This window comes from Gossypium hirsutum, chromosome A11 (genome assembly GCF_007990345.1).
Source record: "Gossypium hirsutum isolate 1008001.06 chromosome A11, Gossypium_hirsutum_v2.1, whole genome shotgun sequence".
NCBI classification, from domain to species: Eukaryota; Viridiplantae; Streptophyta; class Magnoliopsida; order Malvales; family Malvaceae; genus Gossypium; species Gossypium hirsutum.
The window spans coordinates 62,370,877-62,442,965 of record NC_053434.1 but is presented as its reverse complement, the minus strand read 5'-3'; the positions used below and the strand labels follow the sequence as shown (position 1 = coordinate 62,442,965).

General features: G+C 32.8%; 4 protein-coding genes and 2 pseudogenes across 10 annotated transcripts in view; 5 read left to right on the top strand and 1 right to left on the bottom strand.

The window, feature by feature from the left end:
• Window positions 1–1,468: 1,468 nt before the first annotated feature.
• On the top strand, window positions 1,469–3,738 carry LOC107899381 (cyclin-D5-1-like; annotated as a pseudogene).
• A 6,643-nt stretch (window positions 3,739–10,381) lies between these two features.
• Window positions 10,382–14,204, top strand: LOC107899353 (sugar transporter ERD6-like 5). 7 transcript variants are annotated; one of them, XM_041081841.1, is made up of 10 exons: window positions 10,387–10,659; window positions 10,748–10,989; window positions 11,786–11,866; window positions 12,550–12,678; window positions 12,764–12,828; window positions 13,091–13,183; window positions 13,268–13,348; window positions 13,434–13,518; window positions 13,612–13,655; window positions 13,946–14,204. In XM_041081841.1, exons 4-10 carry the CDS (start codon window positions 12,630–12,632, stop codon window positions 14,000–14,002), a joined length of 474 nt encoding a protein of 157 aa, XP_040937775.1. In that variant the 5' UTR covers window positions 10,387–10,659; window positions 10,748–10,989; window positions 11,786–11,866; window positions 12,550–12,629; the 3' UTR covers window positions 14,003–14,204. The 7 variants fall into 7 exon arrangements, 6 of the variants coding, with proteins under 6 accessions (XP_040937773.1, XP_016680539.1, XP_016680530.1 ...); XM_041081840.1 differs by having other exon boundaries at window positions 10,388–10,648; window positions 10,748–11,078; XM_041081839.1 differs by lacking the exon at window positions 13,612–13,655 and having other exon boundaries at window positions 10,383–10,648.
• An 8,318-nt stretch (window positions 14,205–22,522) lies between these two features.
• On the top strand, window positions 22,523–27,727 carry LOC107959481 (uncharacterized). Its single transcript, XM_041081837.1, has 5 exons — window positions 22,523–23,630; window positions 24,068–24,532; window positions 24,631–25,686; window positions 26,064–26,247; window positions 26,682–27,727. The coding sequence occupies exons 1-5, from the start codon at window positions 22,593–22,595 to the stop codon at window positions 27,656–27,658; spliced, it is 3,720 nt and encodes a 1,239-aa protein (XP_040937771.1). The 5' UTR covers window positions 22,523–22,592; the 3' UTR covers window positions 27,659–27,727.
• Window positions 27,728–29,898: 2,171 nt separating this feature from the next.
• Window positions 29,899–32,150, top strand: LOC107899339 (mitochondrial outer membrane protein porin 2-like; annotated as a pseudogene).
• A 618-nt stretch (window positions 32,151–32,768) lies between these two features.
• Window positions 32,769–33,476, bottom strand: LOC107899345 (60S ribosomal protein L26-1). Its single transcript, XM_016825033.2, has one exon. It carries the CDS (start codon window positions 33,381–33,383, stop codon window positions 32,943–32,945), a length of 441 nt encoding a protein of 146 aa, XP_016680522.1. The 5' UTR covers window positions 33,384–33,476; the 3' UTR covers window positions 32,769–32,942.
• Window positions 33,477–67,669: 34,193 nt separating this feature from the next.
• Window positions 67,670–72,089, top strand: part of LOC107905739 (adenylyl-sulfate kinase 1, chloroplastic) — a 6,766-nt gene continuing 2,346 nt past the window's right edge. Inside the window, exons 1-3 of the mRNA XM_016832468.2 lie at window positions 67,670–67,789; window positions 68,441–68,590; window positions 68,685–68,803. Of these exons, the coding sequence (XP_016687957.1) occupies window positions 67,681–67,789; window positions 68,441–68,590; window positions 68,685–68,803 (378 nt within the window). The 5' untranslated portion in view covers window positions 67,670–67,680. The remainder of the gene's footprint in view (window positions 67,790–68,440; window positions 68,591–68,684; window positions 68,804–72,089) is intronic.

Sequence of the window (72,089 nt, the reverse complement as noted above, 5' to 3'; positions counted from 1 at the left end):
TAAAGGCAACCACATGGAATGTCACATTATCATCTGACATTCATTCCAAAATTTTAATTGTTCAAATACAATTTTTGTCACAATATGCATGATGTAATATGTATTGAAGGAATAACTTAAAATTTAGACAAAAATTAGTAAAAGCACTTTTTTTTTAATTTTTCTTTGTTTTGAAATGTTTTAACTTTTTTAGGGTTTTTTTCTAAATTTTAAATGATTTTTAAAAAATATTTACTTTATCAAATTGATAAACTATAAATGCTGGGAGATAAATTCTTTTTATAAGTGTTTAGTTTAATTAACTATAAATTTTAATGGTGTTATTTAAAAAAAAAATTGGATGGGGTTATCAAACTACACTAAACTTATTATATCATTATAAATATTAGGGATAAATCTTAAAATTATATATGAATTTTAATTTGGTGCAATTATATACTGTGAAACTCTAATTGTGATTCAAATGTATACTTAAAACTTTTAATTTTGATTTAAGTATGCATATTTAAAGAAATAAATACATCAATTTATTTTTATATTAGATAAATATAATTATTTATGTATGCAGTACATTACATAAATATAAAATGATGTTATATTAATAATTGTGTTAATAATTTACAAGAATTAAATCAAATCAAAATTTCATGTATAAAATTGCACAAAATTAAAGTTTATGTATACAATTATACATTAAACTATAATTCATGTATAGTTTTAAAATGATCCCTAAATATTATAACTTATTATTTGAAATTAAAGTACAAGGAATAATTTTGCAACAACATAGATACCTTCGGTGGGTTTAATCCAAAATAATAATAATAATGAAAACATTACCAATTCTACAACTATGAACTATCTTGTATAAATGAAGTATGAATTACCTTAAATTTTAGTAGTCATAAAAAAGGGTATTTGACTGTGTTATCTCTTATATTTTAAATAAAAAACATTTTAATTAAATTTTTAAAAGGTGAATAATATATTAATTAATTTTTAAAACTTAAATATTAAATAGCAATTTAAATCTGTCATCTATTTCATTTTGTTTTAATACATTAGATTAAATTATTTATACAATAGGTAGAATTTAATTCTAGTGTTTTAAATATGTTCCATATAAAATTTAAGTTGTTATGTAACTCTCAAGATAAAAGGACCTGACTCATACTTTAAATCCAGTGATTAATTTAACATCTAATCATAGTTTGAGGACGTGGAGTCACATTTAACTAAAAATATATATAATATGAACTTAAAATAATTTGGTGCTATTTTTTCGACCTGACTAATTAATGTATATATATTTATACAAAATTTTATAACTTTACTACAATCTCCCCCATAAACTAAATTTTCACCCACAAAATATGGTAGAATCACCCAAAACATGGAAGGATTTTATAATATAGAAGAGATTAATGAGTCTACCCTGCTTTTTTTAATTTCCTGCAATCTTGAATCTTGATTCTAATTTGCACAGTGCACGTCCGCAAGTAAATGCTAAATAGCGGCCTCTCTATTTATCTAATCCGCTAATTTTGGCGCCTTCAAAACCGCAACTGTCATCACCAACTTTCCTTTTCCTTGTAACCCTCCTTCCCTTCTTCACTTTTAACTTACCATATTCTCATTTTTTGTATATTTTCCTTAATCTCCTCAAACGTGGATTCAACTGTTAACAACTTAACATATCTAGTAGTTGTATTACAGTGGGTAAACACCGACCGACCAAACCCATGTTTTGTATTTGTTCTTTTTGTTGCTGGGGATTGAGATTTTTCCACTGCTGATGTGTAATACAGAACAGAGAGTTGAGAGAGAAATGGGAGAGTTAGACACTTCCTTTTCTTGTTCCAGTCTCTTGTGTCGGGAAACTGAAGAAGATGCATGTTTTCCCGAAACTGAGAAAGAAGATGATCGAAGTGTTTACTTCAAATCATGTTTTGTTTCGGACAATGAAGACGAGTATATCGAGATGTTGGTTCAAAGAGAGATTGAAATCGGATTCAAAACCAGTGCATCGTTTAGTGATTCGAAACTTAAAAGTTGGTTGGAATGTGCTCGCTTAGATGCTATTCAATGGATGTTCAATGTTTGTGTCTCTTCCCTAATCTCTGTTTTGTTTGTTTCATTGTATGATTTTGATTAATCAAATTTTTATTTTTCATTGTTTGGTTCAGACAAGAGCAATTTTCGGGTTTCAAATCCATACAGCTTATTTATCGGTCATATACTTTGATCGGTTTCTATCAAAGAGATCCATTGATGTAGGTTTTTTGTTTTTTTCTAAATTGTATAAACAATAATAGTTAAATGAAGTTTCTTGTCTGTGTTTGTAACATTGCCTGTTTGGTGTAGGATGGGAAGTTGTGGGCTATTCGATTGTTATCAGTAACATGTTTATCATTAGCAGCAAAAATGGAGGAATGCAGTGCCCTGCTTTTTCAGAATTTCCTATACAAGATTACCAATTTGAGAATAAAACGATTCAAATAATGGAGTTATTGGTACTTACCACCTTGGAATGGAAGATGAGTTCAATCACACCCTTTGCTTATTTGGATTATTTCATCCATAAATTTTATGGTGAATATAGGCCTAAAGGGTTAGTCTCCAAAATTATGCAACTTATCATGTCAATGATAAAAGGTAATCCAGAACTTCAGTTTTTATTGAAATGTATGAACTTTTATCTTTATTATATGTTGACTCCTTCATTACCGTAATGCAGAAATCAGTTTGGTGGATCATCGACCCTCGATTATTGCTGCGGCCGCAGTGTTAGCTGCTTATGATAGGCGATTAACAAGAAAATCAATTGATCTCAATGTTGACTTCATTTCATTTTGGGGAACTCTAGAAAATGTAAGCACTCATTTTTTAATTAAGAACAACATTCATCTGTATATGTATATACTAATATCTATCTTTATACTGGATGATGCAGGAACATATATTTTGGAGCTATAATATGATGCAGGAAATAGAGATGAGAAAATCCAAGACACCAACGTCTGTTATTTCTTCAAATTATTCATCAGTAACTTATAGCTCACTTGATGCTATTGAGACTTCTTCCGCTGTCAGTAATGGAGCTGGCACTAAGAGGAAACTTACATTCAATGAGTCCGATCGAAATAGCCCACCGGCGAAGAAATTGTATCAGCTGTGAATGAGTCAGAGTTTGGTAGTAGGATTTGGGTTTATTTATTGGATTACTTTGACCGTCTAAGAAAAAGAAAAGATTGATTATTGCAATTAGATTTTGTTAGATAGGTGTAATGCATGTTTTCAACCATTTCATTAAGATTTGGTGTTGATCCTTTGGGGGTTTCATTTTCCAATAACAAACTATAGTTCTCAGCCTGCGATAACCAAGTTAGATAAAAACAAAGGGATAGCTTTAGCCTATAGTAAAAGATAAGAATCCATCGGGAAGAGATCTGTCAAGTGAATGCCAGAAGCCAATTGAAGATCGTTCGGTTTAGTCGTTTTCTCAAGCGTTGCTTTGAAGAATGCTACTGTTGCTTACCCGTTTCTTTCAATTTGTTTGTATTTTGTTCTTCCTTTTGATGTTTTTGTTTTGACAAAGTATAGTTAAATAGATATAATGACTTGCAACCTTGAGGCCTACCCCTTTTGATGGGGGGGGGGGGACTTGGGATGCTTCCTATGTCTTTCAAAAGGCTGAAAGCCATGAGGAATGAGGAGCTGCTTTTGTTTGATTTGATTCATCTGTGTTTCATTTGGGCCAATCTAAAAAGCCTAAAAAATGGTGAATAGTGATTGGATTTGACTGGAATGTTGGGTTTCTTTTAGATTAGTGGGAAAGTGCACTAAACCTTGGGGTCATGTAAACCCAGCAATCAAAGAGGTGCTTCTTTAAATGATAATTAAAAATAGTGCACCAATGATGAGATAGATCGTAAGAAATGCAAAGTGCACCCCTATATATGCGGCTAGCTAAGGCATTGTCTTTGCCCACACATGTGAATGCTGATATTTGTAGGACCCCAAGGAGCCATGATGGAGTTAAGCGAAGTTTGTATTTGGGGGTGAATTAGGGGAGGCATGCATTTGGCATATTGGGTGTCAGAGACTCTCCACCTTTTCCACATGCTTTCATGGTAGGAAATCCAGTCTGGCACCGTACAAACATTTGTATATATTTTAGTCTTCCTGTAGTAATCCTGTGAATATTCATGGTTGATGCTTCCTCTGCCACACTCATATCCAGAGGTTCAGTCATCCTTCGAAATGAGATAATGTTTTAAGGATTCTGCCAACCATGCTTTTAGGTTTTCTTCCCCAAGTTATTTCTTTTTCATTGCCTAACATAGCATTACAGTTTAATGGATTGTTCCTTAAGCTACATTTTGATAACATAACATTGCAAAAATGGCAGACAAGAGACCTAGTATAGTAGAGTAGTCATAAATGTAGCGACATAGCAGGATTTGTTGTGGCCGGCCAAGATGGCAACCTTAAGTAGACAAACTGAAAATCATCCTTCATATAGAGTTTTCGAGACTTAAAGGTATAAATAAGGCTATAAATTTTATTTTTAAATGAAAATTTCATTGTAATTGAAACAAGTTTACAATAAATATATTAATTAGATTTTTACGTGTCATGACTCATCTATGGACAAATACTAGTAATTTTTTAGATTGCATCACTGGGATGTTGTGAGCACAATATCAATATTGTCCTTTTTGAGCATTCATTGATTTCTCAAAGATTTGTCATCTTGAGATGTACCTTTTTAAGGATTTTCTACTTATATTTGAGTTACCTAAGTTCATTCAACCTAAATACCCTTAAATTTCATTAGGACTGTTGTCAAGTAACAATGAAATGGAAGGAACTCTATTAAACTAGATAACTTCGAACTATAAGCATCTAAGGCTTTCTAAGAATCTCAACTAATCTATCGAACTATATCCCATCTCTCTAGATTAGTTAAGCCAAATCTTTCCAGTTTCCTCCCTAATGCAACTCTCACTTGTAGGCTGTAACAGCCCGATTTAGGCCCTAATCGGAACGGTAGTTTCGGGACCACGAATTCGAGTTAAAAAAATATTTTAAAATTATTTTCTGTGTTTATTTTGTGTGACTTTATATCTGTGAAATTTTCGTGATTTAATTTCGTCCTTTAGGTCTCCAATTAAATAAAAGGACTTAATCGCGTAAAATAAAAATTCAGTGGTTTTTCTAAAAAGGGCTAAATTGTACTTGGCTTTTTAAATGGAAGCCTTAAAGTTGCAATAAGCCCAATATTAAGTGTAGTGGACGGTGAAAGACGCATGTTATATGATTTTATTATTATATCATTAAGATTATTTAAGTACATTGGTTAATAAACTTATATATGTTGAAAATAAAGTAATCAAATTCATTTTATTTCCTTTGTTCTTCATCACCGAAACTAAACAAAAGAAAAGAAAAAGAGAAAGCTAGGTTTCGGCACTTACTCAAGCTCAATCAAGGCTCATTTTTGTTCGGTTTTTGATAATTTCTACGTTTTTGAGATCGTTGCTTAGTAATTTTCAAGACCCATGCTTTAATTTTTTATCTTGATGAATATTTTGAGTTGTGCCATTGTTGATACCTTGTGATTTTTGTTGTTTGATGATGAAAAATGAAAGATATGTTTTAGATTAACATATTTTGTATTGGAGTTTTTGATGATTTTGAGTAATTAGGACTAAATTGAAAAAATAATAAATTGAGGGACTAAAATGTGAAATTAATGAAATATATGGGCTTGTATAGATATGGGTACCATTCAGCCTAACATGGGCACTTTGAAATTTTGTGTATTTTGTGTTTGTGCAATAGGGACTAAATTGTAAAAATTGTAAATGTCAGGGGTAAAATGGTAATTTGTCCATTTATGTGTTTTTGGACTAAATTGAATGAAAATATGTTTGAATGAGCTTAATTTGAATAACCAAAGAAATCGGATTTGGACTAGGGAAAAACAAAAGTTGTCGACTAGCAGCCCCGTCCCGTTTTACGACGTCCGAAGTAAGTTTATAAGTAAATAGACGTACTTAATTTTAATTAAATGTAAATTATAGATGCTGAATTGAAATATATGATATTATAAATGCAATTTCCGAATATGTATAAGCTTGGTAATCTTGTACGAACATTCGTTTCGATCGAGTTACGACGTCCGAAAGCCCTGTATGAACCTTAGGAATAGTTAGGATACATATGTCATGACATAGGATTCCGGTATATGTGTGCGAGTAAGACCATGGCATCGATATGTGATTCCGATATGAGTTTACGAGTAATACCCTGTCTGGGACAATGGCATCGATATGTGGTTCCATGTAAGACCACGTCTAGGACGTTGGCATTGTACGATTTATGTGATTATCTTAGTGTCCTACCCAATTCCGAATGGTTCATCGGGCAAAGGTAAATCATGTACGATTGTGAAATACGAGCTAAATGGTATGAATTAACTTGATATCTACTCGAGATAAGGTAGGAAAGTACTATGAATATTTGTTGTAAATCATGTACAATGCAAATGAAGAATTCATGTGTATTTGGTATGTGTATTCGGCTTGTGAATGAATAAGTTGTGTATCATTGAAATGTTACTTAATATGTGCATAAACGATTTGGTATATTCGGCCACATAGGTATTGATTATACATGAGATGTCATTTAATGATTCATAAGTTTGCATAAAAGAGTAAATGGATGAATGGTTTATTATGACTATTTGGTTTGGAAGTTGATTTATAATGTGTTAAGTGATTCTGTGTATATTCGGCTTAGGTGGATAATAGTCTCTGAAAAATGTATTATTTATAGAATTTGTAAGTTTGAGGTCTAGCATGGAAATGTTAATGCATTTCGTTTAGTTAATGTGAGTTGATTATGATATTGAATTGTTTATTTGCTTATGACTTACTAAGCTAAGTTAGCTTACTCCGTGTGTTCTAATTTACCCTGTTTTATAGATTTTGGATCAAGTTACAAGCTCGGGGATCGTCAGCAAAGCTCATCACACTATCAGCTATTTTGGTACCTTTATAAGTCAAACTTGAATTATGGCATATATAGGCTGGAATGTATTTTGGAAATGTTGGATTTTGGTTTTGTATAAATTGAGCCATGCAAAAAATGGCTTTAATCTTTTATATTTGAACTCGATTATATTTAGCTTGGTTTGTGTTTATTTTGATTAGGAAATTAAGTGCTATGACTGAATGATGTTCGTGTTAGATGTTTTAGGCTTTGGAAATGGTTAATAATTTTGGGTGAGTAAAGGGTTGATTCAGCTAAGGTAAGCATAGAGTAAAATATATGTGTATGTGTGATTATATTAAGATAATATGTTATATATATGATTTGGCGTAACAGGTTGTTGGCTAAATTCGAACATGATTTGAGTTTGTTTTAATAAGGTGATTACATGACATTTAAGATGTATATTTTGATTATATGTCGATTTGTGTATAATGCCATATCCTAGTGAATATATATTTTGTATTATAAGTTGGTTTGAAGATTATTGCCATAATGTATATAAAACTTCAGTTATAAAATGAAATTATAGGAGATAATTATAATCAATTTGTAATTCAATAATTGCTTGTTTAAATATTTATTGAATATGATGAATTATTTTGTTATATATAATATATATATACATATATATATGTCTTCATATGGTATATATAAATAAAGAAGGTGTTGGATTTATAAACTTTAATTGAGTGAAGTAAAAATAGTTGCTTAATGTGTTTTGGTGGAGGTTTATATTGACTTACTTTTAAATGACTTATAAAGGATGTATTAAATGACTGAATAAAATTTAAGTAGTTTGGTTGTAAAAGTGTATTTTTAGCTTATTATATTTTATTATAAATGTTCGAAATGATTCAAATTTTGATAGGGATAATCGTGTGTAAAGTTTATAATGTTATGTGAAATATCCTTGATCTGTTAATGAAATCGACAAAGACATATATGCTAATGAATATTAAATGTTTGTTTATTATTAGGTATTCAAATACTATTAAAGAGTTGAATATGTGATCTGTATATGTTTTAAGATTAACATAATCTCGATTAATATATGAAAAGTCTTATGTTATTTATATATATGAACTTGGCTGGTACAATTATATGGATGTTTGAAAATGTGTTCTTTGTTTGGTAATGCCTTGTGACCCTAATCCGGCGACGGATATGGGTTAGGGGTGTTACATAGGCTATGCAATTGTTAATATTTTCAATACTGATGAGAGAGATAATTAATTAATTTGATCGACTAAGGTTAGATTTGTCATATACCTCAATGAATTATACCAAATAGGTAATAAATCGACTTAGTATTAGCAAGCTCAACTACTTAATCAAGCTCTAGCAAAACATTCAAAAAAACACAATTAATCAATAGATCACAATTAATACAATCACACTATTCACTACTGCAAAACAGGTTTTTAGCGGCGTTTGAATAGAAAATGCCACTAAAAATTGAACAGATTGAGTATTAGCGGCGTTTTTAAGAAAGCGCTGCTATATGTCGTTTTTTTAAAAACGCCGCTAAAAGATTAAGCCGAATGACGTCGTTTATTTTGAGCTTCAATGGCATTAGAGGCGCTTTCATAAAAACGCCGCTATATGTCAACCATTAGCGGCGCTTTTTTGAAAACGCCGCTAAAAGATTAAGCAGAGCTTCAGTGGCATTAGCGGCGCTTTGTGGAAAACGCCGCAATAGGTTGAGTTTTAGCGGCGCTTTTTTGAAAACGCCGCTATAGATCTAAACTATTTTAAGGTTTATGGATTATGGGTTTAAGGGTTGGGGTTTATGGTTTATGGTTTATGTTTTATGATTTAAGGTTTGGAGACTATAGTTAAGGGTTTAGGGTTTAAATTATTTAGTGTTTTTTAATTTATATATTAAATAATCTCTTATATAATTATAAAAGAGATAATATTAATTTTAATATTTTAAAATTATAACAAATTATTTATTGAAAAATAAAAAAAAGTAACAGATTGATATGGATAGGTAATTATCTATTTTGGATAGGACCAAATTATAACAAATTAAATAAGGTCTTATTTTTATTTTGAATTTGATTTTATTTTGATCAGATCTAAAACCGACTTTATAAACAATATAAATTAACTACACCATTCACTTAGCTATGGGAAAGTTAATTTCATTTTAGTTACTTAATCATGAAAAGTTACACTTTGATAACTAAACTATTTAATTAGAAGTTTTCATTTAATTAAGTTACGAAGCTGTTAAAATCAATGTTATGGCTTTCTCTAAACCCTAACCCCTAACCCTTTAAATCAACAACCATTTAACCCCCAGACCCTAAATCTCTAATCATAAACCCCTAAAACTATAAACACTGATCAATAACTCTTTAAACACCAGACCCTAAATCTCAAATCATAAACCCTTAAAACTATAACCCCTAAACCCTAAACCTTAAAACTAACCTCTAAACCCATAAACTATAGATCGTAAATCCCAAACCCTAAACTATAAACCATAAATCATAAACTCTTAAACTGTAAACCCTAAAATCTAAAAAATAAATTTCATATGGATATTAAGTATATATATATGTTCATGGTCTAGTTTATGGTTTAGGATTTGGGCTTTAATTTTTAGTGTTTAGGGGTAAATATGGTGAACTACTTAACTTGTGTATATTGGATTTTTTTATAATATAAATCTAAATAAGATAAATATAAATTATTATTTTTAAAAAAATATATATCAAAATGGGTTAAATCCCAAAAGCATACATGAACAATGGTTTAGTGTGCAATTGTATACATGCATGAACTTTAATTTAATCCAGTTCTTGTAAATTATTAACACAATTATATTGCATAAATAAATATTTATATTTATTCAATATAAAAATATATTGATGTATTTATACTTAAAAGAATAATACTTGTATTGCTTTGTCATTTTGTATTTTTTTTAATTCATCGATTCCATTTTATTTCTATTAAAGTTTCCTTTTGTATTTTATATGTTAATTTAAAAATTATAAAAATCTTCAAAAAAATTAAAATTTAAAAATAAAAAATAAAAAATAAAAAATTTAAAAATTTAAAAATAAAAAACTTAGAAATTTGATATTTAATATTTTAATCCATATTTCAATTAAAAAATTCAATATTTAAAATTTTAAAAAAATTCCAAAAAATGATAAACTCAACACAAAAATTTTGAAAGAAAAAATAGAAAAAAAAAGTTAAAAATAAAAAATTAAAATTGAACAATAATGGCATTTTTAGTAAAAACACCGCAAAAGGTTGAGCTATAGTGGCATTTTTGATGAAAATGCCGCAAAAGACCAATAATTTTTTATTACCCGCTCATTATTCCCTCTTCTTCTCATCTCTGTTGCGCGCCCTAAATCCCTCTGAAAATTTCCCCTCAAATTTCCCATTTCCAACAGCACCAAGTCAATACACCTACACCAATCACACTTCATTTTCCTTTTCACCTACAAGCAAACATTTCCCTAAATATTTTTTAAAACCAGCATTTCTGGCCATCTTTATTTCACCTTTTTCTTTTTCTTTGTTTACTCACCACTCAGTTGTAGATGAGTCAAAAGTCTTGGTGCAAACTCGGTCTCGATCCATTTTTTTATTGGAGTTTTATCGATTGGGTTTCCTTACTTCTTTGTTTTTTTTAACGTTCTGCTTTTGGTTTTCTTAGGTTCTTTGTTTCGATTGAGTCAATTCGGCGTTTCGTTCTTTACCGACTGAGTGGACCCTTTGCGAAGTTCACTGAGCCAACTCGCGAGTTAGGGGTGGGGAAGAAGAAGAACCGAATGGCGATGCCTTCAGTGGGGATAAAGCGATCAACAGTATTCCAATAACCCCCACTATGTTTTCAACGCAAACCGACAAAAATCGTTTGAGGCGACCCTTGATTCCCTTCACAAAGATGATGTAGAGGTTCGTAGCAGTGGTGTTATTGGCATAGTTCACAGTGGCAACCCTAGTGACATCCTGAACTTGTCTTCAATGGATCCTCCACGTCCTTGGTTTGACATTTCCCCCTAATTTTAGCTTTATTATTACCTAGCATAAAGAAAAAAGAACTCAATAACAACAAAATATTATTTGTTTATTTATTTTTACTTTTGCTTCTCCCATTTTATGTTTTAGTTAATTAGCACTTGAATGAAACCAAAGCCGAAACCGATGTTGTGTATGATGATATTTATGGCTTGAAATTGCTTTAAGTCCTCTGATTTCTGAAGAGAAAAAGAAAAAAAAGACTGAATGTGATGTAATAGGGATTTATGCTGCTGATGTGCATTTTCTGATGTTCTTGTATCATTTTTTCCCCTTTTCCTTATTTTTACATTTTGGGGTTAGTTTTAGTTTTTACCATTCTATTGTTTTTTGTTGAAGAGATATGTAGAATATTAACCATTTGATTTGAGAGATGCCATTGTTAAAGCCCTGAGAATTGTACAAAAGGCAATAGGACTTTGTATTTATGTAGGGAAATACCATTTTTATTTAAAGCATTTTTGCTAATCTTTTGTACGTAATTAAAGAGTGAGATGTTTGAGGTTTATCATTCACTTTCATGTCTTGATAAAATATAGTTTGGGGTGGAATTGAGCAAGGGCTTCAGAATTGTGATTTTGAGTTGAGTTTATGTTTATTTTGAGTTGAGTTTATGTTTATTTTGAGTTGAGTTTATGTTTACTCCTTGATTGTACTGATAATAATTTGTCAGGGAATCTTATGCATCGGCTTTCTCAAACGTTCTCGCCAGCAAAAGGAAATTACAAGGGAACAAGCAGTTCAAGATTTGGAGGTGAGCTATGAGAGTTGTTCAAAGTTGGCCTTTTGGTCTACATCTTGCCTTGATGATTTCTTATTTATGTATTCTTTTGTTTGATCAATTGGAGGTCTAGTCATTCTCTGATTGCTTCTTTTTTTTATTCAAACCTCTCCCACCATATTATAATCAAGTGTTCTTAAGTTGACAAATGAACTGTAAGAACCCATTCTTGTTTATAATTTTTGTTGAGTTACACATAAATGATTTTTTAAAAATTGTGTTTATAACTTTTTTAAAGTATTATATATATGTTAAATTCTACTGTTTGTTATTGCATTATATGTATGTTACTAATTTAGTATTTATGCTCTAATTTGGCTATTTTTAATCGTTTTGTTCTTTAAAAAAATGGAATTTAGTTCTGACATTAAATTCCTTAAACTAAATTATATAATTTTAAAAATCTTATATGATAAATAAATTATCTATAATGTTATGTCAATTTACTAGCACTGCCATATCATTTCAATTGATTTGATTTTCAAAAATTTGAAAACAAGGTTACTCAATTTTAACTTCAAGTCGCACATTCCATTTGTTAGGAAAAGCTATATCTTTTTTCAGAATTTTATAAAAAAAAGATTTTATTTGAATTTTCTACTGTGGTACATTGAAGTTCATATGTAGCTCAATTCCACGTGTTGCTTTATTTATAGGTGCTTCAAGAGTTCAATCATGTTAATCCACAAACGGATGAGGAAGGAAAAGTGTTTTAACTGGTTCGGGCGTGTCGTTCATGTTTGTTGTTGGTTCCTTTGTCCATTGGCGAACATTGGCTTTGTTAGGTAATTAGAACTTCCTGAATTGCATTGGAAATTGGTTAGGCAATTAGATAGTTTTGTAACAGTTATTGAATGATTTTACAAACAGCCACAATTCTCGCTCTGCTTCAACTCCTACTTCTCTTCTTCATACCAGAATCTCCTCAATGGCTGGTGAGTACAATTCGAGTTTCTCTTCAATTTTAGAGCTACGGTTGGTGCCTATCTTAAAGGCTCAAGTAAAAAGAAAACAGAAAATCTCATTACTAACCTGCAAGATATTGTCCGTTTTGATATGAAAATCTCTAGTTTTGTCCTACAGCTACCAAATGGCTTTGAGTTTCTAAAAATATATCATAGTAGATCATCATAAGTTTTCTATTTTGGTTGAAATCTCCTCTTGTGATATATAGCCACTGAGAATATTTCTGTGCAGGCAAAATTTGGTTGTGAGAAAGAGCTTGAAGCCGCTTTGTTGTGCCTCAGGGGAGATAAAGCTGATATTTCTTATGAAGCAATTGAAATAAAAGTAACCTTTGTTTTTTTCTTAGGAAAAAAGTATAAACTTTTATAATGGTTCAACTTTTACTTGTCTGAGCTTATCTTTTTATAGGATTATGTAGAATCTCTTAAAAGTTTCTCGAGTGAAGGAATTTTAGACATATTTCAAAAGAATTATGTTCGGCCATTACTTGTAAGACACGTAACTTTGTTGAAATTGATCAATTTCTCCATATTTGCTATATAATTAATTGATACATCTCTTGTTTTCCTTATAGACTGTTGCTGGAGTGTTGGTCCTGATGAATTTGGGAAGAATCAATGCACTTACATATTATTCTGGTGCTATTTTTGTCTCAGCTGGTAATATTACTGGTCTTAACAATCTCCATAAAATTTCAAGAAAATTTATGAATAGTTAAACTACATTAAGTTCTATTTTATGACAATTGAAAGGTGTATCTAGCATGGTTGGGCTCATCACACTAGCTGCTACTCAGGTTTGCTTCACTGTCATTTTGGATAGAAAAATTCTCCATTGATGGGATGATGTCTCCGTAACTAAAGAAATGTTCTGTTTTGCAAACAGTAATTGGTATTTTGGGTGCAACCTTAATTGATAAACTCGTAAGGTGGAATAACAACCATCAGTATGAGTTTCTATTAATGTCCTCCTAATATCAAACTCTAGAGTCTAGAATCCAGGCACCTCGGTGTGGATAATATATTGTAACTAGATTTATCTGTCAAACTGACGATGAATCTAATAATTTGGTTTTGCATCCTTTAGATATTGAAGGTGCGGCAGAGGATTCAATCTCTTCAAGCTGGAAAAGCCAAGGCTTAGCACTTCTTCAAATGGAACGTTATTTAATGTTGCATTCCATGGTCATTCATCTTAGTCAGAACTTGAATTTTGTGGTATGGAAACAGGGTTTTGTAGCTACCTTGTGTACCAGCTTCTTTAACCATGATGGTTAATTATTACAAGTTTTGTAGCTTCTTTTATAATTGGCTGAGTTAATATAGATCAGATGAGCTGTGAGGTAGATTGGCCATTTATTTAAACATAATATTTAAATTCTAAATTCTAAATTTATTAAGTTAGTTTTAAAGTTAAAATTTTAATAGAAAATTTAATTTAACTAATATTTTTTTATTTATCCTTAAAAGTATATAGTTTAAAGTTCAAATTTCAAAAATAAAACCTAATATAATATTTATCATAGAAAATAAATATTATTTAATTAAAATATATATTTTTTAAAGTTTATATTCTTTAGCGGAGTTTGTGAAAAAGGTGTCACTAAAGGTTTGTTATATAGCGGCGTTTGCGAGAAAAGCGTCGCTAAAGGTCATGGTCTTTAGCAGCGTTTGCAAGAAAAGTGCTACTAAAGGTCATGGTCTTTAGCGGCGTTTTTTGCGGCGCTTGTAAAAACGCCACTAATAGTTTTAGCGGCGTTTTTGCAAAAAAAAACGCTGCTGAAAGTCTGTTCTCCTGTAGTGATTATTGAATCACAAACATAAAAAGCTAAACAATAAATGCAACATTAACAACAACAACAAATAATCAAGAAAAGAGTTTTAGTGATTCTCGTTAATCGAGTTAAAACTCTAAAATCCTCATTTGAATTTCCATTTACACCTTTTAAGCCAAAGTTTCAACTCTCAATTGTCAAGATATTACAAATGAAACTTGTTGGTGATCGAATAGTAAAAATGGAGAAGAATGAACACAAATATTTTACGTGAAAAACCTTCAAAGAGGAAAAAACAACGGGCAAATGAGGTATCGACTTTTCACTAAATGAGTAAACAAACGAGAGTTCAATATGGAGAAAATAAACCTAAATGTACTAAACGTACAATCTTAAACCTCGAAAATAAAGTCCTAACTCGAGAACAAAATTCTATCCATAATTACCACGAAACTCTCACCAAAACTCATATACAACTATATCTTGTCACCCTTAAGAAAAACCTTTATTGATTGGCTTCTCAAAACAGGGATACAATAATTCCTTTAAATAGGCTAAGATTAGAGTTCTAATCATACTAAATACCCCTGGAATAATCAGAGTCTAACTAGGAGAAAAAGTCCTGCTTGAAGTCTAAAATGCAGCTGCCAAATAGGATTATACGTCGTGACGTCGCAACATCTCATTCGCCTCGTCACGACATAATCCATCACGTTGTCCTGATGAGCCAACGCTTCTCGTCTTGACGTCAGGCCAATTTTGGCCCTTCTTCGGTTGCTCATTGATTCTTGTCTAAGGTGTTTGTAATGTGTTTGATAAATGTGAGCCACACCCCACAAACCTCCACCTTGACTCGTATTTATCGCGCCTCCTTTTTCATGCCCCGTCACGATCCAAAAATCAAAATGTTCAGAATACCAAACAAGCTCAAGCAGTGCTCAAACTTATAAACTGAAAGACTCCTAGTCTTCAAATCAAAGTTGTATAATGTAACAAGGACTAGTAATACCCAAACATGAGAGAAAACATCAACTCTCTCTACCTGACTATAGCCCTCTACGACCAACCTTACCTCAAACACTTTGTAAACCATTTGAGTCTTAAAGGCCAAAAGGGGATTATATTTTTCTCTAAATCAGTAACATGCCTAACATCTAACATGACTCCACCTTCAACCGGATTATTTGGAGAATAACAAATTATCACCCTTGTTCTCATCCACATCAGTTACCTCCGTAATTATCCGAAATTGCCAAAAATTGAAATTTGTGGATCCCTCAAATTTCTCGATATCCAAATCTATTTTTGTGTCACCGAACAAGTTGATCTACGGAAACTAAATCAGGCTCTAATACCAGTTTTTTAGGAATCGACTTGTATAAACAACAAGATAGTAAAAGTAGAGACGAACGAACACAAATATTTTATGTGGAAAACCCTCAAAGAGGGAAAAATCTATTGGGAAATGTGTCCATATTGTAGTAAACATGTAATTATTTTCTATGTATTTGAATGATGAACAAATAAATAAAGTTAATTTAACATTCACTATTATGTATTTTGTGTTTCTGTCTTTCATGTTTTGCATGCATAATGAAATTGTGACAAACAAATACTAGTTCATCGATTGTCTAAGTAATGATAAGTGGCACTATAAGAACGTTTACATTGTAAGAAAGACAGCTTACTTCAGTAGATAATCTAAACGAGTCCATAATCTACTTAGAAGGATTACTATGTCGTCTACAATTTTAATTGGGAAGATGACTAGTCTTGGCTAACAGAGCAGTTGACTCTACGGGTAGAGACATAGATGTATTCATTGAAAGAATGATAAATTGGACTGGACCCAAGATGAATTAATTCTGAATCCATTTGTGAGTTAGTTCACTTGTGACGATCATGATGTGATTTACCTAAATCTTGAGTTAGTCACTAACCATACATATGTAACTCATGTGCTTTGATATAAGTGGAGACTTATACTCTAAAAATGATCGAGCCCATACTCGGTATGTTGGGTACATGACTTATGTATGGTATAGCTTTACTAGCAATAATGGAACTCATAGCTCGATTAAATAGTTAACGATATCTTCTAATTGGCATTGTGTGAATTGATAAATATAGAACATGGCCACGGGTTGCTCATTCTCAAACGAGCAATTTATTACAGTCATTTGTTGACAGTGATAATATTAATCATTAAGAAGACACACTGGTGACAATGAGATAAAATAGGATTGTATTGAGTGAACGAATTTAACTCAAAAGAATTAAGGTTATCATATGAGGGTAACACACACATGACGAGGTCATTAGATAAAACAGCTTGAATGAATTGCTTTCATAAAGAGTATACTATAAGGAGTTTTCAATCATGGTACTTCTTGTGGACTGACTCCATGATTAAGTAATTGTGAATTATTGGAACGATGCTTTTGGACATAATTGCAATTACTAGAGCCTAATTATATATGTTCGATTGGCCCCTCCTCTAGTTCAACAAATGCTCGGTCGAACTGCATTTAAATCAAAATAAAATTCTACGACTTTGGAAATAATTTAATTTAGTTGATTTTTTAGATATGAAATTAAATTAGGCTATCGTGATAATTGTTTAACTAGAAAATTTGATTAAAGAATTTTCTTGAAAATTTAATTTAGAAAATCTAAGTGATTTTTGGAAAATTAATTTTGATCAAGTAAAATTAAATTAATCAAATTAATTAAAAAATATGATATTTTTGGAAATTAATTTTCAAGTCAGACAATTGAACTAATAGGTAATTGAATTTAAAAATTGGACCTGAAATCGAAAATTGGACTTGAGAACTCAAAACTGAGATCAATACCCAAAAACTAGTTGAACTGGGTCTGGTATATGAAATGGGTCGACAGTCCAACCAGTGGCAGGATCGAACTAGTTGTGCCGTCACTGGCCCGAACCGAGTTAGCTTGGGGGTGTCGTGAGGGTGTTGCTCCTGCGATGGTACCATCAAACACGACGATGCCGACGACATTCCGGTGGTTGGCGGGTGGTCCTTCGGCGATTGAGTAATGGAGGAATCACACTCTTACTGGGACTCTACCGAATATATTTGATTTCAGATTAACTAATCAAAAAATAATAATATTTTAATAAATTTAATATTAAAATTAATTTAATACTTGTCTTGATAGTATTTTATTAATTTAATATTGAAGTTATTATCTTAACATTAAATTTAATTTAATATTTTTCTTGTAGATAAATATTTTATTAATTTAATAGATGTAATATTAAAGTAATTAAGTTTAATCATAGTAGACTCTCTAAACTTTCCTTATATAAAGAGAGCTTCAGTCATTATTTTTCACACACTTGAATTCAAGAGAAAGTTGTAGAGAGAAAATTCTCTGAAAAAATTATTTCAAAAAATTTTTAAAGATATTTTTCTTATTTACAACTTGACCCCAAAGTTTAGAGAAATTACAAAATTACCCTATTGGTAATTTTTGTGAAAAATTTTCTGGTTTGAAGCGAGCCCACACTTGGCATATGTGAGCTTGAGGATAGTGGAGAAGACTACTCGGTCAAAGCATTCATCCTAAACGAATCGAAAAGGTATAATTTTAATTAAATGTTTATTACTTTACATATCACAACCAAGATCTTGTTTTTTTGGAAAAGAAATTTAAAAATCTGATATTTTCTCAAATTTATTTTTCGCTGCGTTTTTCAAATTTGATTTTCTAACAAAATCATAGGCAAATGAGGTATAGATTTTTCACTAAATGAGTAAACAAATGAGAGTACAATATGGAGAAAATAAATCTAATTGTACTAATAGTACAATCTCAAACCCCAAAAGTGAAGTCCTAACTTAGGAACACAATTATCTCCATAATTACCACTAAACTCTCACTAAAACTCATATGCAACTACATCTTACCTCCCTCAAGAAAAACCCTTACTGATTGACGTCTCAAAACAAGGATACAATGGCCCCTTTAAATAGGCTAAGATTAGAGTTCTAATCATACTAAAATATCCCCAGAATAATAAGAGTCTAACTGGGAGAGGAAGTCCTGCTTGAAGTCTAAAACGCAACCTCCAAATAGGAGAATACATCATGACGTTGCAACGTCCCATTTGCCTTGTCACGACGTCGTCCATCACGTCATCTCGACGAGCCAACGCTCATCGTTCCGACGTTGGGCCTATTTTGGCCCTTCTTTGATTGCTCGTCGATTCTCGCCTAATGTGCTTGCAACATGTTTGATAAATCTGAGGCACACCCCACAAAGCTAAAGAAATTACAGAATAGTCTAAAACAAATATTAAAGAAAATACAAAAGGAAATGAAAGAAACTACCTATGACTATTTATCATTCTTAGTATCAATTAAGTGTTTCAAAATTTGATTCAAATTAAAGTATTTTTAATAAATCCAAAATTATGAAAGGATGTTTTGTGTCCTACTATCTCCTAGAGCACGACATCTAGACGGCTAGTTGTGGCATTTATATACCAACCCCTATAGCTTATGGTATTGTCTTCCTTTGAGGTCTCATGCCAAGCCTCTTCACCAACAACTTAGAACCTTAGATCCAACCATTATTCATACACTAGTTAACATGCTAGAAATTGACACTAGAAATAGACTTAAGATACTAACACGAATAACTAACAAAAAAAAAACTAAAATAGCCTTTTCCTCCTGTTGTTGTGGCATCTCATTCCATGACCCAAAAAATAACTAAAACACCTTAAGATCTCACCTAATACTAAGAACTACAAAATCCACATAAAATACAACATAAGCATGCATACGAAAAAAAAAACATATTATAAACCCCCTAGAAAGTTCACAGGCTTAGCTTAATAAAGTTTACAAAGGAAAAACATGAAATATTTGCCAATCATTGGATAACCTAAGGAAGTGGTATTTTTCAATCATTGGATAACCTAAGGTAGCTGCAGTACCTTTTGGCCTTGGCATAAAAATTAATGACTTAGGGATGTGTCGTGTTGGAATCGTGGGCATAATATTGATATTGTCCTCTTTGGATGTCCAGCAATCCTTCAAGAATTTGTCACCTTAAGTTGGGTCTTTCTCAATTCGAATTCAAAACTTTCTACTCATAAGTCCTTGCCACAACTTCGGTACCATTTGATCTTGGTGGACACAAAGGCTTGATTAGGAATACAAGAATTCACAGAATTATCTTGTAAGCAAAATTACAACATCTTATGAGTGAAAAATGAGATATCTTCTCTAAACAACTTTGTTTTATTATCAAAATAATATATTTTTTAGTTAAGCTCTTTTAGCAAATGCAAGTCGTATTCAAGTAGTAATAGTTCGGGAGTTCGGGCTAGGTCCACATAAAAGTCTCTTTTAGAAATTACAAGATTATAAATATTTAACCAAAAACAAAAGAATATTTAAGTTTTAAACTATAATTATCTATATATTTCTAAATTCTAATTAGTGCCGAAATATATAAAATAAATGTAATTGAAAGAGATATCAGAAATAAAAGATGTTGTGGTTAAGATATCTACTCTCGGAGTCATACTATAATTAATTTTTACTTGATTTTATTACTCAATTGGAGTCCCCATGTTATGGAGTTTTCCACATGAGAGTTTAAAATTTAAATCCAATAATATATTTTATGATATTATATTTACTTGATGACTTTAAAACTTATATAGATTCAAGTATTCATTATGTCAATTTATATGTCTACACCAAATTATGGCTGAAACTAAGCAAATATTTGTGCATTCCTTACCTATAATAAATAAAGACTCCTACTTTAAATATATGATTGCAAAACAAATGAATAAAATACATATATTAATGAGAAAAATAATAATTCACGATAATCCAAGTCAAGAGTATGAGATGTGTTTGACACATTTGAAGGCAATATTGATTCTGTGGTTGTTTCTATGGCTGAAACAGTGACCACAACTTCAGGTATTGTTTCATTGTCAAATTTGCCTATTTCCAAAGTTGGTAGATTTTAGAACAAAAGTATTGAACTATCTATTTTGGAGATATTTGGAAGAGTTAGAACCCAAAACATAAATACCAATTGAGTTGAAATTGAAGACTTGAAGATTGATTCTTACGGAACAAGTAAGGTCACTTTTTATAGTTGAAGACATTAAATTACATCAACACTCTTATGGAATTATTTTCCTATGTTGTTTTTTAGCTTTACTTTATAGAAAAGTGGTTAGACTATAACTCTTATGTAAACAAAACTTATGTTGTATATAACTTAAGTTTTGTAGGTTAAAGTGAATCGTGAGACCTAGAGTTTGAAGGAGAACAAATTTGTTCAAGTTAGGAATGTGTATGTGTGCAGTGTTTTTGTAAGTAATCAAGAGAGTCTCTTGAGTCGCAAAACTAAACTTTCGAGGGGTAAGCTTAGTGGGAAAGTGATCCAATTTTTGTATAACGATAAGGTACCTAAAGTGGTCAGAGTTAGACCGATGTTAGAACATAAATTATTAGCTATACTGTGAAAAAGATAGTGGATTATTGCTTTGGGCAAAACTCCATAAACTGAGGTTGAACTATGTAAACAATCTCATTGTTCATCTTTACCCTTTCACATTTGTAATTTCGAAACTAATTACTAATCCAAGACTAAAATATTCAGAGGGTTCTTCTGAACAAAATAGAAAATATATTACAAAACTAAAAAGTATAAAAAAATAAAATAAAAAGTTACATATAATTTGAATTTATCATTGTACTTAGAATTGTATAATGTATAATTGTAATTTGTTAGCAAAGTTGTTTTTTTTTTCTTCAAATTCAAAGAATTATTCTCTCTTTATACATAGATCATCAATTCAGCATTGGAAAAAAGAGCTCATATCGTTTTGTCGACATGGGTGTTTTATATCGAAAAGATATTTTTGTTTTGAAAATATTTCTATATATATTTAGTAGTGATTAAAATTAAAAATACCTTAAAATATAAGTAATTAAATTGCAGTGATTTTATTAAAACGCTCTAAAAATTGTGTAAACAATTAGATAATTTACCCTTTCTATTATTTGAAAATCTCTTTATCGCTTCTTCATCAATCTTTCAAGTTTTTTTTTTTCTCAAAATCTTTTAGTTCCACTCTTTCCTTTTTAGATTTTCTTTCTTTAAATAATCAAGTATTTTCTTTTATAGTTTTATTAAGTTTCTCTCAGCATCACATATGCTTTCATCTCACTTATAGCTACTATTCTTTTTATTTTCATTTTTCTTTGGTTAGGTGATTGGATTACATAAAATTGGACTAAAAATATATATAAGAAGTAAAAAAAAAATTTATTAAAATATGTTTGAATAAGTTTTTTAAACGATTCAAACGATTTAGTTTTTGGTTTAATAACGATTTTGAACGATTCAATTAAAAAATATTCAACATCTTTACTCGCATTATTGATTAACTATTCCTAATTCAGTTAGTCTAATCCCAACAACAACCCTTTTAATTTCATGAATTCAAAATAAAAAAATTATATTAATAAATATTCATTAAATTGATTAATTTATTTAATTCATAAATGGTGAGAATTAAATTTGTTTTAAATTAATTTGATAAAATATATAAATATTGAAGATTAAATTTATTATTATATTAATATAAAATATACCACATTAACTTTTCGTTAACAATTTAACCGAAGGATGTCCAAAATATCAAATATTGAAAATACTAATGATAATTTTTTTTTATAATTAGATAATGAAAATAAAAGCACCCTAATAATTAAATTATTACCTGTAATATTCTTTATCCTAAAATAATTCTTTTACAGCCAAGCAGGCCCAACCCAAACTCTACGATTCATCGTCCCCAAAAATTAAAAATTGAACGGTTTCTTCATTTCCCCCCATTTTTGTTTTTCAAACTCTCCCGATCTTATCCTGAAGAGGGGGAAAAGTAAAGCTATGGAGAAAAGGCTCCGCTCCTCCCTGAAGTCCTCTGCCGGGGACTTCCTCTCATACGCCGTCAAACTATCCCTTAAATCTTCAAAATCAGCTCTCAAAACTCTCGTCCACTCCATTCCTCCTTCTTCCCCTCTCTCATCCACTCTCCCGCCTTGTCTTCACCTCTCTATCTCCAACTCAATTCTCTCCTTCCAAAACGGACCAACCCACCCTGAAGCTGACTCCTCCCGTTCCCCGCCCGCCAAACGCTCCCGCCGCTCGACCCGAAGCTCCAACCCTGGAGACAACCAACCAAACAACAATAGCGAAACCCTCCGCGTTCTCGCTTATATCACCGGCTTATGCGTTTCGCATCCCCGGAACACGTTTCAACACTCCGAGTTAATCGCATCCATCCGTTCCTTGCACGATAGCATCATCCTTTTCGAGTCGGATCCGGGTTTATCTTACGAAATAGCGTGTTTATGTGAAGATTGGTGGAAACAGAACTTACCAGAAAAGGACACCCTCATTTCGCAAACGTTGCCCTTTTTGCTCTCGAAGTCGTTAACTTTGAAGAAAAAAGTGGATGTTCACAAAGTTTATTCGCTCCGCGAGGCCTTCAATTCCTTCGATTTTGAAGACGAAAGCATCGAAGATCTGAAGCTGTTATTAATCCGATGTGTCATCGAGCCTTTGTATTTGAAATCGGATGAAGGAAAGAGATTCGTGGCGTTTACATTTGGGTTAAGTTTGCAGTTTTTGAAGGAATGTTTGGCGATGATTAAAGCACAGATTCCGTTTGGTAGGAAATCCATGTTGGAAGCTTACGGAGAGATCGTGTTTAAGGGATGGAAAGGGGTTGAAGGAGAACTGAAAAGGGAAATTGAAGCCGGGTTCTTGATGGGTTTAGTTGAAGGAGCCATACATGCAAGATCGAAAGGTTTGGGAAGTAGTATTAGGAGGGTTTTAGGCGGCTTTATTAATCAGAGAACAGTTGATGGAGTTGAGAAGTTGCTTTTTAGACTAGCTGAGCCTGTGATTTTCCGTTCTTTACAGGCAGGTGATCCTACTGCTTTTTTTTAATGCTTTGTTTACTGATTTTGTGTTCATATATTTTGGATACAACATTAATATGGCATTTTCTTAGTTCCTTTTTTTGTTGAAAGAATTAGAGAGACTGAAAAAGGAAGTTTGGTTAAGAAAGCAAATAAACTCTTTTGAAGGATGTAGAATCAAGGTTTTGATTCTAAGAAATAAGCTACATGAATTTTCCCCCCTCATATAAAATAGTTCTGTTTAAATTGGGGTTATATTTAGTTACAATTTGCAAATATTCTTGCCACAAGTTTCATGGAGGCAAAAACCTTTTTGGATCAGATATCTTTGCCCTGTCAACTAGGATAACTTCTGGTTTGTAACTTGACATATTTCTAGTCTGGTATTGGGTGTTTTGGATGACATCTATTTAATCGAGCTGCGTGGTCCTTGAACAGGTTACAAATTCAAATGTTCGCCAAAATGCATTGCATTTACTTCTAGACTTGTTCCCTTTTGAAGACCCTGATTCCACTAAAGAGGCTAAAGATACATTGCTGGATAGACAGTTTTTTTTGTTGGAGAGATTGATCATGGATGATTGTCCTGACGTGAGAGTTATTGCTGTAGAAGGTTGTTTTCGCATTCTCCATTTGTTTTGGGAAGTAATACCTCCACCTACCATTACAAAGATGATCACAAAAATTTTTGATGAAATGGCATTTGACGCTTGCCATGAAGTTAGGCTTTCCACATTGAATGGCATTATATATTTGCTTGGCAATCCACAGTCTCATGAAATTCTTAAAGTGCTTCTGCCAAGACTGGGGCATCTGATGTTAGATAATGTTCTTTCAGTAAGAGTTGCTATGGTAGATCTCCTTCTTCTTTTAAAGGACATACGAACTTTCCAATTTAATAAGGTATAAAGTACATTTCACATCTAATTTTGCATCAGCAGTGCTTTAATTCCTTTCTCTTAGGGTGGCTGTTGATGTTGTTCATTTTTCTATTTTTGAAGGTGATTGGTTTAGAAGTCTTGTTGAATAAACTTGCAAGTGACCAATCTCCGGTTGCTCAGAAAATTATAAGACTGCTTATGCCATCATACTTTCCTGCAAGACTAGACGTTGAGGAGGCATGCGATCGCTGTGTCACACTTATGAAACGGTCTCCACTTGCTGGAGCTAGGTTTTGTGAGTTTGCTTTATCAGAAGGAGCATCTCCTAAATCTATGATGGAACTTGTCAAGGTTTTCATCAGCTTACTGTTGTCAAATGCTAAACTTGAAGAACCGGTGGTTGAGGGTTTACTGGTTGCATCAGCCAATCTTTGCAGGAGCCTAGCAAATGAGCGAAATCAGCAGGATGTCCTTAAAGAGTTGTTTTCTGGTGAAAGAGTTAAGCGTTTATTAGCTGTTGCATCGACTGCTCATGCTAGGTCTACTGTTTTTGACATGTTATCCACCACTGCTTCAGATGATGTAGCTGGGCTCCTTGGAGATTGCATGAGCCTAATCACTGATTGTAGTGATTTATCCGAAAATTTGGAAAAACAGGCTGAAGTGAGGTCTGCCCACAAATTATTGATATCATGTCATGCCTTTGATAATATGTTTGAGGCTCAAACAAGGCTCTTGCAAAAAACTGCCTATCGTTGCCATATTAAATTTGACACACAAGCACCAAAACAGAATGTTTCTCCTGCAAAAAGAAAGAAATCAAAGTCTTCATCAAAAACTTCTGTTAAATGGAAACATGTTGGAGGAAAAAAGTCATCCAATTTCAAGGATGATTATTCAGTTGCTGTTGGAGTATCGTGGCAGATAAAAGATATGCTTTCTTCCGAGGATGCTCGGAAAGCTATGATGGGTTCTCAAGCTTTGGAACTGCCATTCCTTGCTTTAAAGGTTATCTCTGAGGTCAGCATTGTCCAATGTGAGTATTATGAGTATATGGATCCATATCCAGTTTTGGCATATACAGCTCTTGCTCTGTATATGGCTGTTCAAAATGCTACCACTGAATCTGGTACAAAGAAGGATGATCGGATCAACTCCTCAGGTTTAATTTCAAAGGCAAGTTACGATGTTGACTTTTCTTTAACTTCAATGCTCATTTCAAAATTCCTTTCTCTTTGCTTTACAGAGTTATAGCTGGTGATTTGATCTTATTTTTAATTCTTCTACAGTAGGATTTGTCAAATCTTAAATGAACTAGAGGATTCCTTTGCATTGTGTATTTGTGTTGGATTTTGTAAATCAGGCTACATTGTTATGGTTTTGACCTGGTTGAAGTTTGTTACTAGGATTAAATATTTGGACCTGCTACCACCTGTTTCTCTTTGATATTTAATGCTATAAATATCTTATACATAAAAAAAAATATATTATGGTTCTAAGTAAAATGTCACTGATGGGCTGAGTGCTTATCTTTTTCGTTAAACTTCTGACAGGCAATGCTAGACCAGGTATTGGATCACCTGCTTGATTGTACAGATAAGCTGTTTGAGGCAGGTGACTCGGAAAAGAATGGTAAATCACTTCAAAAATCTAAGCAGGACAACAGCAAGAGCGCCACACGTCTTGGGCAGAAACGGAGAGAACCTCAAATAGATGCCTCTAGCTCTAATACCAATGGTAAGAGATTAGGAAGAAGGCATGTGGACATATTACCCAAAGTTAGATGCATAAGCATTCATATCAAAGCATTTAGTGTGGATATAGACAGAAGTGCTTTTAGTAATACGTTCCTAAAATCTAAATGATTATAATCCATTTGGGAATTTGTATATGTAGCGGTGGGTTTAGACTTGGATTTAGAAATAAGTATATTGTTTGGAAATCCACTGGTATTAACTTCTATTTCTGGACTAGGAGAGACGCCTAACACAAAAATCTAGATTAGGAGTGATCTGTTGTATTAACTTCCATTTCTGAAGGCGTCATTGTGGTTCCTTGTTTGTCAAGTTGTTTGAATTCTCATGCAAGCTTTTTATGACTTTTTTATAAAGAAAATGGCTGTAAAAATAATAGGTTATGACTGAATGCATTGGTTTTGTTTATTCATGTAGGATCTGCCTACGCCAAACAAAAACAGACATCAAAGAAGGTGAAGATGTTCACAACAGTTCTCAAGTTCATCATTGATTCTATTGCAATGGGTTTTGCTTCTCGTAACCATACTAGGTGCTTGAGGTTTACATCATCATACGTTCAATACATCATCTCTTGCTTAAGGCAGCTATCTAAAGATAAATCCCAGTTGAAGGAAGAGAAATCAAAGGAATGCTTTATGTGTGTGAAGAGCTCTTTCAGCTATGCATTTAAGTTACTGAATCTAGTCCATAATGCTGCCACTGAAGCTTCACCTGCACCAGTGGAGTCCTTTTATCTAGCCAATGATTTGCTTGATCTGATCATCTCAGGTGAATTGTTTTTGGGTTCTACTTATGCTGCTCAACTTGTTGCAGCAGCAAAGCCTTGGCTCCCTGATTTGATTCTGGCACTAGGTTCTACAAGTATGCACGAGCGGAGCATAGAGAGACCATATTTGACTGCATTGGATCACATTAAGCTCCATTTTCCATCATGGCCCCTAATTTTGGCAAAGATCGAGCTTGCTGAAATGAGTGAACATGATGATCTGGAAGAGGATGATAGAGTTTCTGAACCAGAATTCACCGAGTTCAAGAAACTCATGGGAATTATCATTTCATTGTTAAAGGGAAATCGCAGCATACTGGATGCAGTTGGCGTTATCTTCTTGGCAACCTCAGTTGTTGGGCTAGATAGGAAGGACTTTTGTCTGCTACTTGGACTGCTAAACTTTATTTGTCTGAAGTTGATTGGACAAGAAGACCGCGAATGGCGTGGACTTGACATGATGCTGGTTTCTCTGCCGGACATGTATCCTCGTATTGAGCGAGAGATCGAAGAACAAGATGAAGAAGATGAAAGCCATGATAGGTTAACTAACGCCAGAGCATTGCTTGAACCTGTTTGGTTCTATCATGTTTATGAAACTCAAAGGTTTTCAGAGGTCGAATAATAGATGAAATACATAGTAATGTCTCTTGGTAATAAGGGCAGCTTTTGAAAATTTTAGAATTTTATTGAAGAGTGCCTTTATTAAGTTTTAAAATTAATTAATTACTATTTATAATAATATTATATTAAACATTATATTTAGAATTGAATTGATGATTGAATCAGTTAAGTTATTAATTTTTGATTTAGTTATCATTTCAGTTTTAATTAAATAAATTATTTAAAAAATTATAAAAATAAAAAAAATCATAGAATCAGATTTTTTTTTTTGTTTCAGATTTAATTGGTTTAGGGTAATTTATTTTAAAATCGGTTCATTCTTTTGTTTGATCAATATTTCCAGCACATAGTTAATGAAAGATTAAAAATTTTGTGAGTATGATCTAAAGTATGACATGTAGTTATCTTGTATAGTAATAAATATATATATATGAAAAGAATCAAACATAGGATAATCCTTTAATTTATTTGTAGAATTTAAAAAACTACAGTTTGAGTAATAGTAAGTTGCCAACAATAAAAAATAATTTAAATGTAAAAGATATTAAAATGTGCAACATAATTAAGAAAAATATAAATATTTAGGTAGTGTTTAGAAAACCATTTAATAATTGGATTTGAGTATAATTAATTATATGTCTTGCAAAAGGGGAAAATTAGAGTAATTATATAAGTAATTACACCTAATTTAATTTTTAAAAAAAAATATTTTTATACAATTTATAAAAATTATATTATAAGTGTGAACATGTATGAGTGTTTGGGATGTTTATAAAAAAAAATATATATTATAAATCCTAAAAAGTATATTATGAAAATAATTTATATATTTTATAAAGTTATGAAAAAAATATTATTTAAATCCTAACTCTTTTTTTTTTAATTTATGACAATTAAATCTATTATAAAAAATAATTTACATATTATAAAAGTATTATAAAATATTTATTTATAAAAATTTATGGCAAAAAAGTATTGATCTATTTTATTTATGTCTCAATGTTATATATTATAAAAATAATATACTTATTTATAAAAAATGTTATAACTTTTTTTATCATAATCTATTTATAAAAAAATAACTTTTTAAAGTTATGACAAAAATATGAGAATTACAATGAAAGATTTGAACAACTCATAAAAACATTTTTTTTATAAATATTATATTATTTTTAACATAATTTACATATTATAAAATTGAATATAATCTAGTAGATTTTTTTTTCTAATATTAAGTTTATATAAATTTTTATAATTGAAGCTATAGATTATTTGTTATTTAGACTTTGAATCTAAATAATATAAGGTCGATGCTAATTCTGCAAATAGAAAAGATTTTCTTGTACTATACAATGGAATATTATACCATTTAAAAGTATGGTGTCAGACACAAACACGATAGACAATTCGTAAACTCTTTAATTTAAGATATTAAAGGTTTCGAAATGTGGTTGAGAAAATATTTGTTATTTTTTTTAAAAAAAATTCTCATATCAACATCACTTTAGTATAATATAAAAAAAATAAAGATTAGATTATTTCAACATATTGCATATTTCATAACTTCAATCATAGGTTGAATTGAGATGATCTATACTTTGAAGAGTAAATAGAAGAAGAAGATATTAATAATCTTAATTATGGATATTCAAATTCAAATGATAACGAACTCGGTTAAGTATTAATAGATAATGATAAGGAGCGTATGTAAATATTAAAGAGAAAATAACCTAACAAATATGTATTAAAGCAATTAAAAAAAATTACATACGATGTTTAACTGTATTATCAACTATTTTTTTAGACTAATATAATACATGTGATGACTTTTTCAGAAATTATTTTTATCATAATAATAATTTTGTAAAATAAATAATATAATTTTAAAAAATATAAATAATATAAGTGTGTAATGAGAATTTATATTATCAAATATGAAATAAGAAATTTAAAGAAATTGTAAACTAAATAAGAAATTTAAAGAAATTGTAAACTAAGTATAGCTTTGGGTGTTACTTTATATTGGATTTTATCTAATCATGTGTTTTATTTGTTTGATTGAATTAATTAGGTAGGCCCTTCAGATGATTATACTATTTTAATAATTATAATTATAATTATAATTTTTTTTGCAAAAGTCAATAAAATCAACGGTGAACAACACGCCAACCCTGAAAGGATCGCACCTAATTATCACATAATCTTTCTTTCTTTTTTTTTTTTTTCTTTTTTGCAAATTTTGTGTTCATTTCCACCCATTATTTTTTCAAAAAAAGTTTGTCCAGTGCGATTCTGTTTAACCAAAATTGATTCTTTCTCTCCCAATTTGTGAGATCTTTTTCTTTGGTAGTGATGAGTAAGGGACCGGGACTGTTCGTCGATATCGGCAAGAGAGCCAAAGGTAACCAAATCCTCTTATCTTCTTCGTTCTCCACCTACGATCTTTTTCTTTTATCGACTTTGGAATTTCTCCTTTTGCGTTTACTTATATCGGTTTATCTTCTCTCTCTTCTCCTTTTGAATGCTTAGATCTCTTGACCAAAGATTATACGTCGGATCAGAAGTTCACGGTTTCCACTTATACTGGCGCTGGAGTGGTATGCCAACGTCATTTCTTTTATTTGAATTTAACCAATGATTATATAGTCTGGATAGGTTATTCTTGGATGATATGCCGCTTTGCTTGCTTAGATCTTTTATCAACTGACTTTTGCTGTCGATTGAATAAGGTGCTCAGATGAATGCAAATATTAAAAAAAAAAGAAAATTGTGGTTTTTAGCAGATTTCTGTCTCATTTGTTTAAATTGCTTTAAATATTGAAAAGGAAATGAGAAAATGTAGAGGCATTTGAGAAGTTAAGGTTCTTGTTTTTTCCTCTTGTTTAGTTTTTTTACCCATTTAAAAGAAATATTTGTCTTTGAGGTGATTTCCCTGAATTTCTCATGAACCAGCATTATCTTTGAATTCCAAGATTTGTTACTGGTTGTTGCTCTGAATTTATGCACATTTTGTATTTGATCTCAAGGTATTGTTGGGTGAAATTGATGTTGTCTGACCAGTTGTTATGCTTTGAAAGGAATTAAGAGGGCATTTAATCTTGTGCTATGCTTTTCTACTTCTCTAGGTTTTTTTTTTTTTTGATGAGCTGCTTGATGTATCTGCTGAACCTTAATGTATTTTAGTTAACCTGGATCCTCGTGTTCTGACTATTATGGAACCATTAGAGGATATCTAGATTCTCTGAAACCAAAACATTCCACTGGTATTTATTGGCTAATTTCCTTTTTCCTTCAATTCAGGCCATCACATCAACTTCTCTAAAGAAAGGAGGACTTTCTACTGGGGATGTTGCTGCACTATACAAGTACAAGAACACTCAATTTGATGTCAAAGTTGATACCTGACTCTAATGTAGGTTCTTACATCCTTGGTCTGGAAACTATTTGCCTAGTTGAGCCGAGAATCTCATTTTTTACATTGTTTGGACAGATATCGACGACGATGACATTCACTGATATTCTTCCCTCCACTAAGACTATTGCGTCATTCAAAGTGCCTGATTATAACTCTGGCAAGGTAGGAATTTACCTCTTATAAGCAGAAATTTTTCTCAGGATAATGAGTTTTGATGTTTGAAAATGGGAAGTTTCTATCTGCTATCTATTTTGCAGCTGGAGGTTCAGTATTTTCATCACCATGCAACCTTCACAACAACTATTGCTCTGTACAAGACGCCAGTTGTTGATGCCACAGCAACCATTGGCACACCTTCTATTGCTTTTGGAGCAGAGGCAGGTTATGATCCTACCAAAGGCAATTTTACAAAGTACACTGCTGGTATTAGTGTGACAAAACCAGATTCATGCGCTTCCATAATTCTGTAAGCTTTTATAAACTAAACCATGAATCGAATAGAAAGTAAGCACTTTCTAATCTTTTGGCACTAATTCCTTTCTCTCTTTTTATTTTTATTTTTTTATTTTATTTTTTAAATCCAGAGGAGACAAGGGAGACAGCATAAAAGCATCTTATGTGCATTATCTGGACAACCTGAAGAAGAGCGCTGCCGTGGGCGAGATCAGCAGAAAGTTTTCAACAAATGAGAACACGTTCACTGTTGGAGGGGCTTACGCTGTTGATCATCTCACACTGATTAAAGCTAAGCTCAACAATCATGGGAGGCTTGGAGCATTGCTGCAGCATGAAGTCATACCGAAGTCATTGTTGACGGTCTCTGGTGAGCTTGACACCAAGTCCTTGGACAAAAGTCCTCGCTTAGGATTGGCCTTTGCTCTGAAACCCTAATCAATTATTTGCAACCCAATGATGCTTTTAAAGATTTGATTACGATTTTTTTTTGTGGTGATTTAAAATGGGGGTGTCAATAAGTTGCTCCACAGGCGATTAATATTCATTTCTAGGTTCGCATTTCCTGTGTATGGATGATTGATACTTTCGGCTTTCAATGATTCAGATATTGGAAGTTTTGATCCGATTTGAGCCATTTTGACATTGGCACATTTATGCCTCCTTGTATTGAGTATTTCTTTGATTTGGTAAATGCTTTATAGCTGTCTTGATTTGCTACCTTTGAATGATCTACAAACGCTTATTTGTTCCAGTTGCCTTCAAAGTTCCTCCATACACAGTCCCCTAAAGCTTACCGGCTACTACCTCGACCAAAAGAAATGGTGGATTTCGAGTTTCAAGCTCGGCTTTTCTCCAAGTGGTATCATCCCAATCCCATGGACAAATGGATTATCAATGAACACCCAATCTAATGTCGTTTTGGATGCAAATGAACTCTTTGAATCCCTATCCCAATGGACTGTCAATGCTTTTCAAGAGAAACAGCTCAACTCTGCATATCCATATCACAAGCCATTGAATGGATGGTAGGTAGTGATGTAGCATTTCAAAGAAACCACTCAATTTGGTGTAGTTGTTGAATAAAATGATTGACAATACAAAAGCATTATGAAGACCAAAAATAGAATCTTTATAGCATTAGTTTCAGACAATGCTTAAACGTAGCAGATTCTTTGCACAGCCATTTCCATGTATTTAACATTATAAGTTCCATGCCTACGAATTTGATCATGCAACCAAATAAAATGAAAACAAAAATTGCAATATATAATAGCATTATCAAAGTCTACAAAATCCCAGATTCCTCATCCAATAACATGAAGATAAATACTATGAAAAATGATGTCCAATAGTTGCAAACTCCGTAAATTGTAACATAACAAAGGATATCATAGCAATGAAAAACAAGACAACCTTAATCAACACTCTGCATGATATCCTCGGCAGAGAACTTAGTACCCTTATCCTTATCAGCAGCAGCCCGTCCCTTAGCCTTACGGTCCAACAACGACTTCCGGTCCTTGTCCAGCCTCAGCTTGGTAATGACAACCTTGGATGGGTTAATCCCAACGTTGACGGTCGACCCGTTAACTTTCTCCCGGGTGATGCGCTCGATGTGGATCACCCATTTGCGACGGTAGACTTGAACAACTTTCCCTTCCCGGCCTTTGTAAGTCCCACGAACCACTTGGACCTCGTCGTCCTTGCGCACTGGCATGGACCGGACGTTGTACTTGGACCTCAAATCGGATGAGAGTGGGGCGCTCATCAACACACGGCGGACCGACGAGGGTGCCGTGAAATGGGCCTTGCGGCTCTTGCGACGAGAGGAGGAGACTCGTGGGTTGTACTTCATTTTTGCTGTGGGGAAAGGGGTTTGAATCCTCTTCGACTCGGCGACGGCCAACCTAGAGTTTGAGTAGTAGGGTATTGAGAGAATATATGGCGGTAACTAGGGTAAATTTAGGATTTGTTGGGCTTTAGGACTATTTTTCTGGGCCTTTTTGTGGGTTGTGGCCTAACTTGGATTTGGATTTTCCTTTTCCCTCTCCTATCTGATTAAGATTTTTTAAACCTAATATCGGTTTTGATATTTAATATATTTATGGTTTTTTTTAATTTTATTAATTCATTCAAAGCTATTAGATATTTATTTTTGAATATATTAAAAAAAACTAATAATTTATTAGCTTAGGTGCTATTTGATAGATGTTGGAAATTTTTTAATATATTATTTAAAATTAAATGTAATCTATCAACAAACATTTTGTGTAGTGATAATTGATAAGATATATTGCATTTTCAAACGGGGAATGTAAGTTTAAACCTTATAGACAATATTGTTAGAGGAGACAATATTAAATCTCGAGCAGAAATAATAAAAAGAATGTAAAATATACAAAATATAATAATATATAATTAATTATACATAAGAAATATTTAAAATAAAATATATTATCAAATAAAACGCATTATAAATCTAAAATAAATATTATATTGAGAGTAATTGATGGTTTATGTTTCAATGAAAGTTTTTTCTTTTTTCTTTTTGGATAAATGAGAATGAAAAAGTAGATGTTAAGTAAACTTAAAGATTTTAAACGATAATATAGTCTTGAAATAGTAAAAGAATAAAATAGATATAATTAAATGCATTCTTATTTTTAATATTTTAAATTAAAAAATACTATGTAATTTTTATTATAGATGATCTAATATGACAAATGTATTGACCTTTGAGTTGAAATAAGTTTAAAACTAGCATTAATTTAAAGCTTAGATTTGTACAATCCTTTCCTGCTCTTTCCAAAACTAGCCAAAAAAAAAAAATCATCCTAAAATATGTGTTATTTTGTTATTATCTTTTTTATACTAGCTATGAAATGAGAAAATAGAGGTATACCAAATATAGGTATGTGGTTGACAAAGGTTCTAGTTAATTTTGGAATTTCTTGAACTACTTCATAACGTACCAACCTTTGTAACCCTTCAAAGTGGATATGATCAATTTTCTCGTGCCATAGTTCCAAGTTAGACACAACATCACTATCACACATGATAGATTGAATCGCCCTATAGTAATTATCAAAGGTGTGGGCTCATTCCATAATCTTCTCATCAGATTTGGTGGTTATAATACATTTGTCTTTTGTAAAGTTGACAAGCATACCTTGGTCACATAGTTGACTTATATTGACCAAGTTGGCTTTAAGATTATTAACCAGCTACAGATTCTTTAATTGAGGCATCCCAAGGACATTTAAGGTTCCTTTTCCCAGTATATGAATTTTCTTCCCATCTCCAAATGTCACCTTCCCAGCAAGACAATTCACAAAGTTAGACAAGTATAATTGATATCATCATATGTATAAAGCAACCACTATCAAAATACCAAACTCCATTAATGGTAGACTTTTGTGAACAATATGCAACATGCATATATCTAGTCTCCTTTTTTACCTACATTCGTTTATATTTCTTCACAATTGATGTGCAATCGAAGTGGGCTTTTCCTTAAGCACTGTGCGTCTCCACCTTGGATCATGCAGTATCTTGAAACACCAATGCTTGATATGTTTAAGGGCCCCATAGTAATAACAAACCACTTTTGTGACAAATGAATACCTTTTTGTTATTCTTGATCAGCATGAGCTTTGAACATTCAACCAAAATCACCAAAACACAAACCTTCATAAAGGCAGTAGGATTCTGGACCATAGCCTTTCCTTCCTTGACATCCGTAGACCTCCCTTGCTTGGATTTCTCCTTGTTGCTACAAGGATTTCTTCAAGTTTGTTACTATTGGTGATAAATTTCTTGAGCATGAGTTTAACTTTAGTAAGCTCCTTTGTAAGAAGTAATTCTTTTGTTTCAACATGTTTAACCAATTTAGGGTTTTCATCCTTTAAATGCTTATTTTCTATAATAGTAGAGTATTGATGTTGTAAACTTTCCTCCACTTGCCCAACATCTCATTGTAGGTTTTCAGGAATTCCTCATCAGAACTAATATCTGAATCTCCATTTGAATCTTCTTCATCTTCTTTGACAGCATTAGTAGCAAAAGCAACATAATTACTGTGATGATCATCTTTTGAATTTAAGTTGCTAGATGAATCTTCATCACTCTAGGTTACACAAAGTGACATCTTCTTCATTTTAAGATTGTTGGCACACTTAGATTGAATATGACTATACCCCTAACATTCATGGCATTGGACACCTTCCTCCTTATCTTTCTTATGTTCCTTTTCAATGATAACTCTCTTTGATTTGTTTCTAGGGAAATGATACGGATTCGTGCGGATGAACTCGAAAGTGGATTGTAAAGTTTGTCTAAGTCATAAATTTGACTTAGGGTTCTTGACATTAAAAAAAAAACTTGGATTCTAACATAATCGAAACACAAACGAATCCAAGTCAGATAAAAATAAAGAGAACAATTAAAGATAAATAACTAAAATGAATAAAATAGAATAATGAAATCAAAGATTAGAATAATAAAGAAGAAAATAAAGTTAATAGATGAAAAAATAGAACGTGATATCTAGAAGTCCTAAGAAGCCTTGGAAACATAAAAAATCCACAACCCTCTTTAAACGGCTCTAATTTTCCTTCCAAGATAGAAACTTTGGCAAGAAAAAGTTTGAAGATGATCCCCACAATATAAAAAGATTTTTAAACTCTTCTAAAAGAAACTCAAGAACAATTCTTGAAAAGAAAAACTCAAAGAGAATTTGAATAATAATCAATTGTGTGAATTGTGTACAATGCAAAGGCCTATAAATAAATATAAATAAAACTCTTATATTAGAACACTAATTAATCTAAACAAAAAATAGTTTTAAACTAAACTCTCTTGTTGGCATAAAACTCTTAAATAACTTAAACTACTTAGTAATTATTAAAAATTTGAAATAATTAAATAATAAGAGCTAATAAATACAATATTGAGCTTATATATAATCAAAATTAAGGCCAAAACCCGAACCCAATATGATTTAAACTTGAATTAAAATCTTGAAATTCGTAATTCTCATCATAATCCTGTTCAAAAAATTTTCTCGTCCAATCTTCACTAAAACAGTTATAACTTGATCTCATAAACTCAAAAATGAGTGATTCAAAGTATATTTTGAAGCTAAGAGATAAATCTTCGAACGTCATTGTAACATCCCGAAATAGGGCCTAGTCGGAATAGTGGTTTTGGGACCACAAATCCGACATAAAAATATTTATTTTATGATTATTATGAGGCCTAGAATATGAGTACATGCATGTGTTAAAGTTTCATGAAGAAATTTTAAGTATAAGATGTCCAATTGGAAATTAAGGACTAAATTGAATAAATTGCAAAACTTGGATTCTAGAAGCAATTTGTATGAAATTGATATAGATTATGAATTAGAAGGTCTTGGAGATCAATTTTCCCAAATTCTAAATTTTTGGACAAAAATGGGCTTGCATGGATGAAATTTTAAAGAAAGGGCATAAGGGCATTTTGGTCATTTGTCATTTTAATGAAATAAAATGGGAAAAATGAACCAAAATCAGCTCATTTTCTCCTTAATCCAGCCGAAACTTCAAGGGGTCACCATATCTAGGGTTTTCAAGCTTTTCAAGCTAAATAGTAAGTGCTCTCAAGCCCCGTTTTTCATACTCTTTGTATTTTTGAAATCCCAGTAGCTTGCTCTCTCCATTTCTACCCATATTTCATGCTAGGGTTCATGTTTAAAAATTTTCCCATGCATGAGTTGCTTGTATTTTGATGGATTATGGAGGAATATGAAATATGAATGTGTATTAAACATAATTTCCTAGTTGATTTTCATGAAAAACCCTTATAGGGACTATTTTGCAAAAGATGTAAATGTGTGGTAGAAATGAGAAAATAATGGAAAATTTGAGCTTCCATAAGAGAGAAAAATGTTCGGCTAGGCTTGGGTGAGATAGAAATTTTCATGTGTTTCATTATACGAGCCTAGGGACTAAATCGTAAAGATGTGAAAAGTTAGGGGTAAAATGGTCATTTGGATTGAGGGTAGGTATTAAACTTGAAATATATAATGTGGGGTATTAATGAATTAATTTTGCTGTTATAGACCCTGAGGAACAAATTCCGGAGGTCAATCGTGGTAAACGCAAGGTTTCGAAATAACCGAAACACAACTTTGAAAAGAGTACCAGGTAAGTTCGGATAACTTAAAGTAAACCCTTAATATGCATAATTGTATGACTTATGAATGCTTGATGATTGTATTTATTATTGGCATGCAATATCATAGAAATGTACATTTGATGATAACATGTGAAAAATGTCTCAGTTGGGGTTGAAAAAGGGAATTTGATGGACAAACCCTGTTTTACATGTGAACTGAGATCCTGCATGTGTTGCAGTAAGGATTTAGCCCAGACGGGTAATCCATGATCTCAAGTATAGAAAGGATCTAGCCTGAACGGGTGTTCCTTGAATGATCAAGCCTCCCGAAGAATATGTGTGCATTATGGATTTAGCCCGGATGGGTAATCCGATTAGGGTCTGAATTTAGCCTGGACTGGAGCTCAATAAGGGTGTTTGCCGCTATAAGGGATTTAGCCTGGACTGGTAATCCCGACATCACCTTATGAGTTCATAATATGGGGGAATTAGCCTGGACTGGTAATCCTGCCATGAGATGTGAGGTTCGCGGGAGTGCATATATGTGAAATGATCATTCGTAAGAATTGACGGATAATGGGTATTCCATCGAGATTTCCTAGAAACTCAACGGTATTAATATGATGTATGTCAATAAGATGATGAATGATGAGCTCATCTAGTTAAATTACATAATACATGATTATGTGACTAACTCATTAATTGAGTGCATGTGATAGGAAATCATTTCATAATGGATGATTTCATGAAATAAGTATGGATGTTTGCTAATTACTCGGTAAGTTTACTTTCTAGTTATTCGAGCTTACTAAGCATGAAAATACTTACCCCTCTCTTTTTCCCTGTCTCATAGAGTTCAAAGACTCATAAGGATTGGAAGGCAATTAGGGAGTGAACACACTATCAACTAAACAAGCTTTGGTATAAAGACTCAGTTTATTTTGTTCAATGGCATGTATAGTATTTTTGAGTATTTTGTTATATGTGTCATTTGATTTTCCCAATAAAGACATGTAAAAATATGTTTATCTCTTTGTATATGAGTTGAAAATTGGCTTAATTTAAGTAGGCTATGACTTACAATTTTATGCATGGTTTTAATTACGAAGGATGGGTTGCTATCAATTGGCAATGAATCACATGAATGAGCCAATTTCAGATGGATTAAAGTAATATGGGAACCCATGACACTAAATAGAAAATAACCATTTATGTATGAAACCAATGATATGAGGTTTCCATACAACTATTTTCATTAAGATTATTTACATGTATATTGTAATATCCCGAATTAAGGCCTAATCGGAATAGTGGTTTCGTGACCACAAATTCGAGATAGAAATAATTATTTTATAATTATTTTGATGATTATGATATGATTGCATGATTGTGTGAAAATTTCGTGATGAAATTCTATGCCTAAAGTGCTTAAATTGAAAGTAGGGACTAAATCGAATAAGCTGCAAAACTTGCATTCTAGAAGTTTTTAGTATGAAATTGTTTTGGAGTATTAATGAGGAGGTCTTAAATAGCAATTTGACCAATTTTAAGTTCATGGACAAAATTAGGACATGGAAGGAATTTTTGGAAAGTTTAGTAGTAAGGGTATTTTGGTCATTTAGTTATTAAAATGAATTAAAAACAAAATTAAAAGCCAATTTTTGTCCATCTTCTTCATTAGGCCGAAATTTCAAGGGTTCTTCATAGCTAGGGTTTGTTTCAAGCTTCCAAGCTCCATAGTAAGTGATTCCAAGCCCCGTTTTTAATGTTCTTTACGTTTTTGGAATCCCGGTAGCTCGATTAAGCTTATGTTAGCAATAATTCAACCTAGGGTTTATATTTGGAAAAATACCCATAGGTGAAATTTGTGTATTTTGATGTTTTATGATAAAATATGAGGTTTTAAATTATGTTAGACAACTTGTACTACTCGATTTTAAGCAAAAACGAGTAAAAGGGCTTAATCGGTAAAAATACCTAATAGTCACAAGTACATGTTAGAGTGAGAATTTGATGTTGCCATAGAAGAGAAAAGTGATCAGCATGTTGTAAAACATAAGAATAAGGAATAAAGTTTAATCCCGAGCCTAGGGGAAAAAATGTAAATATGCAAAAGTTTAGGGGCAAAATTGTAATTTTGCCAAAATTTGAGTTAAGGATTAATTTGATAATGTGAGTATTAAATGAGCTAAATGTGTTATTTTAGATCAAGAAAGACGTGGAATCGACCTCAATCGAGGAAAAGAAAAGATTGTGGACTAAATTGCAAAATCTTTGTATTTTGGTACCAAGGTAAGTTCATGTGTAAATAATGTAGCATAATTGTTAATTTTAAGTTATTGATATTAATTATGTGTTATGCTGAATTTCATTATGAAATGTATGCTTTGTGGTTAATTTCAAATAATATGTAAATTATGTGAGCTACTTGTTAAATATAATTGTTACCGAGTATTGATTTCGGCATTCTACGGAAGACGGCAAGGATAAGTGTTCGAGGAAAATCCCGTTTGAACCTTAGGAACAGATTAGGATACAAGTGACATGTCACTAGGATGGTTGAGCATCCGAACTCGTTGAGTTGAGTCCGAGTTCATTTATGGATGCGAATGTCCGAACTCGTTGAGTTGAGTCCGAGTTCACTTATGGATGCGAACGCCCGAGCTCGTTGAGTTGAGTCCGAGTTCACTTATGGGCGGGTTACATGGTAGCTTGATTACATATGAGGCACTTATGTGCAAATTATCATGTATCCGAATTATATTCCGATGTGTTCAACGGGTAAAGTTTTACTCAAATGGAGGAATACTCGAGATGAAAAGAGACGTATTGGTAAGTGATGAGAAATAGATATTTTGGACAGGTATGTATTTAACCCTCGGGTTGAGTGTTGATTACAACCACGATAAGGTAATAAGATGATGAAAAATGATTAAAAAAAAATGTGATAAGTGTGTTGATGATATATGCTAATGTTGATTAGTTTGATTGTTTGTTATGTTATTTATTATTTACATATGAACTTACTAAGAATTTATGCTTACTCTCTTCTTCTTACTCATTGTAGTTTTGGACAAGCCAGTTCAGGAGTCGGGATAGGTCGAAGGCTCAGTCACACTATCCGGAAGATTTTTGGTAAATGACTTGTAAATTTAAGTATGGCATGTATAGCAATATACTTATTTTGTGTAAATGATCTTATGATATGGTGACAGAATGGTTGAGAAAATATTTGATAATGATAAATTAAGAAAATGGTAAGTTTAGATTATGTTTGATGTTAAGGAAAATTATTAAGATACTTAGTGCATAAAAACTCATAAGAGGGATGAAATTTGCCATAAACAGAATACTGCAGCAACACTGACGTGAGTTTGAAAATTTACTAAATATCATAGCAATTGAATTTGGTGATGAAATACATATCAAATTGAAGCTTATTATGTCTAGTTTCACATGAAACAAATGAAACAGGTAAAGGAATTATATGTTAGAAGATATTTGAATTTTAGTGAAACAGGGTCATAGCAGTTTCTGAATCCCCTATTCCTACTTTAGAAATTCACCATAAATTTTAAAGGTATAATTAGGTGGTTTATTTTATATCCTCAGAATCCTTATTGAGTCTAGTTTTAGGAGAAACAAACCTCATAGTAATATGAATTTTTTACAGAGAGAAATGTGGTTCGTAGTAAACAGAGGTCAAACCAGTCAAGTCCTGAAACAGGGGTAACTTTAACTAATAAACTGTACTAATTGGCCCTACCAAAAATTTTATAAAACAATTAGTAGATAGTTATATGAGTCTAGATTCAGGGAAAATTTACGGATCTTGATTTCGAGTTTCGTAACTCGATATATGATTTTTCTTGTGACTGTGACGCAAGTAGCTTAAAAGCTGTGAATGTAGAAACAAATAATCCAAAGTTCTAAAAATGTTAAATTAAGCTTAGTAACACCTCATACTCGACTCCGGCGATGGTCTCAGGCGTGGGGGCGTTACATATATAATCATGCTTCTTCTCAAACTTGGTAACCATTAGGCACAAGTAGTATAAAGGGGTGACTAAAGGCTTGGAAAATAGCCTAATAAAGTCCACATGGTTGGACACACGGGCGTGTGTCTAGGCCGTTTGTGACACAGTTTCCTCCCATGGGCGTGTGCTATGGCCATGTGTCCCCTGCACTTAAAACTTTAGCTCAAAGTTGTACACGGGTAGGCCACACGGGCGTGCACCATGGCCGTGTTAAAATGACAGTTTCGTCTACGGGCAGGTAGCACGGGTGTGTTCCATGGCCGTGTTGATAAGTCAGTGTTGCCCACGGTTGAAGGGCATGGGCGTGCCCCAAGATACACGGGCGTGTGAGTCCACACGATCCACCTACACGGGCGTGTGTCCCTTTTAGTTAAGGAAAATTTTCTGAGGAGCCCAAGGCTAATCGAATGTGCCCGTATTTGTCCCGCATTGCCTTTCGATATGTTATACGTTTCGAAGGCCTATACAAGGGACGAGATGTTCATGATTGAAAAGTTTTAATTTCAAATGAAATTTTGTGACCCGAGTTAGTATACTGAAAGTGTAAAGTTTCGGTAATGCCTCGAGCCCTGTCCCGGTGTTGGATACGGGTTAGGAGTGTTACAGTCATAAGACATCTGAACCTAGAAATGCCAGGATCCCATCGAAAATTCTTCGCAAGTCTGTTGAAAACCCAAGCTTGAAAATTGGTAGCTTTTGTAACACCCCTCACCCGTATCTGACGTCGGGATAGGGTTCGAGGCATTACCGGGGCTTTACACTTATAACACACTATTTGGGTCGCAAATTTTTGCTCCAATTTAAAACCTTTCAACCATGAGTATCTCATCCCTTATATAGGCCCTCGAGGCCTATAACGTACCTAGAGGTAGTGCGGGACAAATTCAGGCACGTTTGATAAACCTTGGGCTCCTCAGAAAAATTTTCCTTACCTTAAAGTGTTACACACCTGTGTAGATGGGCCGTGTGGACTCACACGCCCGTGTGACTTGGGACATGCCCATGCCCTTCGGCCGTGTGCAACACTAACTTATCAACACGACCATGCTGCCTGTCCGTGGACAACACTTCTTTTAGACACGGCAAGGACACACGCCCGTGTGGCCTACTTGTGTGCATTTTTGATTTAAAATTTTAAGTGTAGGGGACACACGGCCATAGCCCACACCCGTGGGAAGGAACCGTGTGTCACACACGAGCGTGTGTCCAACCATATGGACCCTAATAGGCTATTTTCCAAGCCTTAAGGCACCCCTTTTGTACTCCTTATACCTAGTGGTTACCAAGTTTGAAGGAAAACATGATTATACACTTGTAATAATCTTGATAAAACTAGTTGTATGGAAACCTCATATCATTGGTTTCATACATGAAAGGTTATTTCCCATTTAGTGTTTATGGGTTTCCATGTCACTTTAATTCGTCCGAAATTGGCTTGTTCATGTAACTCATTGTCAATTGGTAACAATCCATCACTTGTAAATAAAACCATACAAAAATTCGTAGGTCATAGCCTACTTTAATTAAGCCAATTTTCATGGCCATATACAAAAGATAAACATATTTTTACATGCCTTCATTTGGCAAATCAAATGACACATATAAAAAATACTCAAAAATCCTATACATGCCATTGAACAAAACAAAAATGTCTTTATACCAAAGCTTGACTAGTTGATAGTGTGTCAACTTTCTAATAGTCTTCCAGTCCTTATGAGTTCTCGAGCTCTGTGAGATAGGGAAAAAGAGAGGGGTAAGCATTTACATGCTTAGTAAGGTCGAATAACCGGAAAGTAAACTTACCGAGTAATTATCATACATCCATAATTAAATCATGAAATCATCAATTATGAAATGATTCCTTATCACATGCACTTAATCAATGATTTAGTCACATAACAAAGTATCATGTAATTTATGTAGATGAGCTCATCATTTATCATTTTATTGACATACATCATATTAATCCCGTTGAGTTTCTAGGAAATTTCGATGGAATACCCATTATCTGTCAATTCTTACGAATGATCATTTCACATATATGCACTCCTGCGAACCTCACATCTTATGGTAGGATTACCAGTCCAGGCTAAATCCCCCCATATCATGAATTCATAAGGTGATGTCGGGATTACCAGTCTAGGCTAAATCCCTTGTAGGCATACACCCTTACTGAGCTCAGATCTGAATTACCAGTCCAGGCTAAATTCAGACCCTAATCGGATTACCCGTCCAGGCTAAATCCATAATGTACACATATTCTTCGGGAGGCTCGACCATTCAAGGAACACTCGTCCGGGCTAGATCCTTTTCATAATTGAGATCAACGGATTACTCATCTGGGCTAAATCCTTACTGCAACACACGCAGGATCTCAAATCACATGCAATTACGGGTTACCATCGAATTCCCTTTGTCAATCTCAACCGAGACATTTTTCGCATGTTACCATCAAATATGCATTTCTATGATATTTCATGCCAATATTAAATAAAATCATCATGCATTAATAAATCATACAATTATGCATATTAGGGGTTTACTTTAAGTTATCCGAACTTACCTGGTATTTGTTTTGGAGTTGTGTTTCAGTTATTCCAAAACCTTGCGTTTAACTCGATCGACCTTCGAAATTTGTTCCTCGGGGTCTATAACAACAAAATTATATCATTAACACCCCACATTATACATCACAAGTCTAATTCTCACCCCGGTCCAAATGACCGTTTTGCCCCTAACCTTTGATATTTTTACGATTTAGTCCCTAGGCTCGTACAATGAAACACATGCAATTTCTACCTTACCCAAGCCTAGCCGAACATCTTTCCTTCTTATGGTAGCCTACATTTTCCATCATTTTCAAATTTCTAACATAACTTTTGCAAAAAGGTCCTTTTAGGGGTTTTTCATGAAAATCACTTAGGAAAAGTTGTTTAACACATATTCATCTTCATGTTCCTCCATAATCCATCAAAATACAAGTGACCCATGCATTGGTAAATTTTTAAACATGAACCTTAGCATGAAATATGGGTAGAAATAGAGAGAGCAAGCTACCAGGATTTCAAAATTACAAAGAACATTAACAACGGGCTTGAGAGCACTTACTATTGAGCTTGGAAAGCTTGAAAACCCTAGCTATGGAAACCCTAGAAATTTCGGCAGCATGGAGAATAAGAATGGCTGATTTTGGCTTGATTTTTCCCATTTTATTTCATTAAAAAGCCAAATGACCAAAATGCCCTCATGCCCTTTCTTTAAAATTTCATCCATGCAAGCCCATTTTTGTACAAAAATTTAAAAATGGGGAAAATTACTCTCCAAGACCTTATAATTCATAACCAAAAGCAATTTCATACAAATTGCTTCTAGAATGCAAGTTTTGCAATTTATTCAATTTAGTCCCTAATTTATAATTGAACACCTTACTCAAAGAATTTCTTCATGAAACTTTAACACATGCATATAATAATATTATAGGCCTCATAATAATCACAAAATAAATATTTTGATGTCAAATTTGTGGTCCCAAAACCACTATTCTAACTAGGCCCTATTTTGGGATGTTACAGTTTTGGTAAATAGAATTTAATAAATTTCACCTGATTCATGTATGTATCAAAATTGGTACTGGCTTCAAAATTTTTAAACTTCTTTGCTTGCTTCTTGGAAGTATTATTAAAATTGTGTAAGGCACTTTGTTCTTAGATATCCTCAATTGCAATGTTTTGAGAAGTTGGCACTTCATCACCCACTTGGAGAGCAATGTTTCTCTCGTCTTTTAACTTGTTGCATTTTACATTCTCAAAGTTCATTTAAAAGGTTTGCAAAGAGCCAATGAGTTCATCATTAGCCAGCCTTTCAAGATCTTTGGCCTTTTCAATAGCAATAACCTTGATGAAGAATCTCTTAGGAAGAGATCTCAACAACTTTCCGACCAATTTAACATTGGAGTATTCCTTTCCATATGAAAACTTTTGGTTTGATAGATCACACAACTTTGCATAAAACTCTCATATAGTTTCCAATTCTTGTGTTCTTAGACTCTCTAGTCTGGAGGTTAAAATATGCATATTTGACTATTTAACACTGAAAGTACCATTATAAGCAATCTCTAAAATATCCTAAATAGATTTGGCAACAATACATTTAGGAAACCTTTTAAATTCTTTGCAAGTCCGTGAACCCTAGCTCAGTGAGAAATATCCAAAATCTTTAACAATTACAACAAGTGAACCTAAATCTTTCACACCCGAGTGATAATTTTTTCAATTTTGTACCTTCTAAGATTGGAACTCTCACCACTAAATTCACCCTATGAACTTAGCTTGTAAAACTACAACACAAAGGTTTTACAATCAAGATGCATTTTTATAAATAATGTTCCTTACTTGAACAAATTAAGTGCTCTCAATTTAGTACATAAACCTATACAAGTCTCTCAATTATATAGAGTTATTCGAGACTTACTAACATAATGAAGATTTATATTAGTAACATCCCAAATTAGGGCCTGGTCAGAACAGTGGTTTCGAGACCATGAATCCAAAGTAAAAATAATTATTTTATGATTCTTATGAGGTCTATGATATGATTTCATGCTTGTGTGAAAGTTTCATGAAGAAATTCTATTGATAAAGTGTCCAATTTGATATTTAGGATTAAATTGCAAAAGTTGCAAAATGTGAGTTCTAGAAGCTTTAAGCATGAAATTGCCATGGATTGTTAACTAGAGGTCCTTAATTAGAAATTTGCCCAATTTCTATTTTTATGGACAAAAATGGGCATGAATAGGAAAGAATTGAAAGAAATGCCTTAAGGGCATTTTTGTCATTTGGTTAATAAAAGAATAAAAAGTGAAAAATAAGTCAAAATTGTGTCGATCTTCCTCCCTCCTTAGCCAAAATTCTCAATGAGCCATATCTAGGGTTTTGTTCATCTTTTCAAGCTCAATAGTAAGTACATCCTAGCCCCGTTTTTAATGTTCTTTATGTTTTTGAGATCATTGAAGCATGATCTAGCTATTTCTACCATTATTTTGAGCTAGGGTTCATGTTAAAAAACTTACCCATGTGTTACATGCATGTATTTTGGTTTTTAATGGAGGAATATGAAAGTTTGATGCATGATAAACATCTTTTATTAAGTGGTTTTTCATGAAAACACCTAAAAAGGGCCCTTTTGTAAAAGTTGTAAAATAGGTGGTCAAAAATTTGATTTGAAAGAAAATGTGGGCTGATATGAGTATGATATAAGTTCCGCTAGGCTTGGGTATCAAAGAAAATGAACACATTAAATTTTACGAGCTTAGGGGCTAAGTTGTAATTATGTGAAAGTTTAGGGGAAAAATTGTAATTTTTCCAAAGTATGATTTATGGACTATTTTGAACAATGTGATAATTAAGTAAGCTAAATTTGCTATTATAGATTAAGAAAAACGAAGTCTGAAGCTAAACCGATGAAGAACAAGGTTGTGGACTAAATTGAATAGTAGCCATATTTTGAGTACCGAGGTAAGTTTGTGTGTGAATAATGCAATGTTACATTATTATGTATTTAATGCTTTAATATTGCATGAATTGTATAATTGTCTTTATGGATTTAATTAATGATGACTTGATGACGATTTGATGAGTTCGATACCTCAAAATCCCGGTTGAACCTTAGGAATAGTTAGGATAAAAATGTCATGACATTAAGGTTATGTACGATCCCATGTAAGACCATGTCTGGGACATGGCTTTGGAATCGATATGTAATTTCGTGTAAGACCATAGCTGGGCTATCGGTATCGATATGTGATCCCATGTAAGACAATGTCTGGGACATGGCATTGGCGTTGACCTACGATCCCATGTAAGACCATGTCTGGGACATGGCATTGGCCTCGATATGTGATCCCATGTAAGACCATATCCGAGATATGGAATTTGCATCCTACCATGTATATGAGAGTTCCCGAGTGTCCTTTAGTATTCCAAGTGGTTCAATAGGTAATCCAACGACTATGTCAAAGAGATGACAATGTATGATCATGTTGAAAGGGTACAGGTACGTACACAAAGCTCATAAACATTGAGATTATGAACCGATGAAACCTTAGAAGAAGCAAATGAATAAACTATGATCATGAGTTTTATTGTACATTATACAAATGGCATGACTTAAAATGTAACTATAATACTTGATGACATTATGATATTATTATTATGTTATGTGTATAATAATACATGGTTAATGTTGATAATTATTTAATGCAAACTTACTAAGCTTTATGCTTACTCCCTTTCCTTTTCCATTTCCTTATAGTGTCACCAAGCTAACTAGGGGATCGAAGGATGTTGGAGCTCGGTTCACACTATCAAACTAATCTTTTGGGTATAGTGAATTTAAGTATTTTGAGTATGGCATGTATAGGGACTTGGTCTTTTTGTTATATGTCATATTGATTTAGCCAAGTGTGTTGGCTTATAATGATTTGATGATTCATTTTGTATATGGCCATGAGATATGGCTCATATTAATTATGGGGATGTAATCCTATTCAAATATGCATGCATGTGCTAAGATCATTCTTGATGTGGTTAAATTCATTTAGCATGGATGAATTGTGGATGTGACCATAGATGTTGGGTGATGGAGTTGTGAGTAAATGGCATAATAACAACTAAGGCATGAATGTGTAAGTGCTCATTTATGCCATGTAAGATGTCATTGAGATGAGTGAGTGTGCATATGTTATTGATGGTGACAAAAGCTTGGAAAATAGCCTCAAAGTTGTCCACACGGGTAGATACACAGGCTTGTGTCTAGACTGTGTGTGACACATGGTCTGCCCCATGGGCGTGTGATCTGGCCGTATGCTTAGTAGTAAACACATGAACAGAAAGACGACCATGTGTCTCAGTCGTGTGAAGGACACGGCCGCAGGACATGGGTGTGTGCCTAGGCCATGTGAAGTCTGCACTTAATTTTTGGAATTTAATTAGACACACGGCCTAAGCACACGGGTGTGTGACTTGGCCATGTGACCCTAATTGTGTTGATGACGTCATAACTAGAGAGTTACACGGGCTGAGGACATGGGCGTGTTCCAAGCCACACGGGCGTGTGACCTTGTTTCATGAAAATTTTCTAATTTTTTTGAAAGTTTTCTAAAGTTCTCGGTTTAGTCCCAAACCATACCCGATGTATGTTTTGGGCCTTGTAGGCCCATATAAGGGACAATATGCATATGCATGAATGAATTTAATTTGAATGAAATTTTATGGCCCGGTGTTTATATGTTTGCTTGTGGTTAAGTCCAGTAATGCCTCGTATCCTATCCCGATGTCGGACATGGTAAGAGGTGTTACAATATCAATTCTTATTAAACATCAGCTAAACTAGTTGAATACAATATAATAATAACAAACAAGGTAAACAAGGACTGTTGGTAGCTACGTCTTTAACATTCCAATCTGATCCAACTTCTTCTATCCAAAGGATTAGATAGATGTGATCCGAATCATGTTCAATAAATTATCAATCACCTAAATATAGAAACAAGCTAGTGTTTTGCATTTGGTAAAGAAGTGAGCACTTCCTCTATCACGTATTAGTCACTCTATATTTTTCAATAGTTGCAAATCAATGTGTTTTCCAATAATATATGTTTTTCATTGTTAATTTACATTTGTACTTGATAATTATTAACTAAAATATTGTTAATTATAAAACCCTTTTGACTAATAATTTTATTTTATACAATTTTCAAACTACAAGCATATAATTTAATTCTTACAAATTTGAACATGAAATTATAATGAAGATTAGGTTGTTATAAAGATTACAATATCTACAAATGTATAAAAAAATAATAGTTAATTAGGATAGTCTAGTGGTAAGGGTATTAGATTGTTAGGTATGAGACTTGACTTCCATTCCAGGCAATCTCATCCCCTTAATTATGATAAAAAAGTTAATGCAAATTTTTACAATTGTAATTAAGAAATGACCCATATACAAAATTAATTGTTGTAGTATATCTCATTTTCTCATTTTAATAACTTATATAGTTACTTAATGTAATATCCTGATTTTGGGCCTAGTCAGAATAGTGGTTTCGTGACCACAAAATCCGAAATAGAAATAATTATTTTATCATTATTTTAAGGTCTATGATATGATTGCATGATTGTGTGAAAATTTAGTGAAGAAATTTTATGCATAAAGTGCTTAAATTGAAATTAGGGACTAAATCGAATAATTTGCAAAACTTGCATTCTAGAAGTTTCTAGTATGAAATTGTTTTGAAATATTAATTAGGAGGTCTTAAATAGAAATTTTACCAATTTCTAAGTCTATGGACAAAAGTTGGACATGGATGGAATTTTTGGAAAGTTTAGTAGTAAGGGCATTTTGGTCATTTAGGGGTAAAATGAATTAAAATACAAAATTAAAAGCCAATTTTGCTCATCTTCAACCCCATGGCCGAATATAGCAAGGAGAAACCATGGCTAGGGTTTTTCAAGCTTCCAAGCTCGATTGTAAGTCCATTCTAGCCCCGTTTTTCAAGTTCTTTACGTTTTTGGAGTCCCGGTAGCTCGATTAAGTTTATGCTAGCAATAATTTAACCTAGGGTTTATATTTGGAAAAATAACCATAGGTGAAATTTGTGTATTTTTATGTTTTATGATAGAATATGAGGTTTTAAATTATGTTAGACAACTTGTGCTACTCGGTTTTAAGCGAAAACTAGCAAAAGGGCTTAATCGGTAAAAATACCTAATAGTCATAAGTACATGTTAGAGTGAGAATTTGATGTTGCCATAGAAGGGAAAAATGATCAGCATGTCATAAAACATAAGAAAATAGGCTGAAGTTTAATTTACGAGCTTTGGGGAAAAAGTGTAAATATGCAAAAGTTTAGGGGCAAAATTGTAATTTTTCCAAAATATGATTTTGGGTCAATTTGAATAATGTGAGTCCTAATTAGACTATATTTTAAATGATAGACCAAGGAAAACTAAAATTCGGGCTAAAATAGGGAAAATACCAAGTTGTGGACGAAATGGTAAAAGTAGTCATTTTCGCATACGAGGTAAGTTCATATGTAAATGTTGGTAACATAGTTATTATTTTAAATGTTTTTATGTTATTTAAATGATATGATGACATGCTGATTTTTTTATCGTGAAATATTATGCTTTGTGGTTAATGTTGAGTAATATGCAAATTATGTTTACTACTTGATAAATATGAATTGATACCGAGTATCGGTTCCGATATTCCATGGAAGACGGCAAATGTGAGATCGAGGGAAAAAGCCCGTTTGAACCTTAGGAATAGATTAGGATACAAGTGACATGTCACTAGGATGGTTGAGCATCCGAACTCGTTGAGTTGAGTCCGAGTTCACTTATGGATGCAAATGTCCGAACTTGTTGAGTTGAGTCCGAGTTCGTGAGATGTAACTAGGCATCCGAACTCGTTGAGTTGAGTCCGAGTTCATTTATGGATGCGAACGCCTGAGCTCTTTGAGTTGAGTCCGAGTTCACTTAGGAATGGGTTACATGATTTCTTGATTACATATGTAGCACTTATGTGCAAACTTTCTATGTATCTGAATTATATTCCGATGTGTTCAACGGGTAAAATTCTACTCAAATGGAGGAGTACTCAAGATGAAAGGGACGTATTGGTAAGTGTTGTGAAATGGATACTTTGAACAGGTATGTACTTAACCCTCGGGTTGAAAACTCGATATAACAACAATATGGTAAGATGATAAATGAAAATGTGATATGAATGTCTTGGTGATGATTATGCAAATGATGTTTTATGTTTGCTTATATGGTTATGTTACTTGCTATTTGCATGTGAACTTACTAAGAATTTATGCTTACTTCCTCCTTTTCATTCCTTGTAGTGTTGACAAGCCAGCTCGGAAAACGGGAACGATCGGAGGCATGCTCACACTATCCGTATACCATCTTGGCATAATGGCTTGCATATTTTGAGTATGGCATGTATAGCATTATAATCATTTTGTATATATGGTCTTATGATATGGTTATTGAGTGGTATGGAAATGCTTGGTAATGATCAGCCATTGGAATGGCTAATCATGATCATATTTGGTGTTATGTATGTCAAATTACTAGCTAATCCATGGAAACCATGAAATAGGTAAAATTTACCATAAAATGGATTCAGACAGCAGTAGTGACGTGAATTTGAAAAATCACTAAAAATAGTAGAAATGGAATTAAATAATTAATAAGTTATGGAATCGAAGCTTGATGAGTCTATTTTCATATGGAAGAAGCGAAACAGGTATATGAGCTATATTTTATGAGATGTTTAAATTTTTGTGAAATAGGGCCAGTGCGATTTCTGGATCCCCTGTTCTAACTTTGGAAATTCACCATAAATTTTACAAAGATAATTAGAAGTCATGCTTTATATGTACAGATTCATTATTGAGTATAGTTTTATTAGAGACAAACGACATAGTCATTGAAGCTCTGTACAGGGAGATATATGATTCGTAATACTTAGAGGTCAGAGTAGTCGAACCCTGAAATAGGGGAGAATTTAACTAATAAACTGTACTAATTGGCCCGACCAAAAATTCTAGAAACAAATTAATAGATAGATATATGAGTCTAGTTTCAGGAAAAAATTACGGAATTAGATTTCGAGTTTCGAAACTCGAGATATGATTTTTAAAGCGACGGTGATGCAATTAGCCAGCTTGTCTGGAAATTTTAAAATGAATTGTATGAGCTGTTTAAGTAATGAATTAAGTCCGTTAACACCTCGTGTTCGACTCCGGCAACGGTCTCGAGTACGGGGCGTTACACTTAAAGTATTGCTTTATTAAACAAATTAGTCCTTTGACTAATGACATTTGTAACTATAAAAATTTAAATTTAAATATATATTGTAAAAAAATCAACAAACTAAAATATAAAAAGTTAAAATACAAAAGATAATAAATATTTAGAAAACTAAAAGATAATAGTTTATTTTTTATGATTTTATATTTATTTTAATTTTATATAATTCTTATATATTAGGACTACTTTTAGTATTTTTTTAATAGGGAAATCATTCTATTAAGAAAAAAGTGTACCAAAACAAAGAAGTCCAATATGTCAATGGAAAACTATGCCCAAGCCAGCAAGCTTACCCATACACTTAGACCTAAATCCCTCAATTCTATTGGATGAATGAGAGATATTATAAGAATTGAAGAAGTTGACAAGGAGCAAGGGATAAGTGTCCTATGTTTGACGATCAGGCACCTTAGCTAACTCATGAGCCACCTTATTAGTTGAACGTCGTGTCCACCAAAAGGACAAAAAATGGAAATTAGATTTTAAAAGCAAAGAGTCTTGAAGAACAACACCAAAATCAGAAAGATATCACCTAGAAGCCTTGAATGCATAAATAACTTTAAGACAATATAATTCCACAATTACTCAATCAAAATGGTGATGTTTTAGCCATATCTCTAATGGCCAACCATGAGCTCAAGCGGACTTGATGCGACATGAAAGTTAACATCATTTGGAAACCATGCGTCAGAAAAAACACTAATATTATGCTTCGTACCCACTCTCCATTAGAATCCTTGAGCTAGCAACGACTTAGCAGCGTATATACTCCTCTAAATTTTTGAAGGCTTACTACCTTCCACAGAATCCATAAAATTGCAACTAAGGAAATATCTAGCTTTGAAAATAAGACTTGGATGAGAATCTTGTTTGGCTACAAAATGTCAACCTTGCTTGCAAAGCATTGTGATATTAAAACATCAAAGATTCTGAAAATCCATCCCACCAAACTTCTTAAGCACACAAAGCCTGTAATATCCCATTTTTTAATGGTGTAGGAAACAGTGGTTTCGGAACCATAATTTTGATATGTGAGGTCGTGTTTTTTTATTTAATAAATTTTTATGGAGTTACATTAGAGTCGTATTAAATTTTGGTGAAAAATTGTTAATGTTTAGTTAGTTAGTTGAATACAAAGGACTTAATTGTGAAAGATGTAAAACTTAACAAATATTGAGTTGTATTGATTTGATAGCTTAAATATCAAATTAGAGAGGACCTTTGAAGTAATTAGACTATATTGAATAATAGTGGATGATTTAGAGATAAGTTTGAGGTGAAATTTGATTTAAAAACCAATGTTAAATTAGTAATTTAATAATTAAATTAAATTAAAAGCTGACAAAATGTCGTCATCTTTGTTTTCTCTCCAACATCGAAACTTGAAGGAGCACCATTTTTAAAACTCCTTTGGTTTGGCTAAGATTATTGTTGTGTGCATGGTATGTATCTGTTATCTGTTTTTAGTAATTTTTATATTTTTGATATTGTTGCAACTAGGTCCAGCTAACCCACACCTTTGTTTTTGAAACTGTTAAGGATTTTGGATTTTTCCATTGATGTATTCTTATTGTTTATGATGTTAAATGATGGATTTGAAGTATTGGTTGTTGATAATGATCAATTTATAAAGTAATTTTGTTAGTTTTTGATTAAATGACTAAATTAATTGAATATTAAAATTGATAGGAATTCTTGAGAATTTAGAATAAATTTGGGCTGAAAATGGATGAGTGAAAATTCGGTTAGCATGGGAAGTTGTAAAATTTTGTTAAATTTTGAATTTCGGGTTTAGGGACTAAATTGTGAGAAATGTAAAAGTTTAGGATGAAAAGTTAAGGGTGTCATGCATTGAATTGAATTTGAAATGTATGTGAATGTAACAAACTAAATTTAATTATTATATAGATTAAGAACCAAATAAAAAAGATAATAACCAAAAAAGGGAAAAATTGTGGAATAGGTCCCTACGTTTTAACCAAAAGTACTCTTTGGTAAATTTATAGTGTTTTGATATGTAAATGTAAGTTTCTTGTGATTATAGCATTGTTTCTAGTTAGTTGTATAAATGTATGGTAAACTTTATTAGTTACTTATATATTATTGAATATTGTAATAAAGTTCACATGAAAATGAATAATGGATGGTGGCAATCCTCGTGATTGTACATTTTTGACACGAATATATTGAATTTATAGTATGTGTACGAAAATGATGAAATGCCTCTAAATGATAAATATGTATAAAGGTAACAAATTTATGTATAATGCCCGGTTGAATGTAGTAATCGCTTAGGATACTATTGGAATGCCATTACGGTCAGTGTGCGCGCTTGTATGGGATTTCACTTTGGTGCCTCTGTTTGCACTTCCGTGCCTCTGTTATGCATTTATGATGCCTCTAGTGTGGTGTAGTTACTCGAGTATCCTAGTCGAGTTACTTAGTTCATCGGGCTAAGTGTTAATTGAATTACAATTTATTACGTGCTTAAATGTTAATGCATATTCATGGTATTAGTAAGTTAAAAATGTTACAACGAACCATTTGTTTACATGTGTGGACAATTAAATTGATGAAATGTGGTTTATGGTAATGGTAAGTTATTTGAGAAAAGGTTATCATGATATATTTAGATATGCGAGCAAAAACTAATGGGGTTTGTGGATTTGTATTTGGATATCAGGAATTGTAAATTAACTCTTTGAATATTTTTGTTCGATTAAGGTAAGTTAATTTGATGTTTAAACTATAAGCTTAATAATATTATTTAACTTACTTGTTTCATTTATGTTCTTTTGTAGTTGCCAAATTTGTGGATTGATTGGATGGATCGGCTGGAAGCTCACACTATCCAGCTATTTTGGTAGATGTTGTTTTCTATTTTGGGATGTGGCATGTATATAAGTGTTAAGTTGTGAACTTGTAAAGTGTTATGTTATGATGATATATCTAGTTAAATGGTTGGTTTTGGATGTGTATTTGTTTTTGGTTAGGTTAATCCTTAAGGTCAAGAAATTGGTGATAATTCTTTGGAATGGTAAACTTTTGAGTATGTTTAGATTTTGGCCAACTTGGTTAATAGTTTGAACATGAATATATGATTAATGCCATGTGCTTTCTTAGCTAGGGTATTTGAATGAATGATCTTTGATTGCGGGGCCTTTGAATGACATATTGGTGAGGCATAGGGTGGTTGAAATTTGGCATGAAATTGGTGTTTTAAATGTGCTTTTGAACCATGGAAATGAGTTAGTTATGGTATATCTTGTTGTACTTTGAATTACTTGAATCAATGGTTAAAAATAGAGCACATGGCCTATAACATGGGCTTTCACATGGTGTGTGCCACATATGGTCACCTCACACGGCCATGCGAGTTTATTGTTTTCAGTGCAGTATCTATACTGCCTAGCAGACGGCCTGCAACACAGTTGTGTGACTCAAAATAGTTTGTTACGATCTGGCACACAACATGCGACATGATAGTGTGGCCCTATTTTGAATACTCACACGAGCTGAGACACGGCCGTGTGTCCTAACTTTGAATGTTCACACGGATTTGGGCTAAGTCACATGACCTGGCCATACAGCCGTGTAACCCATACTTTACAAATTTTCAAGTTTTTCCTGAAATTTTTTGATTTATTTCTATTTGATCCTAGATTGTTCTCAAACTGTTTTTAGGGCCTTGTAAGCCCGATTTAAGGCCCATAAGTGTATTTATATCATGAATTGAGTTGTTTATTATATATTTTTGATTTATTTGCTTAATTGTTTTAAAATAAAGTCAATGTTTTATTTTACTTGGTAACACTTTGTAACCCTGATTCAGTAACTGAGGCAGGTTAGAGGTGTTACATAGTTGATCTCACAATGCCCAACAAGTCCCTCTTATAACGCCACTAACCCATATTTGTCACCGAAATAGGGTTACAGAGTATTACTGGAGTTTACAGTACAAACAAATAGAATTTTGAACATACAAACAAATAGAATTTTGAACATTTCATATCTTAACAATATTCATATAAAAAACTAATCAAAATCATTCATATTGTCCCTTATACGAGCCCTCGAGGCCCTAAAATCTAGTTAGAAACAAGTTGAGACTAAATTGGGAACTTAGAGAATTCTTTTAGAAAAAGATGAAAATTTACAGATTGCAGGGGTCACACGGCCATGTGACTCACACGGCCAAGAGACACGTCCGTGTCTTAGGCCGTGTGGGCATTCGAAATAGGGACACAGGATCGTGTCCCAGCCTGTGTAACTCACTGACTTGGTCACACGGCCAAGTCACACGCCCGTGTGCTTGGTCGTGTACCCTTCGAATTAACCTTACACGCCCATATGCCAAGCCATGTGCTAGGCCGTGCAACAGCCTGACTTGCAACCATTTAAAAACTAAAGGGGACACACGGCCGTGTCACCTGGTTGTATGTCATACATGGCTGAGACACACGCTCTTGTCTCTTCCCGTGTGGAAGAAAATAAGCCATTTTACAAGTCATATTTCTCACCCAATTTGGCATCCACCTACATTTAACATTGTGCATATAAACAAGCCATATTGTGACATCCAAAACAAGCAAAATCAAGCCTTAAACATGTAGTATATTTACATAAAACCAATATGTCCTTAGGCACCTCAAATGACAATTATAAACACATTTAACCATGTATTCAATATAACCAAATGTTCAACTAAATTATATGCATAATTGCATCATTACATATCATGTAGATCACTTTACCAAAACATACCAAATGATGTTAAACATGCCCTTCAATTTCTAACATAATTAGACATATATGTCTTACACAACAGGGTACCAATTCACAAATAATTCATCAACTCAAAAAACACTTATACAAAATGCACATATAACTATCATTTTACTTTTCATTATTCAACCACCAATCAAGCCACACCTCAACCACATTAAGGCCACATATATCCATATCAAAATATACCAAAACACAAGCCAACTCAAATGCCTATAATCATAATAAAATATATAGGCCAACATTAGCCAAAATAACCTATACATGCCATTATAACCAAACTTAATCCAGCCGAAAGTACTAAGTGAGCCAATGGATAGTGTGATGGATCTCCGACTAGCTTCCAATCCGATCGAGCTTTTGATAATCTGAAAGGTAAAGAAAAACAACTACGTAAGCAATAAATGTTTAGTAAGCTCGTATGAACTATAGTCATATCAATCCATTTCAAATATAAAATTTACACATATTAAGAATAATCATATACCGATACCATAAGATTCATGAAACCATACTTAACAACTCACAAAATGAGTAAATCCACAGCATCACTTATACATATTATCACTAGCATATTAGGATTTTAAACAACTTTAAACTCTTTCCAAATTTCTTTATTTTCATTTGCATTTGATTACTTTCCACACCTGTTCCATATGCATAACACACAAACCATAAACATATCATTCAACAATAGCCACAAGCTAGTGCATTTAAACATAACCCTTTTTCGAGTTAATCACATGATAAGCCATTTCATAAGAAATTGCATAATTTAAACCATACCACTCTTTCATGAGCATAAGCATATTTTAATTTGAGCACTTACCATTTCAATGCAACTTATAAATAAATATAATATCATTCAACCAACAGCTTGGCACTTGCCTAAGCATCAAACAACAACACATGTTAGCATATTGAACATATTTCATATAAATTCAACATTGATAACCTTATTTTCTCAACATGTCATACTTGAGTTTATTACCCGTCTCAACTTACATAATTTCCATGTAGCATCATATCAAAGATGTTCATATATGTACATGTTATGATACATATCATTCACTTACCATTTCTTCATATATGTATATCATCCATTTCAATATATCAATATATCATGTACCATCATTTCCATGTATTTCATGTATATATTTGTATTAGTTTGTATCGAACTCATATCGTCTTGTAACAGAACGTTTCTCGTTGAATCATTTAGAATACCGTTGGATACTCGGGTAGCTCACACATGGTGTGCTAAAATGTAATCCATCAATTCTTGTACATGTATGATCATCCTAGCTATGAATCGGGATGCTCTTACGAGCTGTAATTGGTAAGCTCATACGAGATGAGTAACGGTAAGCTCATACGAGCTACAAATCGGTAAGCTTGTATGAGCTGTGGTGTGTCCACAACACATGTAGGACCTCAACCAAATCGGTAACCCTAATGACATGTCATTTGCATCCTACGAATTCCTAAGTTTCAAACATGACTCGGTAATCGTCGTACGTCGTCGGATTTACATCGTTTCATAACACAGTAAATTGCATACTAACATATATATATTGATTTAATCATAATATAATCACATTTTAATATTCAATTTAATCAAAATTATACAGAAAACAGTTCATACGAACTTACCTGGGTAAATTACAGAAATACCAAAGTTTAGGGGCATTTTGGTAATTTTTTATTTTCCTCGATTTTCCACCCAATCTTGATCTAAATTAATAATTTCATTCAATATATAAATTTAGACAATGAAACAATTCATTTCATGCAATTTGGTCATTTTTGAAATTTTTGCAAAATTGCCCATAAAGTTTTACTTTTATTCAATTTAGTCTCTAAGCCCAAAACATGCAAATTAACCATTTTTAATACAAACCCAAGCTACCTGAATGTTCATAGTATTCAAAAAATTCCATTTATGTAACAATTTCACATTAAATCCTTGTACTTTTATTAATTTAAGAAATTAGTCCCTAATCGAAAAATTCATCAAAATCACTTAACAAAATACTTTTAAATATAAATCAACATTCCAAATTCATCATATAACATCAAAAATCACAGGATTCATCAATGGAAACATTCAAAATTTTTAACAGTTTCAAAATCGAAGGTATGAGCTAGCTGGACCTAGTTGCAACGATCTCGAAAACATAAAATTATTAAAAACAGATAAAAAATGGCTTACCATGCATGAATTGAAGCATGTTCGAACCTTGGTTCTTCTTGCCATGGTGTTTTGGTGATGAAGATGTCAAATGAAGAGGAAAACCTTTGTTTTCTTATTTTGTTAACTTTTATTTCTTTATTTTATCTTTTTCATTTAATAATAACATTATAATATAAAAATCACATATAAAATTAAAAGAACACAAAGATTTAACCGCCCACCAACTTAAAATGGGTAATTTACCCATTAAGGTCCCCCAATTATAATTCTTTAATCAATTAACACATTTAAATTAATAGCGATTGACTTTTTCAACTTTTACGATTTAGTCCTTTTTGCTTAATTAACTATCGAAACGATAAAATTTTCCAACGAAACTTTAATACCACCTTAACTACACTCCGTAAATATTTATAAAAATATTTATGACTCAGTTTATAAAAATGAGGTCCTGATACCACAATGTCTAAAACCACTTGACCGTAGGGTCATACCACTTGAACTTAATAAATCGCTTATAAAATAAAAATCACTAAATCAAAAACCTTTTCAAAGTCACAATTAACTCGTAAATATTAAATATAATATTTATGAACTTACTTATCGGATTTGGTGGCCCCGAAACCACTATTTCTGACACCACTGAAAAACGGGCTATTACACCTCTACTATTATTCGAGCTTGATCCCCACCAGAATGAATTCATGAGCCTTGAAAAATCATGACATAAACCGAACGTGAGTATGAATACACTTATGCAATAAGCCAAGATGGCTTGAGCAATAGACTTGAGCATAAATTACTTGCCCACCTTAGACAATAGTCTATTTTTCCAACTCAGTAATTGCTTGTTCAAATAATCTCTGATAAAACCAAAAACTTGCTTTTTATTCTTCCTAATGAATGAGGGAAGACTTAAGTATAAGCCATGGCTAACGATGTGGAGATGTTAGGCAAAGAGTAAGTAATTTGTCTATCTGCAAGCTTCGTATTGGAACTAAACATAACACTTGACTTAAGAAAATTAAATGTTTGACCCGAGGCTGTTCATAAGTAGAAAGTATAGAATGCACCGATTGCCATTTCGACACAATAACTCTTAAAAAAAGAAAACTATCATCAACAAAAAGTAGATGGGCAATTTGAGGGGCTCCACAATAAACAGAGAATAAAAAAGTACAACAATAAATGGTCCCATTGCTTAATGCCTTTGTACGAATTAATCGATCCCACCTCATGCCCATTTAACATGACAAAATAATAAACCGAGGAAACACACAACATAATCACTATACAAATGATCAACGAAACCTAAATTTGTTAAAATAAATAAAAAAATGGACCAACCGACCCTTTCATAAGCTTTACTTATATCAATGTTCATAGCTACCTTACCTACCTTTCTTCGATTTTTGTTCTTCATATGATGGATAATCTAAAAAAAAACCATGACATTATCAATGATCAGTCTCCTTGGAACAAAAGCAGAATGCATTGGGGAAATGAGCTTTACCAAAATTGACTTTAATCATTTAGAGAAAACTTTAGCAATAATTTTATACAACACATTACAAAGAGCAATAAGTCAAAATTTTAAAAACAACTTCTGGTTTCTAGTTTTTAGGAATAAGAACCAACAAGGTATCATTAAGAGTAGCTGAAAAATCAACACTCCCTAGCTAAGTCGTAAACTTCGTAACAATATCAGGCCCCATGACATCCCAATAAAGTTAAGAAAATGTAGGTCATAAGTGTCCAATTGAGCCTTTTGAGACATAAACTCTAAAAAATTCAATTAATTGCTCTAATAAACTCTCCAAGAAATAATCCTTAGAGAATTGAAGGATGAAGAATTGAAGAAATAAAAAATAAGATGGATGATGGAAAGATTGTCCCCCTTGAAGAACTGCTTCAATAAAATCAACCAATGGTGATGGAAAGTCGATGTCCTATGAAACGCTTTGAAGAATGATCTTCAACAAGCTCCAAAATGGCTCTAACCAACCCCTTAAGGCTGAGCCCTGGTACACTGGAGGTAAAGAGTTCTCCCACAGCTTCAAAGGGAAAACCTAGAAGAAAACCTACTACTAAAATAAACAAAAGAGAACTCTCACAAAGAAAAATAACTCAAAGAGTTGAAGTTTATTAATCAATGTATCTCTCTAATGAATAATGAATAACCTTTTTATAAGCTAGCTAATTACATAAAAAAAAACTCTTAAATATAATGAAACTCTATTTAATCTAAACAGGAAGTAGTTTTAATAAAAATAAACTTTCTTTTTTGTTAAAAAACATAAAACTCCTAAATAACTTTAAATACTTAAAAATATCCTAAAATTCGGAATAAATAAATAATAAAATAATAAAAGATAATATGTACAATATTGGGCTCATACATAATAAAAATTAAGCCTAAAAATCGAACCTAATATGATTTAAACTCGAGTTAAAGCTCGAAACTCGTAATTTCTCGTAATAATCCTATTCAAAATTTTTGCTCACACAATCTTCAAAAACATTCATAATTTGAGCTCTTAAGCTCGAAATCGAGTGATTTAAAGTGCGTTTCTAAGCTAAGAGATAGCTCTTCAAACACTACGCAGACATCTTAGCCTATAACTACTTGGATCCCTGATCGCCTCTCCCCTACTCTCATGGATGGGGGAGAGAAATCAACACTAAAACAACAATCAATCAAATAATAAGTGTGGTTTCTGCAAGTGTGACAAGTAAGTTGTAATATTTGTAGTGTTACATTGGAACATTAGAATATTCCAATAATCGAACCCAATAGAGTTAATGATTTAGTGATTTCTATACAAAAGTGCATGCAATGAAGGAGTTTAGCTAGCTAATCACTAATTGCTATAGTACACAATACATAATTTGAGGTTGAATTAAACTAATTAATAACCTAAAAATGAAAAAGACTAAACTATAAATAAAGAAAAATATAAAAATACCAAATATGATAATAAAAAACGGTTGGTTGATTTCCATGTTGTAAGTTAAATTTTGAATTAGGGATCTAAATCGTTAACGCTCTTAAATTAGCTTCATTTTACCTCTCGATGTCAATTTTACCAACTTAAATAAATTAGTCTGGTTTACCTCTCGACCTCACCCAACTAACCTGACACTAATGAATTGATGCCCAATAAGATTACCTCTCAGTCTCACTTATCTTGATTTTTCCTTAGGGGCATCAATCTTAATTTTTGAAGTTTATTCAATTTAATCCAGTTTATTGCAATTTAGTCACTGACCCAAAGGCTAACTAAACAACACTTACATCAACCAACCACTAAATATTTAGCTATTCATACTAGTACTTAAGAAAATAAGAACACAATAATAACATAAAAAATGGATAAAGGGTAAATGCAAGAGAAATGAGAAAAGCTAGGGTTTTTCTTAAACAAACTTGAAGATAAATAAAATGAAAACAAAGGAAATGTAAAAGAACACTTAAAAATAAGATTTTTAATGATGAAACTAAAAAAAAAACTGAGTTTCATTAGTACTAAAGATTAAACTAAAATTACAAGGAGTTTAAGGTACTAAACAAGTAAATAAACACTAGCTACAATAATAGCTAACTATTAACTACCACTAAAATTAGAAAAACAAACTAAGCCCTAAAAAGATAAAAAAAGAAAACTTTAACCCTAAACTAAAAAGATGAAAGAAAAACCTAAACAAAAGCTTTTTAACCTAAAACTACAACTCTTTTTTTTCTTCAGCCAATTTTTGGCTTTTTAAAGCTAATTACAACCTAAGTTTTAGTGACCAAAATGTCCTTAGATGTCTAGTTTTGATTGGTGCTTTGGTTGGACAAGGACTACCTCTAATGTTATTTTTTGTCCCTTTATGACAATGATATCACTATACCTAGGGTTGGATATCACGATATCGTTGACAGTCTCAAAATGAGGGTCTTCTTTGGGAGCTGTGTAATACCTTATGCCTAGTCTGGTTGCTGAACTTGAGTTATAGAATGCCACATTAGCAACCTAATTCACTCTCCATTAAAACCTAACCCAATCTAACTTCCAACACACCACAAGTTAAAACATAAAATATGCTCAAGTTACTAACATGTAGCAGAATATCATATAAGTACTTTCATCAATACACTTAAACTAACTTTTATTTAGGTGGTATTCTAAGTTTAAGTAAACAGTTATCTCGTTAGCTATATATTACACATCTCAACATCAAATTTCACTCCTAGTTTTGCTTGCACCTTTTAAGTCTTCGCAGTGTAGGACTCTGTAAACAAGGTAAGTTTCGCAAACTACCCTACATGTTTAGATGCTGTGACACGGTTCGTAGGGTTTCTCTTATTCCGTATATCAAAATTTTTTAAGGGTTCGCAAATATCAATTCACCAATTATTAAGGTTTGCACTTTGCACAAATCGACAATGCTGTCACTTTGCAGCAACCTTGGCAAACTCTACATAAGTTAGCTAGTTTTGATTACTTCATATTTTTGCTTATGGCAAACTCTCTGTCAGAAATTTTAAAAAACTTGGGCGTGAACTTATAATCTAAGAAACTAACAATCAAACTTAGACTATATTCATATACTTGAAATTCAGGTGTGTATATATTTAACTTTGACGGTTCGCAAATAAAAACATAAAGAATAACTTTAAGAATGTCCTAGAACAATCAGTGAAGTCAACAGATAGAAATAATTCTCTAAGCCTAAGTAGAGTCCCATATTACCTTTATGTCTAAAGTTTGCTTGTACAATCTTTCCAGTATTTATGCTTCACCTAGATCACTCGCCTCGCCGCTACATACCGTGTGATATAACTATCTGCAATGTTTGAAGAGGAGTGTGTGAGTTCTTGTGAACTCAGTGAATATACATGAAAGAGTAACCACATTGCACACACAAAACCTAAGTTAAACAAAAGCTTTGGCAAGGTCACTGAATTAAGAACTGGGTATGCCATACTTACACGAAGTCTAGTTCGCAATTACTCACAATCAATTAGCCTATAAAACATAATATTTTAAAAAACATAATCTTATTCACAAGTTCTTTCCTGTTGGATAAGCGGATTTTATTATAATGCCTCAAAATGACTCAATAAGTCTTAACATGTCTCATAAGTGTAGCATAAAGCTAGGCACTCTCCAAACACACCAACATATCCCATTGAGTGGAGCTTAGCTCCACATTCCCTTATCTCTCCAAACCTGTCCCAAGGCCTCACGCCCAAATAACAAAACATAAGGTGAGTACTCACAATCCTATGGCATGTTATAATATCCAAAGGTTTCATAAGTTTATAGTGTCAAAACATTTGCTTAAACATAGAGCTAGCAAATCATAAGGAGCTCATCACTGTTCATATCTAGCTCACAATATAGAGCTTGCATACCAATGTTCATAAAAACACATATTTAACATAATAAAAAAATAGGGTTTTAAAGAAGGCTTACTATCGAAACTTAAGATAAAATCTCAAGCTCCTGATTAACGCAATGGTTCACACATACATGTGGCGATCCCTGAGATTTTCTCGTTTATTTTGCGCTAAGTGAAAGATAAGTGAACTTGAAAAATAAAGAGAGGGTTTCTATTATTTTTTAAAAATCCTAAGCTCCTGATTAACACTATGGTTCACACATACATGTGGCGATCCTTGAGATTTTCTTGTTTATTTTGCGCTAAGTGAACTTGAAAAAAAAAGAGAGGGTTTTTAAGTTTTATTTTATTTTTTTTAAAGTTACATCATATTTTAATTTTCAAGAAAAAGATTTTTTTAAATATTTTAAAATTTCATGAGAATTTTATAATTTTATAAAAAGAGGTAATTTTTAAATATTGAGAATTAATTTTTTGGTGAAAAGTAAAGTACACAAACGTAATTAAACTAATTCTCCAAAGAAGAGTCTTTAAATAATCTTAATCCTGTTTTTCTATGATGAACCATCTTTACAAGACTATCCGTGATTAATTTTTTTATTATCATGACCAATTTAATAAAATGTGTAATTATTGATAATTAATTATGTTATCATATCAAATTTGAAACTATCACGCCATCAATTTATAACATTCAATATAAAAGGACAAAAAAATAACTTGATTAGGTAGGTGATCATATTAAAATTTTATCCAAAATAGAAATTCGATGATAGTTGGATGAGCATCAATGTAATTTATCTTTTTATTAAATTGTGAATAAAAACTTAATGAAAATAGGATTAATATTTGATACCTTATAGCTTCACAAATAATATTAAAAAATTATCATGCATTTATTTATATATATTATTTATTTACTTTTACTATATTATGCTTCTATTTCTCATTTTTTAAATATAAAAAATAATTTACTAAATATTTTTTCGTAATAGGTTATGTGTGAATTATACGTTAGTAATTACTTTGATGTTCTAGAAGACAAATATATTAGGCACTTCATTGTTACATTGATGTCATGTCAGCAAAACGATTACGTGGCCTAGATCCTTGGTTGAAAAGCTACATATAGAGCCCCATTCTCAAGAAAAGCGCATGGTCACCCAACTAGACCCCACCAACATCGATTGTGAACTTGATACAATACTCTCCTATCACTTTCTATCTCTTTCTATACTAAAAAAACCCCAGTTATTCTCTTCTAACTAAAAGTTAAGGGTTGATAATTTGATTAAAATTAAATTAACGAATTGAACCAATCTAATTCAATTAATAGGTCAATAATCGAATTTAGTTCAGTCGAAGGTCGGTTAATAATTTTATTAAAATTTCAATTATCGATTAATTCAATTCAAAATTAAATAATTAACAGAAATAAATAATATATATTATATATTATATATAATAAATTTTTTATATTAACAATGTGTTTTTTGTACTATTATGTTTGGTATTAATCGAAATAAAAAATATATATTACATATAATATTGTTTTAACTATTAAAAAAAGATAATGAACATTAGTAATATATATTTTTTATATGTTTTATATTTTTTTGAGGCAAAGTGGTATTGTATTTTTCCAGTCTCGATAGTGGCCTGTCAGCAGGGCCGAAGCCAGAACAAAATTTTAAGGGGGGCCAGATAAAATTTTAATTTTTTATAGTTTATATCTTTATAATTTGTAAAGGATTAAATCGAATTTTTATAATTTTAGGGGGGGCCAAAGTGCAATTTTACCTTTACTAATTTAAATTTTTTAAAAAATTTTAAGGGCCAAAAGAGCAATTTTACATTTTAGGGGCCGGGCCTATGCCAGCCCCCTGGCTTCGCCCCTGCCTGTCAATACCTCTTCCCAAGGCTGTCTTCGTGAAGTTACCGTTACCGGCGTCGTCGACTTCTTTGGGGTTGAGTAGTGGCAACAATGCGAGGTTGAGCTCGGTGCAGGCGATTGAGGAATCCACCGTAGTGATTACGGATAATCGCGTTGCTGTTATTTCAGGCAACTTAATGTTTTCTTAATTTTTAACATGGATTTGGTTTTTCTATTTTAACTTTTAACTTGGCCAATTTATTTGGAGTATTAAAAAAAATCTGGCAAGGTGGGAAATGCTAATTAGGTTGACTATTGGAGTCATTTTTAGCTTCATTGGCTTGTAAAACGTAGCCTAGCTTACTCTGCTTTGATTTTTTTTTGGGTTCATTGCTCTGAATCGTGTTTTCAACCCTTATTTTTTACTGACCAGAAAAAAAAATCCTTATTTTTTGAATAATAAGAATGTTAAAATTTGGTTTAGAACATGGATACTCTAACCCAATGTTATCACCATAAATGTCTACCGTTGAGGAGGCACTAGAACCCCTTGTACTCTTTCAAGGTCCATGTGCCAGCAATTAGCTGTCCCATTCAATTTTTGAAGCGACCCCAACATTGTTATTGTTGTGTGTGTGTGTGTTCTTTAAATGGAGATGATGGAATTCAAAATCACACATTACATTTCCTATTTTTAAGGTTTGAAATATTTTGTTCATATTTAATAATATTGTAGTAAATGCAAAAGTTAACAATTTTATTTATTATTTCCTTGATGTTGGTTTATAATTAGAGTTGTGGTTTGAAACGTGTAAGTAGGTGAAAATCTCCACCAGATGGCTACGAACATTGTATGGCACAAAAGTTCAGTTGGTAAACTTCATCGACAGGAGTTGCTTCAGCAAAAGGGTTGTGTCATATGGTTTACGGGTCTTAGTGGCTCAGGTTTGTGGCACTAATTTATATGGATACTGAAAGTCAATGTTATTATTCATTTATTCCCATTAATTGATTTCTTTTGTGTTGCTTTCTATAAGTATATAAGGTGGCTTCTTGAGCTTCTAGCACGCTTTACTAGTCTCCATTACGAGGTACATGTGGCACACACAAGTAACTATTTAATTATTTCGTTAGTTACCTCAATTTTTAATAATAGAAATAGATAAAATTCTTAACAAAAAGATTAGTTTACTCTTTGATCTAACATACATGAACATTTTTCATTTTTTAAATAAAATAGACAAAATGCAACTTAGCTCTTGGGCTTTTATAGTACTTTTACCATCAAGGTGACATTTCAAAATTAACTTTTGACTTGGGTGTGAGCGTAAAATATTGGTACGCATTTAACATTGTATATTTTTTCTTCAAAGTTTCTCCAAGTATTAGAGGATGTTCGTGGATTCATTTCATCAATCTATTTTAGGATATACATCAGATCTATATGATGAGTCAAAAGCACCATAGTTTCATAGTGCCTTCCTTGTGACTATACTTGATTCTTTGTTGTTGTCTGTTAGTTTTCCTTGATAAAATAAAGAGCATGTTCACTCTCTCCCCCTTTCTCTCACTGTGGTGGTCCATGAATATAAACAGGAAAGAGCACTTTGGCGTACGCTCTATGCCAAGCCTTGTATTCGAGGGGAAAATTGACTTACGTCCTTGACGGTGATAATGTTCAGCATGGTTTAAACCGTGACCTTGCTTTTAAAGTAGAAGATCGAGCTGAAAATATACGAAGGATCGGTAAATGTTGTTCCAGTCCTCAGCTGTATTACCTTTTCATTCTCTTCTTATGATGGTTGGTTTCAACTTTTAACTTGTTATGATTCACACACAGGAGAGGTAGCCAAGCTCTTTGCTGATGCTGGCATCATCTACATTGCTAGTGTGATATCTCCATACAGAAAAGACAGGGATGCTTGTTGTGCACTGTTTCCTGAAGGGGATTTAATTAAGGTAAGTGCTGCCTCTAAAAAATCTGGACGGCTTTGATCATAGATGTGAAAAAGAGCATTTGCATCGGATGAAAAATTCTTTGTTGTGTTGGTGTTTGACACACTTTATTCAGATGAGATATGAACTTCAGTCTGGATCTTAAAAAACAGCATAATATATTCGGATGAAGAATGAAGAAAAAAGCTGAGTCTTGAGCAACAAGGCTCGTAGCTTGTGGAGGAAACAAAATAGATTTTGCAAAGGAAAACAAGAACAGAACTGAAAGTAAAGAAAAATAGAGCAAAAAATGAATGAAATTCAATATTTTTCATTAAAAGAAACTTTTGCTTATAGCCATTACATAAATCAGTCATTGACTGAGCAAAACAAGACAAATTGATCACCTAATGTTTACCTAATGCCACTAATTACATTGAAAATAGGTAAGTAACTTGCGCACATGAGCAAAGCTGATTTATCAGCTCAATCACCACCTAATTACATCAATCATTAAACTAACATAATTCTAAATGAACTAGAATTCATTACATCAACAAAATGAATCAAAATGGAACTAAATGGCAGTAGCTGCACTCGGTCTTACTGCTCATCGATGGCTTGGTGTGAATGGCCAGCTTCTTGGTGTTGCATGCTGACCAATCTTTAATACTCCTCCTTCGTTAGCATGCTGCTAACTCCAAATCCTTTTCTAAGCTTGATGAACCTAGACTCGTTAAGGGACTTTATGAAAATGTCAGCAATTTGGTCTTCTGAATTGCAATGAATCAGCTCTATCTCTCGAGCTTGTTCCATCTCCCTTACCACATGCAACTTAATGCTGAAGTGCTTGGTTCTACCATGGAAGACAGGGTTCTTTGCAATTGCAACAGCAGATTTGTTATCACAAAAGATCTCTGTTGCTTCCTTTGATGTAGGTTCAAGTCAGCTAAAATCTTCCTTAGCGAAATGGCTTGATTAACAGCACTAGCAGTAGCAACATCTCAGCTTCTGCTGTTGACTGAGCTAAAATCGATTGCTTCTTTGAACTCCAGCAAAATATAGCTGAACCAAGGGTAAAAGCATACCCTGAGGTACTCTTCATATCATCTTTTGAACCAGCTTAGTCACTATCAGTGTAGCCTATCAGCTTCAAATCTTCACATTTGCTGAATTGTAGTCCATAGCTCAAAGTACCTTTGATGTACCTGAGAACTCTTTTTGCTGCTTGAAGATGTTGCTTGTTGCAGCAATGCATGAACCTCAACAGCATACTCACAGCAAATATGATGTCTGGTCTAGTTGCTATTAAATACAATAAGCAACCAACTAGGCTTCTATAATCAGACTCACTGATTTGCTCATAATCTCATTGACTTGACAGTTTCATTCCAACAGCCATAGGTGTGCTTGTTGGCTTGCAATTCTCCATAGAGAACTTGCTTAAGATCTTTGCAGCAAATGTCTTCTGTCCCAAGAAGATTCCACTTTGAGTTTGCTCCACCTCCATTCCAAGAAAGTAAGTCATCTGCCCTAGGTCAGACATTTCAAACATGTCCTTCATTTTGGCCTTGAAATCAGCCAATATGTTTTGGTCTCCTCCTGTCACCAAAAGGTCATCAACATAGAGGGACACAATGAGCTGTGTTTCAGCTTTTTCCTTCTTGACATACAGAGTTGGCTCACTGATACTCTTCTCGAATCCCAAACTAACCAAATAGCTGTCAATCCTTGCATACCAGGCTCTAAGGGCTTGTTTTAGGCCATACAAGGCCTTTTTAAGCCTGTATACCATGTCTTCTTTGCCAGACACTGCAAATCCTTGAGGTTGGTCAATGTAGATTTCTTCTTTAAGAAAACCATTTAGAAATGCAGACTTTACATCCAGTTGATGAATGATCCACTTCCTTTGTTCAGCCAAAGTAGCTAGTAACCTGATTGTGTCTAGCCTGGCTACTGGTGCAAAAGTCTCCATGTAGTCCAGGCCATATCTTTGACTGAATCCCTTGACAACAAGCTTAGCTTTTAGCTTGTTCAAACTACCATCAGCATTTTGTTTGGCTCGATAGACCATTTGACACCAATGGTTTTTCTGTTGGCAGGCTTCTCTACTAGCTCCCATGTTTGATTCTTTTGAATCATCTTAATTTCATGAACCATGGCTTGCTTCCAACCTTCATGTACTTATTCTTCCTCAAAACAGCTAGGTTCTTCTTGTGCAACATGAGCCCTCTCATAAATCTTAGCCAGAGTCCTTGTACCCCTGATAGGTTCATTATCAATGTCTATATCGGGACCATTTTGGTCAGCCTCTATTTGATCAGACATAAGTTCTTCAGAAACAGCCTCTAGTTCATTTCTTTCCCAGTTCTAGCATGGCTTTTCATCAAAGACCACATCTCTGCTTACATGGACTTTTTTTGTTGAAGGATCTAGAATCCTATAACCTTTCTTGACCATGCTGTATCCCATTAAAATGCCAGCTTGAGACTTTTTAGACAATTTGTTCCTTTCTACAGCTGGTACCTTTAGATAAGCCAAAGATGACTTGAACCCGAACCAGGCCTCAAATGGAGTTTTGTGAGCCAATCTTTGGTTGATAGCCTGTTTTGAAGGTACACAGCAGTGTTAACTGCTTCAGCCCACATGGTCTTGGGCAAATTCTTCTGAAATAGAAGGCACCGGGCCATATCCATAAGACTTCTATTTTTCCTTTCACTGACCCCATTCTGCTGAGGTGTATAAACATTGGTTAGCTGATGTTTGACACCAGCATCATTGCATAGAGCTTGGAACTGAGCTGAGGTATACTCAGCTCCATTATTTGACTTGATGGTCTTTAATTTGTAGCCTATTTCTATTTCAGTTGCAGCTTTAAACTTCATAAACACTTGAGCTACCTCAGACTTGTGCTTCAAAAAATAAATCCAGCAATATCTGGTACTATCATCACTGAAAAGAATGAAGTACCTGTTGCCATTGAGTGACTCAGTTTTCATGGGGCCACATACATCAGTGTGCATTAGCTCCAACTTGTTAGATGCCCTCCAGGTTGTGTTTGTAGGAAATGGGAGCTTGGCTTACTTTTCCATCTGACAAACTTCACAAATATCTTCATTTTGAACTGACTTGGTGAAATTTTCAACCATCTGCTTACTGACCATTTGATCCATGGACCTAAAGTTGGCATGACCAAGCCTTTGATGCCAAAGCTTGGATTCTTCTATTGAAGCAACATATGTTGAGTGTGAGTCACTTGGCCAGTTGAATTCAAAGCATTTGTCAGTCATAGTGACTGTCATGAGGCTTG

What these genes read in the sequence shown, in the direction of transcription:
- LOC107899353 (XM_041081839.1), top strand. Translation starts at nt 12,630, where the DNA reads ATGTTTGTTGTTGGTTCCTTTGTCCATTGGCGAACATTGGCTTTGTTA. An exon ending in GCGAACATTGGCTTTGTTAG is followed by an intron (nt 12,679 to 12,763) that starts GTAATTAGAACT and finishes TTTTACAAACAG; the next exon opens with CCACAATTCTCGCTCTGCTT. An exon ending in ATGAAGCAATTGAAATAAAA is followed by an intron (nt 13,184 to 13,267) that starts GTAACCTTTGTT and finishes ATCTTTTTATAG; the next exon opens with GATTATGTAGAATCTCTTAA.
- LOC107959481 (XM_041081837.1), top strand. Translation starts at nt 22,593, where the DNA reads ATGGAGAAAAGGCTCCGCTCCTCCCTGAAGTCCTCTGCCGGGGACTTC. An exon ending in GAACTTTCCAATTTAATAAG is followed by an intron (nt 24,533 to 24,630) that starts GTATAAAGTACA and finishes CTATTTTTGAAG; the next exon opens with GTGATTGGTTTAGAAGTCTT. An exon ending in CCTCAGGTTTAATTTCAAAG is followed by an intron (nt 25,687 to 26,063) that starts GCAAGTTACGAT and finishes AACTTCTGACAG; the next exon opens with GCAATGCTAGACCAGGTATT.
- LOC107899345 (XM_016825033.2), bottom strand. Translation starts at nt 33,383, where the DNA reads ATGAAGTACAACCCACGAGTCTCCTCCTCTCGTCGCAAGAGCCGCAAG.